The following is a 72,089-nucleotide window of genomic DNA, read 5'->3' on the forward strand; positions in this document are numbered from 1 at the left end:
ACGAAACCAGGCATGTCTAGATCCTTTAAAAAACCTCAATCAAGTCCTATTATCATTTATTTAACATTACATGATTATTTTTTTGGTGCGAAAACCGAACACATATCAGATTTTTCAAAAGAAAATGCATGCAGAATTTCGGCCCTTCATGGCAGCTTCACGTTTTCTTTTAGTTTTGATGGTTTCAGGTTGTGGTTCGACCCCAGGCTCCCAAGGCGACTCCTAGACACGTAATAGGATGCATTAGGACCATGTTGGCTCATTCATTCAGCCCCCATGCTTGCTGGAAATTCAGAATAACAGCAACTTTCCCATTGCTTCTCATGTGTTCGAAAATTTCAGTTTTTATGTCAAGGGGTTGGATCTGATCTTGGCAGCCCTAAAGGCTCTTAGCCATGGTTGGATCACTCCCCTACCATGTCTAAGACGTGACTAAGTCACCCTTTTGGTGGCTTGGTCCATGGCTCATCGGTTTTTAATTAAAACATCAAAACAGCCCCCTATACCCTTCGGCCCCTTCCATTTTTCAGCACATGTATTTCGAGTTGGTTGGGTTAGTGTGGATCTTTGTTAGCCTATGGCCCTTAACCACGGTTCATACCATGCCCCTATATGTCTAGATCGTGCCATTGTCAATCAAATGGCCACTGGAATGACGCAAGACATCGATCTAAGCAAAACACTACACACGCATGCACGTTGGTTCTCGGTTGGAGTTTCGGTTGAGTTATGGTGACGCGGATTGTGGCTGGCCTAGGGCCCTTAGCCATGGTTCAAATCACTCCTTGGGACGTTTTGGAGAGGATTTGGTCGGTGGTTCAAGCCCCAATGGCCAAAAGTCTCGCAAACGACGCGATGCAAGCAAGGTTGCAGCTGCTGGAAAATTTCAGCAAGTTGCTGTGTCGGTTCGGTGGCTCGTTCGAGTTCTTGGTTGGCTTTTAGCCCATGGCCTTGGACAGGACAATGCCTCATTGAGTTAGGAAGGTCATGTTTTCCATCGTTTGTCATTTGGATCATTTTTGAGGTCGTACGAGAATTTACGGTGCGATGTGCCAAATTGACTCTCGAAAGAGCGTTTCGTGTTTTGGCCTCCATTCCACCTAGATTTCGACCCTATCATTTTAGGAGCATTATTTTATGATTTTTCAGCGTACTTTAATCATGACTATACGTCGGTTCGGTGTCGGTTCAGGTTGGCTCGGAGTCATGATTAAATGCGAAGTCATTAGGCGTCATAGTCGCATCTTTTGAACTAAATTGCATAGTTGGTCAAGTTTAAGCTATTGAATATTTTTCATGGCACAGTTAGGTTGCAGCGAGCCTGGGAACGATCCAATCCAATCCAGTTGGTAAAATTACGGGACATTTTCATTATGCCAGTTAATTATTTTACGTGCATTAAATTGAAAATGATTATTTTTTAGATTTATGCGATATGGCTTGTGGTTCATTCACTATGTGGGAGTGTTATTTTATACGGTCGCCAGTGACCGATCAGTTCAGTATGGTACCACCCGGTCGCCAGTGACCGGCAAGCTCAGTTCAATTTCAGCCTCCCCGGTAGCCAGTTACCGATCAGTTCAGCTTAGTGCAGGGGCCACAGGCGTAAAACATAATCTCAACAGAAAATTTTACCAGTTATTTCAGTACAGGCTCCAAGGAGCAAACATTTTTTTTACTGTGATTATCAGTTCAGTTATGCACGTATTATAATTGCTCAGTACAGATTATTTTCAGCATGCCTCAGGACAGGATATGTTAACTCATGCATATTTTAATTCATATTTTTACTCGTTACCTGCGATATATGCATGCTGAATCTTTAGGCTCACTAGACTTGATTGTTGTAGGTACTGATGAGGCCAGGGCCGAGGGCGGGGACCAGTGAGCCAGCTTGGGTCGGCAGTAGTGGCACCCGAGGACCTCAGAGCAGCAGTTGTTATTTTATTCCGCAAACATTTTATCAGTCGTTGGATATTTTTTTAAATTGTGATTTTTGGCAAACTTTATTTTCTTCCGCTGCAATATTTTGAAATATTGAACTTGTTTCACCAGTGATTTTATGAATGAGGCCATTTAAGTTCTTTTAAAAAGAAAATTTTTAATTTTCCGCAAATTTTCAAGCAAGAAGTTCTAGGGCGCCTTTTACAATTGGTATCAGAGCGGTGGTTCTGTATAGGGTTTCACTACTACTGACCGCGAGAAGCTCACGAAGCCACGTCTTCGGTCTGTAAGTTTTTCAGTTCAACATTTTATTTAAAGCATGAATTATTTTGTCAGCATGCTTCCAGATTTTCAGTATTTCAGTGTTCATTTAAAATAAATTATGGAATTATGCATGTTAGTTACATATGGGTTATGTTGAAACAGTATGCCCCCTAGACGCATTTTAGAGCGCAACAGAGAGGAGGAGCCTCGCCGAGAGGACAGGGAGGAGCGTAGACCGGAGGGAGACCTACCACCTCCTCCACCACCCCCACCGGACATGAGTGCCCAGATGTTAGCTGGGATGGCACAGTTCTACGCACAGTTTGCGGGGGACAATGCCGCAGCCGTAGCAGCAGCCGCAGCCAGGCCGACAGGGCCCGAGGCTGTTTATGAGCGATTCATGAAGATGCGCCCGAAGGAATTCTCTGGGACATCTGACCCCATGGTTGCCGAGGGATGGATCAAATCCCTCGAGGTTATCTTCGAGTTCATGGAGCTGGGAGATGCAGACAGAGTCCGTTGTGCCACCTATCTGTTCAGTGGAGATGCCCGCTTATGGTGGGAAGGAGCGTCAGTAGCCCTGACCTTGGCTTCACTTTCATGGACACGCTTTACGGAGGTTTTCTACTCCAAGTATTTTGCTGAGGAGGTTCGCACCAGGCTGACCACCGAGTTCATGAGTCTGAGGCAGGGGGATATGACGATTACGGAGTTCATCCGTAAGTTCGAGAGGGGCTGTCACTTTGTGCCCCTGATCGCGAATGATGCCAAAGCCAAGCTGATGCACTTCCTGGTGGGTTTACGGCCGATCTTGCGCCGGGATGTTAAGGTATCTGACCCTGCTACTTATGAGATTGCCGTCTCCAAGGCCTTAGCCACAGAGCTGGATCTGCGGGATATCGAGAGGGATCGCCAGAGCAAGCGCCCAGTCCAGGCACCACACCGCCCTCCTCCTCATCAGCAGCAGAATAAGAGGCCTTTTCATGGACCGCCCAGGAACCGAGTCCAGCAGCAGCAGCAGCAGCAGCGGGGACGCCCAGCCCCGAGGACTCAGGAGCACCCAGTCTGTCCCAGGTGCTCACGTCGCCATCCTGGAGCATGCATGGCTGGCTCAGGAAAGTGTTTTAAGTGCGGCAGTCCAGACCACATGTTGCTGCAGTGCCCTCAGAGGAATCTGCCTACTCAGGGCAGGGTTTTTGCTATCCAAGCCGCAGAAACCAACCCGGAGACTATGTTGTTGACAGGTAGCTTTAAACTATAAATTATTATTTGAATTTCCGTGCTTTGGGAATAAGGATTTAGATTGAACTTAGAACTGTGATAGGATTGCATGCTCTACTCAGTAGTATTTTGGAGATTTAAGTTAGAAGAACTTTTACCATTGCATGTCTATAAGTTTAGTTCTTGTAACTACTGGATTCAACTTAGAGTTCCGATCTTTCAGGGAGAATTTTTATATCTGGTTCCGCTACCAAGGCCTTGATAGATTCAGGGGCCACTCACTCGTTTATTTCGGAGGTCTTTGCTAACTTTCTCCAGATCAAGACCATTGGGCTAGACATAGCCTTTTCAGTAGTGTTTCCGTCATGCGAGGAGATGGCAGCCACCGATGTTATCCGAGATATAGACCTTGAGCTGCATGGTAATCTTGTTTATGCGGATCTGATCGTGCTACCGATGCCAGAATTTGACATCATCCTAGGGATGGACTGGCTATTGAGGAACAGAGTGTTGATAGACTTCCAGCGGAGATCTGTTCTTGTCCGACCGCCTGGAATGGAGCAGTTCTTATTTGAGCCGGACAGGTACTTTCCTTTACCGCACATTATTCCTTATGTTCAGACTAGGAAACTCATGCATAGAGGGTGTCGGGCATTTCTAGCGACCTTTTTATCTGTCCTCGAGGAACCCAGCCAGTCAGCCTCAGATGTTCCGATTGTCAGAAATTTCTTAGACGTTTTCCCGAAGACGTCTCTGGTATGCCACCCGAGAGAGAGGTGGAGTTTTCCATTGAGCTTATGCCAGGTACGGCTCCGATATCCAAAGCGCCGTACCGATTAGCACCGACAGAGATGGTAGAGCTTAAGAAGCAAATTCAGGAACTTCTCGACAAGGTGTTCATTCGCCCGAGCTTTTCTCCATGGGGCGCGCCAGTCTTATTTGTGAAAAAGAAGGATGGCACGATGAGGCTTTGCATTGACTACCGGGAGTTGAACAGGGTTACAGTGAAGAATAAATACCAACTGCCGAGGATTGAGGATCTTTTTGACCAGTTGCAGGGAGCTTCAATTTTCTCCAAGATAGATCTGCGTTCCGGTTATCACCAGTTGAGGGTGAGAGATGCTGATGTCTCGAAGACTGCTTTTAGGGCTCGTTATGGCCACTACGAGTTCCTTGTGATGCCGTTCGGACTGACGAATGCGCCAGCGATCTTCATGGATCTCATGAATCGCGTATTTCAGCCATACCTCGACCAGTTTGTGATAGTGTTCATAGATGACATTCTCGTCTACTCCAAGAGTCGGGAGGAGCACAGCAGACATCTGACCACAGTGTTGCAGACATTGCAGAAGCACAAATTGTTCGCAAAGTTCAGTAAATGCGAATTCTGGTTAGAGAAGGTGGCATTCTTAGGCCACATTGTATCCAGCAGTGGTATTGAGGTAGACCCAGCAAAAGTTGCAGCAGTCAGAGATTGGGTTGTGCCTCAGAATGCATTCGAGTTCCGCAGTTTTCTTGGGTTGGCAGGATATTAGAGGAAGTTCATTCAGGGATTCTCATCCATTGCCGTTCCACTCACAGCACTGACCAAGAAAAATGTGAAGTTTGTGTGGAGCGAGGAGTGTCAGAAGAGCTTCGATACTTTGAAGCAAGCTCTTATCTCAGCACCCGTTTTGGCTGTACCGTCAAGATCTGGTGAGTTTGTTCTGTATACCGATGCTTCGGAGCTTGGTTTAGGTGCAGTTCTGATGCAGCATGGGAGAGTGATAGCGTATGCTTCTCGACAGCTGAAAATCCACGAGAAGAACTACCCTACCCATGATCTAGAGTTGGCCGCCGTAGTTTTTGCCTTGAAGATTTGGAGGCACTATCTGTATGGAGAGAAATGTCAGATATTTACCGACCATAAGAGCCTCAAGTATTTCATTACGCAGAAGGAGCTGAACATGCGTCAGAGGCGTTGGTTGGAGCTTGTGAAAGACTACGATTGTGACATTAGCTACCACCCGGGTAAAGCTAATGTAGTTGCGGATGCTTTGAGCAGAAAAGTCGCAGTGATGGCTCATTTGACGATTCAGAAACCTCTTCAGATTGAGATGAAGAAGTTCGATCTTGAGACTTATCCTCGAGGTAGAGTTCCTCGTTTATCTACCTTGACTATTCAGTTTTCTCTTATAGACCGTATTCGCAGTGGTCAGTCAGCAGATGAGCAATTGGCACAGTGGAAGAAGAGAGATGAAGCCAAGGGCAGTGTCTTGTATACAGTCAGCGACGGTATTGTGAGATACCGAGATAGGATATGGGTTCCTAGCAGTGATTCTATCCGAGCAGACATCTTATCAGAGGCCCATACGTCCCCGTACTCCATTCACCCTAGGAGTACGAAGATGTACAAAGATCTGCAGCTATTGTATTCGTGACCAGGGATGAAGAAGGACATCAGGCGTTTTGTATCCGAGTGCCTGACTTGCCAGTTAGTGAAGGCCGAGCATCAGAGACCAGCATGTTTGCTCAAGCCTCTTCCTATTCCTGAGTGGAAGTGGGAGAACATTACCATGGATTTTGTGACTGGTTTGCCGAGTTCAGCCAGAGGATCGAATGCTATCTGGGTGATTGTAGATCGTCTTACCAAATCAGCGCACTTCTTGCCTATTAAGACGACTTTCACAATGGTTCAGTATGCAGAGCTGTATATCCGAGAGATAGTCCGACTTCATGGTATTCCGGTTTCGATCGTATCCGACAGAGATCCCAGATTCACTTCCTCATTTTGGAAGAGCTTGCATTCGACTTTGGGTACGAAGTTGCTGTTTAGCACAGCTTTCCATCCGCAGACAGATGGGCAGTCGGAGCGAGTTATTCAGATTTTGGAGGATCTTCTTCGCGCTTGCGTCATTGATTTCTCAGGGAGTTGGGAGTCGAACTTGCCACTGGTTGAGTTCACCTACAACAACAGCTTCCAGTCTTCTATTGGTATGGCTCCGTATGAAGCACTGTATGGTCGCAAGTGCAGATCTCCCGTTCATTGGGATGAAGTAGGAGAGAGAGCAGAGTTGGGTCCAGAGATTGTTCAGCAGGCAGCAGATGTAGTAGTCAGGATCCGTGATAGGATGAGGACTGCTCAGAGCCGACAGAAGAGTTATGCCGATAAGCGGAGGAGAGACTTAGAGTTTGCAGTGGGCGATCATGTCTTTGTGAAAGTGGCACCTCTGAAGGGTGTCATGAGATTTGGCAAGAAAGGGAAGCTCAGTCCGAGATTCATTGGACCGTTTGAGATCCTCGACAGAGTTGGGACGCTAGCGTATCGTGTGGCTCTTCCGCCGAATCTGGCCGGAGTACACAATGTCTTTCACGTCTCCATGTTGAGGAAGTACATGGCGAATCCTTCGCATGTCCTGAACTTTGAGCCGTTGCAGCTTACTCCGAACTTATCTTATGAGGAGAGGCCAGTGCAGATCCTAGACCGTCAGGAGAAGAAACTTCGTAACAAGTTGGTTAAGCGAGTCAAAGTCAAATGGCTCAACCATTGTGTGGAGGAAGCTACTTGGGAGCCTGAGCCGGAGATGAGAGATCGATACCCCGAGTAATTCGGTGAGTTCTAATTTCGAAGACGAAATTTATTTTAAGGGGGGAAGGATTGTAGAACCCGTAAATCAGTAGACGTATAAGCCATGCATAATTCTAGATTTTTAAAAAATTAATTGACTTCATTGCATGATTATTTTAAATGCATTTCTTTGAAGTTAATTATTTTATTATCTCAGTTCAGTAGTTTGATTTTTAGCATTTCAGTTATTTTCAGTGAGGCCGTACTGGAGTCGGAGTTTGGAGATAGAATTTAAGATTCGAGAAATATTTTTAGAAGTTAATTTAGCTAGCAAGTAAGTTAATTTAAGTTAATAAGGAGATTTGGGGATTTATTTATGCAACTTGAGGTGATTAAGAAGTAAGTTCATTTAAGTTCTAATAATTAAGGGTTAATTCACTAAATTAATTAGGAATTAGTGAGGCTTTTAAGGATTATAAATTTACTAGCTAGATAACATTTTTCCCTTCCCTTTTAATTGTTAATTTCGGCCACCCCTTTTTGTTGATCAAATAATTCATTTGCCAACTCATCATTTGACCAATTCTTTGTCATCTTTTAGCATGCTAACCTTTTCTAGTGGTAATCAACTTTAATTAATTAATGTTAGAACATTATCCTAGTCTAGATGAGCATGTAGAATCGGTCATTGCACCACCATAATCCCTCCAAGTAGAATTGATAGCAAACCACAATTCAAAATTCAAAAAAATGGAGACTTGGTCTTGATTCTTTCCCTATATTTTGCACACATTTCCCTCACTCCCCTAACCATCATATCCCCTCCCTTAGTCACGAAATTCAGAGTGTTTTTGAGAGAGGAAAACCGTGGGACTCATAGCTAAGCGAAGGGAGAAAAATCGAGTAGAAGAGGAAAGGAAAGAAGCGCTCCATCTCCTTCGTGCCGCGTCGTCGTCGTTTCGTTCGTTTTCTTTCGAAACGAAACCAGGCATGTCTAGATCCTTTAAAAAACCATAATCAAGTCCTATTATCATTTATTTAACATTACATGATTATTTTTTTGGTGCAAAAACCGAACACATATCAGATTTTTCAAAAGAAAATGCATGCAGAATTTCGGCCCTTCATGGCAGCTTCACGTTTTCTTTTAGTTTTGATGGTTTCAGGTTGTGGTTCGACCCCAGGCTCCCAAGGCGACTCCTAGACACGTAATAGGATGCATTAGGACCATGTTGGCTCATTCATTCAGCCCCCATGCTTGCTGGAAATTCAGAATGACAGCAACTTTCCCATTGCTTCTCATGTGTTCGAAAATTTCAGTTTTTATGTCAAGGGGTTGGATCTGATCATGGCAGCCCTAAGGGCTCTTAGCCATGGTTGGATCACTCCCCTAGCATGTCTAAGACGTGACTAAGTCGTCCTTTTGGTGGCTTGGTCCATGGCTCCTCGGTTTTAAATCAAAACATCAAAACAGCCCCCTATACCCTTCGGCCCCTTCCATTTTTCAGCACATGTATTTCGAGTTGGTTGGGTTAGTGTGGATCTTGGTTGGCCTATGGCCCTTAGCCACGGTTCATACCATGCCCTTATATGTCTAGATCGTGCCATGGTCAATCAAATGGCCACTGGAACGACGCAAGACATCGATCTAAGCAAAACACTACACACGCATTCACGTTGGTTCTCGGTTGGAGTTTCGGTTGAGTTATGGTGATGCGGATTGTGGCTGGCCTAGGGCCCTTAGCCATGGTTCAAATCACTCATTGGGACTTTGTGGAGAGGATTTGGTCGGTGGTTCAAGCCCCAATGGCCAAAAGTCTTGCAAACGACGCGATGCAAGCAAGGTTGCAGCTGCTGGAAAATTTCAGCAAGTTGCTGTGTCGGTTCGGTGGCTCGTTCGAGTTCTTGGTTGGCTTTTAGCCCATGGCCTTGGACAGGACCATGCCTCATTGAGTTAGGAAGGTCATGTTTTCAACCGTTTGTCATTTGGATCATTTTTGAGGTCGTACGAGAATTTACGGTGCGATGTGCCAAATTGACTCTCGAAAGAGCGTTTCGTGTTTTGGCCTCCATTCCACCTAGATTTCGACCCTATCATTTTAGGAGCATTATTTTATGATTTTTCAGCGTATTTTAATCATGACTATACGTCGGTTCGGTGTCGGTTCAGGTTGGCTCGGAGTCATGATTAAATGCGAAGTCATTAGGCGTCATAGTCGCATCTTTTGAACTAAATTGCATAGTTGGTCAAGTTTAAGCTATTGCATATTTTTCATGGCACAGTTAGGTTGCAGCAAGCCTGGGAACGATCCAATCCAATCCAGTTGGTAAAATTACGGGACATTTTCATTATGCCAGTTAATTAATTTACGTGCATTAAATAGAAAATGATTATTTTTGAGATTTATGCGATATGGCTTGTGGTTCATTCACTATGTGGGAGTGTTATTTTATACGGTCGCCAGTGACCGATCAGTTCACTATGGTACCACCCGGTCGCCAGTGACCGGCCAGCTCAGTTCAGTTTCAGCCTCCCCAGTAGCCAGTTACCGAACAGTTCAGCTTAGTGCAGGGGCCACATGCGTAAAACATAATCTCAATAGAAAATTTTACGAGTTATTTCAGTACAGGCTCCAAGGAGCAAACATTTTTTTTACTGTGATTATCAGTTCAGTTATGCACGTATTATAATTGCTCAGTACAGATTATTTTCAGCATGCCTCAGGACAGGATATGTTAACTCATGCATATTTTAATTCAGATTTTTACTCGTTACCTGCGATATATGCATGCTGAGTCTTTAGGCTCACTAGATTTGATTGTTGTAGGTACTGATGAGGCCAGGGCCGAGGGCGGGGACCAGTGAGCCAGCTTGGGTCGGCAGTAGTGGCACCCGAGGACCTCAGAGCAGCAGTTGTTATTTTATTCCGCAAACATTTTATCAGTCGTTGGATATTTTTTTAAATTGTGATTTTTGGCAAACTTTATTTTCTTCCGCTGCAATATTTTGAAATATTGAACTTGTTTCACCAGTGATTTTATGAATGAGGCCATTTAAGTTCTTTTAAAAAGAAAATTTTTAATTTTCGGCAAATTTTCAAGCAAGAAGTTCTAGTGCGCCTTTTACAATTTCATACGGTATATGTTCTTCAATCCGGTTTTGATTATACGATGTCTAATATCGCAAGAACACCATATATCAATCATATCTGATTCCTTCAATATCATATTTTAAGATCATAATAGAAATCAATAAAACTTACGTCTTGTCGAAGCCTGTAATGAGAGGATCACGGAAATAAACTCAGATTAAAAATAAGACGGTTGGATATTGCGCAAACTTCAAATTTCTAAAATAAAAGGCTTAAGGATTTCTGGCAATTTCTCTGAAGCCTTCTTTTCGTTTCTCCTTAGCTTGGATATTGAATGAAAGAATATACATATATCAATTCATGGCAAGAAGAACGTGGCATGATTCTTTGCACTGCACGTCTCGTGCATATGCGCGACCCTCCTCATCGCATATGCGCGAGACCTACTGTCTCGGCGCGTGTCTTCTCGGCAACTCGCGCATATGCACGCCCTCTCCCGGAGCATATGCGCGAGGTTCTCTGCCAATCTCGCGCATATGCGCGGGTCTTGTCGCGCATATGCGCGAGATTCTCTGCCTACCTCGCGCATATGCGCCCGGCTGGGTCGCGCATATGCGCGAGGGCTCATCCTCGCACATAATTCTAATCTTCTTTCCGGCTTTTCCAGTCCGATCCATTTCGTCTATAATCACATCAATTTATCAACAAATCATTTCGGATTAACATAACAAAATTCTCGGGCATTACAACTTCTCACTCATATGCCCAAGCCTACAATGCCATAGAATTGAATTAGCTCTAGCATCCACGGTTGCGAATGTATCTATGCAATTGGAAGTCATATAAAGTGTTCCAATTTTCTTTCCTCGAGCAACAATCATGTCTCTTTTGTTCACTTTCCAGGAACCATCACCAAAGGTCACATTATGACCTTCGTCATCGAGCTGTCCCACCGAGATTTGATTTCTTGTTAATTTCGGTACATGCCTAACTTTGTTGATTTTTCAAACAGATCCATTTGACATCTACATCCGGACATCACACATACCAACTATTTCCAAATGTTTTCCATCAGCCAGGAAAACTTTTTTGTAATCGCCAGTGATGTGTAATTATCGAATACATCATGATTACCGGCGGTATGAAACGAAGCTCCTGAGTCCATAACCCAAGAATCAACCGGGCTTTCCATAGATAGTAGTAGAGCATCATGTACCTCCTCAGTGACAAAATTTCCATTATTCTTTGTTGATTTTCAGTTCTTTTACAAGTGACCAGTTTCACCACAGCTCCAACACTTCAAATTCTTTTCAAAGTTGCTTTTGTCTTTTCCATTTCTTGACTTGGACCTATCGTTCCATCGGTTAGAACTCTTTTCGCCACTCCTACCCCTTCCTCTATTCTTGAGATGTAAAGAAGATCTCGATGATGTTCCTTCACTCGAATCCATCATGCGAACTTCTTCGGCAAGAATTTGGTCTCTAACATCATTGAATTGTAGTTTTCTTTTTCCTACAGAGTTGCTAACCGCTTCCCGCATTAGTTCCCAATAATTTGGTAAGGACGCCTAAAGGATAAGTGCGCGAATTGAAAGAGGATCGATTAAGGTGCTTGCTTGCGCAACGGAATTTTTTAAAAATTATTTTTCTAGCAAGAAAATCGAGCACCCTAAACTATAGTGCGTAGCAAATACAATAAAACACAAAATGACTGATATAGGGGGATTTTACTTGTTTTTCATATCATTTTATGTCGCATTGTGTTGCATTTATCCTTCAGATTGCATGCATTTGTATTATTTTAGCATAATTTATGTTTTATTGTTGCTCATGCATTTAGTTGGTGAAAATGCAGGTGAGTCGTGCATTAACTGAAATTTATAGAAAAAAGTCGAAAGCCATCTGCCCAGGCGCATATTCACATCCGCCCGGGCGCCTCCAAGGCGTGGGAGAAGGATTGTTTTTCGAAGGTCATCCGCCCGGGCGAAAACTTAGGTCCGTCCGGGCGCGTCAAAGAAAAATGAAAATATAAGATTTGCGAAGGTCATCCGCCCGGGCGGAAACTTATGTCCGCCCGGGCACGGTTTTATTTTTGGAAAGATTTTGGACGATTTCTTCCCTTAATTCTGAATGGGGAGGATATGGAAGGAAGATTGCACGAAAATTGCATCATTATTCATCAGCCAAAAAGTCTAAGTAGGGGAGTAAAAGCTGGGAGAAAGTGCTTGGAGTTGAAGATTTGAAGATTTCCGAGCACAGTTCTTCGCAGATCTCGTCTAGTCTAGTATTTCTAATTTAGTTTTTATCCGTTAAACATTGTTGTGTTTATTTTTACTATGAATTCTAGTAGCAAACTTTAAAATATTTTTTTGGATTTAAGGGGATCCTACCCCGAACTCTGATTTAGTTAATTCATATTTCAGTTGTTGATTTATTCTTGATTGTGTTACTGTTTTTTATTGTTTTTTTAGAGCGTAGCTAAATTTAACAACGTTTTATATTGCGAGTGAGTTCGAGAGAATAGCTTTTGATAGGAACGAGTAACATAATTCGTGGATCTACAATTTATATAGATATATGAAATTGGATACGCGCCGATAGTTATAGTCCTAAGGATCGAAAACTAGGGGATTTCATAGATCGACATGCAATTCGCTCTTGATAAATAATTAAAGATATTTTATTACTTCACTGAGTAGAATTAGTTTGGCATAGCTCGAGAGAGTGTGTTCAATTGAATAGGATATCCTGTCTGAAGCGTAAATCACTGTCGAAAGAATTAATAAATTAACGATGGGTAGGTGAAGTGATATTCCCAAAAAATTCATCTCTCATTGAATTTTTAATCAATCATCCTAGATATCATATCTCATCATTTAATTCCTGAATCATTTTATTTGCATATTTATTTGAGCATAGTAGTACTAAAACAATTAATCAAATTTCGTTACTAAGACTTAATAACTGAAAATAATAATTGTCAAATACAGTATTCAGTGGAACGATACTCGTACTCACGTACATTATACTATTACTTGACATTGTGCACTTGCGATTAATTTTGAGCATACAAAACCATATTTTTATTAAGGATTCCACAGTGCAAGTTTTGCTCGATCAAGTTTTTGGCACCGTTGTCGGAGACTGTTAATTAAAAATTTTATTTTTAGTTATTTTCTTTAGCATTGTTTCATTTTTATTAAATTAACACTCCATATTCTGTTACAGATATCTCTTCCAGTGAATGCCAAAGTCACTTGACGTGGAGTTTGAGCAGTTTGACCTTAAAATTGAAAGAACTTTCCGCAGGAGAAGACAACAGCAGAGACTGAAGGAACTGATGGAGAGGCACGAGCATGAGGAGGAACACCATGATAATAGACATGTTGAGATGCCACGCCGCATACCGATGCTAGAGTATGCCCAGCCTTCCTTGGATGGTGCACGCCCCAGCATTGTGAGGCCTATTGTGCGGGCAAACCACTTCGAAATCAAACCAGCCATAATCCAGATGATTCAGAATACAGTCCAGTTTGGTGGATCTGCAGTAGATGATCCAAACACACATATCGTAGACTTTCTTGAAATTTACGATACTTTTAAATTTAATGGAGTTTCTGATGATATTGTTAGGTTGCATTTATTTCCTTTCTCCTTACGTGATAAATCTAAAGCATAGTTGAATTGTTTGCCTGTAGGTTCGATCACCACATGGGAGGACATGGCGAAAGCATTTCTCATTAAATACTTTCCTCCATCTAAGACCATGAAGCTGCGGGCAGACATCACCACATTTGCTCAGTTCGAGCAGGAATCTTTATATGAGGCATGGGAGCATTTCAAGGATCTATTACAAAGATGCCCTCATCACGAACTGCCACTTGGGTTAGTTGTTCAAACCTTTTACTATGGCTTGCTTACCCCAAATCGGACTATGATAGATTCTGCTGCTTGTGGAAACCTCTTGCGAAAAACTGCTGAGGAAGGATATGAGTTGTTGGAGGAGATGGCTGCTAGCAGCTATCATCCTCAATCTGAAAGGAATAACCAGCGGAGAAGTGCAGGAGTCCACCAGGTAACTGACCTTTCCGCTATCACTGCACAGCTTGATGTTTTCAACAGGAAGTTGGACGGGTTGAATATGGGTGGCACGGTTATGCGTCTGCAAGAGATATTTTGCGAAAAATGCGGAGGAGAACACAATGTTAAGGACTGTCAAGACAGTGGTCCTTTTTATGTGCCAAAAGGGGCACCTGTTAATCAAGTGGGAGTCCAAAACAGTCCAAGGAATAATCCGTACTCAAACACATATAATCCCGGATGGAGGCAACATCCCAGCTTCTCATGGGATGGTCAAAGCATTCAGAATCGACCACAAGAAGGACAACCATATGGGAAACAACCGATGTACAGATCTGATCCTCCTAGGGAAAAGAAGTCCAATTTGGAGCAGATGATGTCTAAGTTCATCTCGTCTACCGAAACCAGACTCCAAAACCAAGATGCATCAATAAAGGGGCTAGAGAATCAGACTGGGCAGTTAGCAAAAATGATAGCAAGTAGAGAGCCGGGCACCTTGCCAAGAAACACCGAGACCAATCCAAAAAAGCAAGTGAAGGCCATTGAGTTGAAGAGTGGAAATATTTTAGAGTCGAGAGAAAAAGAAAAAAAATCAAGTGCCGGATGAACAGATTGAGACATCTAAGGTTAAGTCTTCTAACTCTACACCAGCACCCACTGCACAATCTAAAATTTTTTTACCTCTTCCTTTCCCTGCAGCACTGAAAAAAGCAAAACTTGACGCACAATTCGGTAAGTTTCTTGAGGTATTTAAAAAATTGCATATCAATATTCCTTTTGCCGATGCTTTGATGCAAATGCCTAGTTATGCAAAATTTTTGAAAGACATATTAGCTAATAAGAGGAAGTTGGACGATCACATGACAGTGAACTTAACTGAAAATTGCTCTGCCTTGGTGCAAAACAAAATCCCACTGAAACTAAAAGACCAAGGGAGTTTTTCTATTCCTTGCATGATTGGTGATGTTGTTTTCCATAAAGCTTTGTGTGATCTTGGAGCAAGTATTAATCTTATGCCTTTATCTGTATTCAGGAAACTCAGATTAGGAGAGCCTAAGCTAACCAGGATGTCCTTACAGCTAGCTGACAGATCTGTCAAGTATCCACGAGGAGTGATTGAGGATGTGCTAGTGAAAGTGGACAAATTTATTTTCCGACAGATTTCGTGATGCTCAACATGGAGGAAGATATGGAGATGCCTTTGATTTTGGGGAGACCATTCCTTGCGACTGGCAAGGCCCTGATTGATGTTCAAGAAGGGAAGTTGAGATTGAGAGTGGGGGAGGAGGAGATTACTTTTGATGTTTTTAATGTACTTAAGCACACACTACAGTCTAATAGTTGTTATAGAATTGATGCTTTTGATGCTCTTGTGTCTAACTATGTGCATGTTGCTATTAGAGACCCTTTGGAAGCCACTCTCACTACTGAACTCAGAGAAGATTAATTGGACGAAGAGAAAGCCGAAATAGTGGCATACCTCAATGCCAACCAGCCATGGAAGAGGCCAATAAGGATGAGATAAGAGGACTTGGGAGATCGAAGAGACTTGATCCCCCAGAAGTCAAGCATGGAGGAGCCACCAATGCTTGAGCTCAAACCACTGCCTCCACACCTAAAGTACGTATACCTAGGTGAGAATAACACTTTACCTGTCATTATTTCTGCTGCTTTGACAGATATGATGAAGGAAAAACTGTTGGAAGTTTTGAAAGCGCACAAGAGTGCTTTTGCATGGAAGGTGGCGGATATCAAAGGGATAAATCCATCAGTTTGCATGCACAAGATATTGATGGAAGACATGTACTCACCTCTTGTGCAACCTCAGAGAAGATTGAATCCAAAGATGCAATAGGTAGTAAAAGTCGAAACTATCAAATTCCTAGATGCAGGTATTATCTATCCTTCTGATAGTGCATGGGTAAGTCCTGTTCAGTGTGTGCCGAAAAAAGGTGGGATTACTGTGATCACAAATGAAAAAAATGAATTAATACCCACTAGGACAGTTACGGGATGGCGTGTGTGCATTGATTATAGGAAATTAAATGATGCTACCCGTAAAGATCACTTTCCACTGCCCTTCATTGATCAAATGCTTGAGACGTTAGCGGGTCATGAGTTTTATTGTTTTTTGGATGGGTATTCAGGGTATAACCAAATTATGATTGCGCCTGAGGACCAAGAGAAAACCACTTTCACTTGTCCTTATGGCACTTTTGCTTTTAGACGAATGCCCTTTGGTTTGTGTAATGCCCCCGCCACTTTTCAACGATGCATGACTGCTATATTTCACGACATGATAGAAACTTTCCTTGAAATTTTTATGGATGACTTCTCGATTTTTGGCTCCTCTTTTGATGATTGTTTGCAGAATTTGAAGGTGGTATTGATGAGATGCGAGGAGACGAATTTAGTGCTGAATTTGGAAAATTGTCATTTTATGGTACAAGAAAGAATAGTATTGGGGCACGAGATATCCGGGAATGGAATAGAGGTGGACAAGGCAAAATTTGAAGTTATCAAGAACTTGCCACCTCCGGCATCCATAAAGGGATTTAGAAGTTTTCTAGGCCACGCCGATTTTTATCGGTGTTTTATCAAAGATTTTTCTAAAATTGCCAAACTTCTATCTTTCTTACTTATGAAAGATGTGCCTTTTGATTTTAATTCGAACTGTTTACAGGCATACAAGGATTTGAAGGAGCGCTTGGTGACGGCTCCTGTCTTGGTGGCACCAGATTGGGATCTACGTACCCTTTGAGGTCATGTGCGATGCCAGTGATACTGCGGTGGGGGCTGTGCTTGGCCAGCGGAAAAACAAGGTATTTCATACAATTTACTATGCAAGTAAGACCCTAGACGAGGCTCAATTGAATTATGCAACAACTGAAAAAGGAATTACTTGCAGTAGTGTTTGCGCTTGACAAATTTCATTCATATCTTGTTTTGTCCAAAGTCATTATTTACACAGATCACTCTGCACTGAAATATTTACTTGCTAAGAAAGATGCAAAGCCATGCTTACTTCGGTGGATTTTATTGTTGCAAGAATTTGATTTAGAAATAAAAGATAAGAAGGGTGTCGAGAATGTGGTAGCGGATCACTTGTCTAGGTTGGAGCTTATAAGTAATGATTGTGTAGATCATGCTATAAATGATTGGTTTCCTGATGAGCAACTATTTGAGGTGAGACACTGTCCTTGGTATGCAAATTTTGCTAATTTTCTTGTCACAGGCACACCACCACCCAATCTATCGTTTCATCAACGTAAGAAATTCTTTTCTGACGTGAAACATTATTTTTGGGAGAAACCATTTTTTTTTAAGATCTGTGCAGATTCTATAATCAGAAGTTGTGTTGCAGAGGAAGAGTTTGGTCAAATCCTTAACCATTGCCATGACCGTGAGGTAGGTGGTCATTTTGGACCAACAAAGATGGCATCCAAGGTAATTTAATGTGGCTTTTATTGGCCAACCCTCTTTAAGAATGCTCGTTCTTATGTGCTTACCTGTGATAAATGCCAGCGGACAGGTAACATCTCTAACCGTCATGAAATGCCTTTAAATATTATTATTGAGTGTGAGGTTTTTGATGTGTGGGGAATAGACTTCATGGGACCGTTTCCCAGCTCGTTCACGAAAATATATATTTTGGTGGCGGTCGACTATGTGTCTAAGTGGGTAGAGGCAGAAGCATATGCCACTAATGATGCTCAAGTGGTCGTGAAATTTTTAAAGAAAAATATTTTTAATAGGTTTGGGACACCACGAGCAATCATTAGTGATGGTGGCACCCATTTTGGCAACAAAATCTTTGAAGAACTTTTAAGCAAATATGGTGTCACACATAAGATATCTATTCCCTATCACCCCCAAACGAGTGGTCAAGTGGAAGTGTCTAACCGAGAAATCAAACGGATTTTAGAAAAATTCGTAGGTGTCAGTCGGAAAGACTGGTCACTGAGGTTATATGATGCTCTTTGGGCATATAGGACTGCGTTCAAAACACCTATAGGCACTGCTCCATATAGGTTATTGTTTGGTAAAGCATGTCATCTATCTGTAGAGTTAGAGCATCGGGCATATTGGGCAACAAAAGCACTGAACTTTAACTTTACTGATGCAGGTGAATGACGTCTGCTTCAATTGGACCAGTTGGAGGAATTTCGGAATCTGGCATATGATCTCGCACTATCATAAAAGGAAAAGACAAAGAGGGCTCATGATAGGCGAATCATTGAAAGGGAATTCAAGGAAGGTGAAAATGTCCTGCCCTACAACTCCCGGTTGCGGCTGTTTCCCGGATAATTGAAGTCGCGATGGTCTGGTCCATTCGTGATTTCCAAAGTTTACCCATCGGGAGCTGTAGAATTGCAAGATGGAAAGGATGGGACATTTACGGTCAATACCCAGCGACTGAAGCACTACATGGGTGGTGCAGTTGAGCCACAACTTGGAATCTCCCGGTTCCAAGACAATCCGAACTGAAACTGACCGACAGTCAAGCTCTCGACTATAAATTGAGAACTACCTCTCTTTCCCTTATCTTGCATTTAATTCGATTTTTAGTTCACTCTCTTGTTGTTTTACTAAGAAAAAAATTTTTAAAAATTTGTTGGGCAGCGAACGAGGTCGGCCCGGGCGAAAATTCATGCCCGCCCGGGCGAGTCTCCTTTTCGTAAAGGTATCAAAAAGCCGAAGGTCTCCCGCCCGGGCGGAAACTCATTCCCGCCCGAGCGCGTCTCTTTTTCATAAAAGTATTAAAAAGCCGAAGGTCTCCCGCCCGGGCGGAAACTCATGTCCGCCCGGGCGCGTCCCTTATTCAAAATTTTTTTCCAAAAGCCGCAAGTCATCTGCCGGAGCGGAAACTTATGTCCACTCGGGCGGATCGCGATTCCTGTTTAAATTTGCAGATTTCTTTTCTTCTCCCCATTCGAACCCTACTCCTCCCGCTTCGATTTTTGCCCCTTCCCTAAATCTTACTCAAATCCCTTCTCTTATGTCAATTTTAGGTACAATCTTGGGTCACCATGTAATGTCCGAGATTTTGATTATCGTAATCTGAAATGATTTGTTGATAAATTGATGTGATTATAGACGGAACGGATCAGACCGGGAAAGCCCGAAAGAAGATTGAAATTATGTGCAAGGATGAGCCCTCACGCATATGCGCGACCCCGCCAGGCGCATATGCGCGAGGTAGGCAGAGAACCTCGCGCATATGCGCGAGCAGGACCCGCGCATATGCGCGAGGATGGCAGAGAGTTGCAAAGAACTTCGCGCATATGCGCTGATTGAGGGCGCGCATATGCGCGAGCTACCATGAGGGCTTCAACTTAACGTAAGTTTTATTATGTTTTGTTATGATTTGAAATTATGATATTGAAGGAATCGGATATGATTCATATATAGTGTTCCTGACATAGTAAACATCGTATAATCGAAACCGGATTGAAGAACAGATACCGTATGAAATTGTTATGATTTTTCAGAGATGATTTGATTGAGATTTGGTATCAGATTTGTATTGTTATTGGTTATGAGTGTGAGAATTGAAATCTGTTGATTTGTATTGCTGGGTATATTGAGATTGTACCGTTATGATAATGAATCAGAATTTGATTGAGTTTTGATTATATCCAATATCGATATGAGTGATGTATTGATATTATACTCCTCGATATTGTCATTGCCAGATTGAGTAATTGACAGATTCAAATTCAAGACTTCGACAGAGTCAGATCAACAGAAAGAAAGGTATAAATCGATGTTAACCGGGAGATCGACCCGAGTCAGATTGGACTCGAGTTTCCCATAAAACCACATACTTTATTTATTGCATTGATATTTGCAATTTATGAGATTGATATGCTTAGTCTATTGAGTTATAGCAAAGCATGTATTGAGTCATGGGCGGAGATTCCTAGTTATTGGCGGATATTCCAAGTCTTTGGAAGATATGCCAAGACACTGGATGTTTGGTTTATATCGATGTTTGCTAAGGAGCAGATCGGCTTCTATCGCTGAGATTCGATATATGAGAAAATGTCCGGAAACCGGGATCCCTAGATTAGAAATGAGTCGAGTCTGACATGACGATTGATTACATTACGTTTCCGCATTTGTATTTTAAAAAAAAATTTAGATCCTGTTTCTTTAATTGATCTAATCATTCCCAAAGATGATTAAGAATTGAATTAGCGTACGGGTCCCCACAGTAGGTGGTATCAGAGCAGTAGGTACCTTATCCTAAGATAGAAGATAGTGAGCGGGGTAGAATGAGTTTCTTCCTTGCTTTTGAATGCTAGCATGTTTTACTGTTTTGAAATGCATGTTTACCTGATTATCTGATTTGATTGTAAACATGTACTAATGAGAATGAATCAGAACCGATTCTTGATCAGCAGTAAGATGATCAGAGGAGAACTGAAACAAGTTTGTTGTAATTGGTTGCTAACCCTTTTGGTAATCAGATATGCCTCCTCGAAGAGTACCAGAACAGGGTAGTACTTCTGCGAATCTGATGGATGTGACAGCAACTCCGATGGAAACGCTACTGAAGAGGTTTCAGTCGTTTAAACCGCCAATCCTGAAAGGAACAGAGACTTCTGTTGACTGTGAGTGTTGGTTAGATGATATTGAGATGTTGTTTGATTCCTTGGATTGCACAGATGAGCGCCGGGTCAGACTGATTGGACACCAATTGCATGATGTTGCAAAGAATTGGTGGATCACGAAAAAGAGAGCATTGGAGCATCAAGGTACGAATATCACTTGGAATGTCTTTAAAACTGAGTTCTATCAAAGATTTTTCCCAGTGTCGTACAGGAAAGACAACGAGGCAGAATTTGCTAATCTGAGATAGGGTCAGTTGAACATTGAAGAGTATGTGGCCAAGTTCTCTACCTTGTTGCGATTTGCTCCACATGTGGCCGAGAATGACGAAGCTGTTGCTGATCAGTTCATTAATAGGCTGAATCCTGAGATCTTTACATTGGTGAACACCGGGCGACCGGCTAACTTTGCTGACGCCCTGAATAGAGCAAAAGGAGTTGAAGCTGGTCTGATAAGACAGAAAGGAGCTTCGTATGTTCCTCCAGCACCGAGACCACAGCAACCCCCTCCCAGATTTGAGAGTGGCAGCATCAGTGGTGGAAAGAAAGATTATCTGAAAGCCAGAGAAAAACAGTTTAAGAAGTCTGGCAGCAGTTCTTCTAGCTCCAGTGGTTCTCGACAGAGCCAGAGTTATACCGGAGCTTATTATAGAACTTGCGGAGGGAGACATCCGACCGAGCAATGCCAGGGAGTGATTGGTAGTTGCCGTATCTGCAGACAGCAGGGACACTTTGCCAGAGTCTATCCACAGAGAGGTTCCTAGGGATCCCATGGATCAGAATCAGCTGGATCAGTGGCTCAGACTGATAGACGATCATCAGCTGTTCATTCTTTCCAGCAACCACCGACTACTTCTCAGTCACAGCAGAGGCCAGGAGGAAGCCAGACTGTGAGCCAGCCTCCGAGACAGCAGGCCAGAGTATTTGCTTTGACTGAAGAACAGGATCAGGAAGCACCAGATGATGTTGTTGCAGGTAACTGTTCTTTATGTGGTTATCCTGCTTATGTATTGATATATACGAGTGCTTCTCATACATTTATATCTGAACGATTTGCATTGAGTCATGCATTGCGCGTTGAGTCTTTATCTGCTGTAGTGTCTGTCTCTTCTCCTTTGGGGACAGGGTTGATATCAGTGAAGTCTGTGAAACATTGTATACTACAGTATGACGGTCATGAGATTGAGTTAGAGTGCATTGTACTTGGATTGTCTGATTTTGACAGTATTATCGGTATTGATATCCTGACCAAGTACAGAGCTACCGTTGATTGTTTCCATAAGATTGTGAGATTCAGATCTGAGATGGCTGAAGAATGGAAATTTTACGGTAAGGGTTCTAGATCTAGAATTCCTTTAATATCTGCTATGTCTATGACTCGATTATTACAGAAAGGAGCGGAGGGATTCCCTGTGTATTCAGTTGACGTACTGAAATGGAGGCCATCATTGGCTAATTTGCCAGTGGTATGTGAGTTTGCTGATGTCTTCCCAGATAAGATTCCGGGTTTACCTCCGATTCGAGAGATAGACTTCAGCATTGAATTGATGCCAGGTACAGTTCCGATTTCTAGAGCTCCGTACAGAATGGCACCGATTGAGTTGAAAGAATTGAAAGATCAGTTGGAAGATCTATTGGCCAATGGGTACATCAGACCGAGTGTTTCTCCTTGGGGTGCTCCATTGTTGTTTGTGAGAAAGAAAGACGGTTCTATGAGAGTCTGCATTGATTACCGGCAACTGAACAAGGCTGCGGTAAAGAACAAATACCCTTTGCCTCGTATTGATGATTTATTTGATTAGTTGCAGGGTTCTTCTGTTTATTCCAAGATCTATCTGAGATCTGGATATCATCAGCTGAGAGTCAGAGATTCTGATATCCCGAAGACAGCGTTCAGAACCAGGTATGGACATTATGAGTTTGTTGTCATGCCGTTTGGTTTGAGCAATGCTCCAGCTGTATTTATGGGTCTGATGAACCGTGTGTTTCAGAAATACCTTGATGATTTTGTGATTATTTTCATCGATGACATTTTGATATATTCGAAGAATATGATTGATCATGTTGAGCATTTGAGGATTGTGTTGAGAACTCTGAGAGCTGAGAAACCGTATGCTAAACTGTAGAAATCTGAGTTTTGGTTGAGAAAGGTTGTATTTCTGGGGCACATTATATCTGGAGATGGGATTTTTGTTGATCCTATTAAAGTTGAGGCAGTGATCAGTTGGCCGAGACCGACATCTGTGCCAGAGATACGCAGTTTTATGGGTTTGGCAGGCTATTACCGTCGATTTATTAAAGATTTCTCGAGTATTGCTAAACCTATTACCCAGTTGACTCAGAATAATGCTCCATTTGTTTGGTCAGAAGACTCTGAGTCCAGTTTTCTGGATTTGAAGAAGAGATTGACCAGTGCTCCGATCATGACTACTCCATCAGGTACTGGTGACTTTGTTGTCTATTGTGATGCTTCTCACAGAGGGTTGGGATGTATTTTGATGCAATGGGGACATGTGATTGCCTATGCCTCAAAACAACTGAAACCACATGAATCTCGCTATCCAATTCATGATCTTCAATTGGCGGGCATCGTCTTTGCCTTGAAGATATGGCGACATTACCTATACGGTGAGAAGTTTGAGATTTATTCTGATAACAAGAATCTGAAATATCTGTTTCACAGTCTGAATTGAATATGAGACAACCTAATTTATTTAAAGATTTTTATTGTGACATCAAATACTATCGGGGGAAATCCAATGCAGCAGCTGAAGCACTGAGTCGAAAGGTATGTTCTTTATCCTTATCGACGATTGGTGTTTCGAATTTGATTGAAGATTGCTGTTTGTCTGGATTGGTATTTGAAACAGATTATAGACCACTGAGACTCTATGCTATTCAAGTTGAACCAGAGCTGATTTTGAGAATTAAAGCAGCTCAGAAAGTTGACCAGAATGTTCAGAATTTGATAACGATGGTCAGAGCAGCGCATCGATCAGAATATCAGGTACGTGATGGGGTACTGTATGTGAATAATTGTATTGTTGTGCCAGATGTTTCAGATTTGAAACGACAGATATTTTGAGAAGCGCACAGTAGTCGATTCAGTATTCATCCTGGTGGCAGAAAAATGTAAAATGATTTGAAAAGACAGTTTTGGTAAAAACAGATGAAAGCGGATATTGCAGAGTTTGTATCAAAATGTTTGAATTGCCAGCAGGTGAAAGCCGAAAGAAAGAAACCAGGAGGTTTATTACACAGCTTGTCTATTCCTGAATGGAAATGAGATCACATTTCTATGGATTTCGTGACGAATCTACCGCGTTCCTCCCGAGGTTGTGTTGCCATTTGGGTTGTGATTGACAGATTGACCAAATTAGCATGTTTTATTCCTTACAAGATGACGTACAGACATGACTAGATGGCAGAGATTTATGTCAGAGAAGTGGTCAAATTGCACGGAGTGCCGAAGTCGATTGTTTCAGACCGTGATCCTCGGTTTACTTCGCACTTTTGGCACAGTTTGCAGCAAGCTCTAGGTACGAAGTTACATCTGAGTACCGCATATCATCCACAGATAGACGGACTGTCAGAGCGGACTATCGAGACACTGGAGGATATGCTTAGAGCTGTAGTGCTTGATTTTAGCACTAGTTGGCAGGATTCATTGCCACTTTGTGAGTTCTCGTACAACAACAGCTATTAGACGAGTATTGAGATGGCACCGTTTGAAGCGTTGTACGGTAAGAAGTAAAGATCCCCACTTTATTGGGACGATATCTCTGAGGTTCCTGAGATTGGACCTGATATGATCAGAGATATGACAGAAAAAGTGAAGTTGATTCAGAAAAGGATGAAGGCAGCTCAAGACAGACAGGCCAAGTATGCCAATGTTCGACGTAGACCGTTGGTATTTGAGGAAGGAGACCGAGTATTCTTGAATATTTCACCTTTCAGAGGAGTTGTAAGATTTTCCAAGAAAGGGAAGTTGTCTCCACGATATATCGGGCCGTATGAGATTCTCGAAAAGATAGGAGATCGTGCCTATCGACTCCCATTACCGCCTTCTTTATCTGGAATACATGATGTATTTCATGTTTCTCTATTGGGGAAATATCTTCCCGATGCTTCACATGTCATTCAGCCAGACAAGGCAGAACTTGACGAGACACTGAGTTACTTCGAGAAACCGATCCAGATCCTCGATCGTAAAGAAAAGCAACTCAAAACGAAGACTATTCCACTTGTGAAGATTCAATGAAGTCGTCAAGGCATCGAAGAAGCTACCTGGGAAACTGAGTCAGACATAAGACAGAGATTCCCAGAATTATTTCATTGATATGAGTATTCTTATTTAGCTTCGATTCTCCATTTCTTATTGAATCTGATTTGATTGACTGTGACTTCGGGGACGAAATCAGATCTTAGAAGGGCAGAAATGTAATGCCCGAGATTTTGATTATTGTAATCTGAAATGATTTGTTGATAAATTGATGTGATTATAGACGGAACGGATCAGACCAGGAAAGCCGGAAAGAAGATTGGAATTATGTGCGAGGATGAGCCCTCGCGCATATGCGTGACCCCGTCGGGCGCATATGCACGAGGTGTGCAGAGAACCTCGCGCATATGCGCGACCAGGACCCGCGCATATGCGCGAGGATGGCAGAGAGTTGCAAAGAACCTCGCGCATATGCGCCGAGTAAGGGCGCGCATATGCGCGAGTTGCCTTGATGTTACGCGCCGAGACATAGTGTCTCGCGCATATGCGCCGAGGAGTTTCGCGCATATGCACGAGACGTGCAGCGTGAAGGGAGAGCCACTTGCCCTTACCATGCATGATATATATATAAAAATTTCAATTCATTCATCACTCATAAAAGGCCGAGGAAAGTTTGCCAGAAATCCTTACGCCTTTTGTTTTAGGATTTTGAAGTTTGTGCAAGATCTGCCCGTCAGAATTTCAATCCGACTTTGATACTGTGTTCCTATCGATGAGGGCTTCAATAGGACGTAAGTTTTATTACGTTTTGTTATGATTTAGAATTATGATATTGACGGAATCGGATATGATTCATATATAGTGTTCCTGACATAGTAAACATCGTATAATCGAAACCGGATCGAAGAACAGATACCGTATGAAATTGTTATGATTTTTCAGAGTTGATTTGATTGAGATTTGGTATCATATTTGTATTGTTATTGATTATGAGTGTGGGAATTGATATCTGTTGATTTATATTGTTGGGTATATTGAGATTGTACCGTTATGCCGTTGAAACAGGATTTGATTGAGTTCTGATTATATCCAGTATCAATTTGAGTGATGATTGATATTATACTCCTCGATATTGTCATTGCCAGATTGAGTAATTGACAGATTCAAATTCAAGACTTCGACAGAGTCAGAACAAATAAAGAAAGGTATAAATCGATGTTAACCGGAAGATCGACCCAAGTCAGATTGGACTCGATTTTCACATAAAACCACATACTTTATTTATTGCATTGATATTTACAATTTATGAGATTGATATGCTTAGTCTATTGAGTTATAGCAAAGCGTGTATTGAGTCATGGGCGAAGATGCCTTGTTATTGGCGGATATTCCAAGTCTTTGGGAGATATGACAAGACACTGGATGTTTGGTTTATATCGATGTTTGCTTAGGAGCAGATCGGCTTCTTTCGCTGAGATTCGATATATGAGACAATGTCCGAAAATCTGCCCCTAGATTAGAAATGAGTTGAGTCTGAGATGACGAGTCCAGAGTTTATTTAAAGCTTCATATCGATACATGTCTTTCTGATTTGATACATGCTATTGATAGTTGTTTCATGCTTTTATAGTTGTTATATGATTGCATGTATAAATTATTTTATACTGGGATTATTTTTTCACCGGAGTTATCCGGCTGTTGTCGTGTTTGTATGTGTGCATGACAACAGGTGAGACATGATCAGGGTCAGGAAGAGAATAAGAGAGGACAAGTTAGCGTGGAGATCCGGAGCAGAAGTAGATAGGCTTCAGCACTTGATATATAGTAGTTGAACCCTAGTTTGATTTTAATGTATTGAGTACAAGACATGTACTTTACTTTTGATAGGTATATCAGATTGATTACATTACGTTTCTGCATTTGTATTTTAAAAAAAATTAGACCCTGTTTCTTTAATTGATCTAATCATTCTCAAAGATGATTAAGAAATGAATTATCGTTCGGGTCCCCACACACCATCTTCACCAAACATCAAGAAATGATTTTTCCGGTCAAGAATTGAAATTTTCCGGCCACCTCTTAAATTTCCGGCCGTCGCTGCGCTTTTTCCCTCCGTCGCTGAAGCCTCCGGCCACTGCTGACGTCCGACAACACGCCTCCTACTCCGGGCTACTTGTGCTTCTCAAATAATCCACGATGGCGCCTATGAAAGCTCGGGTGAGTCATGCCTCTTCATCTTCATCGCGTAATTCTCAGTTATTTGTGAATGATACCGCTAGGGAACGCTATGAACATGCGAAAAAACATAGAGCTCCGCTTCGCAAACGTGGTTTCCAGCTTGTGCAATACGTATTTATTATAAATCAAATTGAGAATAGAAGCTGGGAAAATTTTGTAGCCAACCGCAAGCCGCGGTGGTGCCAGTGGTGAGAGAATTCTATGCTAATGCGGCTGAGAGGAGTGATAGTAAAGCATTTGTGAGAAGAAAGCTGGTAGATTTTAGTTCGGTAGAAATTAATAGGGTGCTTGAGACACCGGCTGTGGATGACTCGGTATATGTGGCATGGGCAGCAGAACCCAATTTAGACTTGATGATGCAAAGAATCTGCTATCCGTGGTTTCCGTGGACGACACCTGGCTCGCACACTTGTTTTGCAATGAAATATTTGCTCATCCCGGCTGCGAGGTGGTATGCATTTCCGGCCACACGTTTTATGCCAGTCGGGCACACTAGCAAAGTACAGAGGGAGAGGGGGCTGCTGCTATACGCACTGATCACTCACATGCCACTCAATGTGGGTAGGATTATTCATTTGCAGATCCAGCTGAGCATTCATAATCCGAATGTGTCATAATTCTTCCCCCATATTATCATCGAGCTATGTGCGGGCGCTGGGGTCATTTTTCAGGATGACTATGAGTGGTTACCACCGACCAAGGCCCTCGATGACGCTAGCTGGATACAGAAAATGGCAGTACGGCGGAAGGCTTTCCCGCAGTTTGGCCCTATATGGGACAGTTTGACTTTTGATCCCATGCCACAGCTGCCCCTACCACCGGCCCTGCGACCTCAACGTCGCCTTCTTCAGGACCGGATGGACGAATTTGCTGTCTTCGCGGACCATCAGTTACAGTGGCAGGCTGTGAGTCAGACGTATCAGACTGCTACTGATGCAATCCTGCGTCTATCCCTGAGCCACAGTGGTATTGACCCAGCCCTTATGCCACCACCTATGCCAGCTTTCTCGCCACCATTTCAGTTCCACTATGTCGATGCCCCAGAGCCGGATGTTGGTGTCATTCCCCCAGAGGAGCACGAGGAGGATGATCTTTGAGAGGGGAGTCACTTCTGTCCCTTCTTTCTATTTCATGCATTTCGTTTAGATCATTTTGTTTATTTCTGTTTCTGTTGCATGTTTAGGTCATATTGCATCTATTTTGTTACACAATATCTGCATCTTTTTCTCTCGTCTGCTACATTGGGGATACTGCTCGACTTTAGTATTGGGGGGTGGATAGGTGTTATTTTATGTGTTCATTATTTTTTTCTTTGTTGGTTTTATTTGTGGGCATTTAGTTTTAGTCGTTTTTGCATTGGAGTGTTTCAGCCGACAGTGCTAGAAGTAGCACTTGTTAGCCAAGGATGATTAAGAGGTGATGAGACATGCTCTCTCTGTCGTATAATCACACTCCTTTAGCACATACTGTGGTAAAGACATGAAGTTTTATTTAAAATGCTGAATCCTCTTTGCACGAATGTTAGAACTAGACGCATGCATGATAAGATGTGAAAATTTAAAACTAAAGTGGGGAACGAAGATGTTTGAAGGTGTAAATTGAACTTGACGATATTCTCTTGAATCGAGGTATATATCAGCAGCATTAAAAAAAGAGAACGATGGAGATGTAAGGTGTGGGGGAACCGAATAAAGGAATGAAATCCTATTCTTGGCTAAAGTTGGAGATGTAAGGTGCTGGGGAGCCAAATAAAGGAATGAAACCCTATTGTTGGCTAAAAATGTAAAACACATGGATTTGAATCTAAGATGAAAGGCTCTAATTTAGTCCTTTTATTACTGTATTCCAATTCGGTCAAAAAAAAAACTACTGCTGGTGATTACTGAGTGCAGAGGAATAAAGGAGAGTAAGATTTACAATAACAGACTGATTTAAATCTCTGACCATGGTTGAGAATGGATCCCTCTATCATTTATGATGCTAGGACTGACTACACACACATACACGTTCAGGTTTTATTTGAAACAATGTCTAGACCAAAAGAAAGTGCAAAGAATTGTGTTTTTGCATTGATCGACAAGGGAATATGTTGAGTTTCGCTCAGGCTAGTTGATGACTATGAATTCACTGTCGAGCTACTTTGTGTCATTTTTCATTTTATCTTGTCACCTGTTTTGCTCGAGGGCGAGCAAAAGGTTATTATTGGGGGGTTGATATAGGGGGATTTTACTTGTTTTTCATATCATGTTATGTCGCATTGTGTTGCATTTATCATTTAGATTGCATGCATTTTATATTATTTTAGCATAATTTATGTTTTATTGTTGCTCATGCGTTTAGTTGGTGAAAATGTAGGTGAGTCGTGCATAAACTAAAAATTAAAGTAAAAAAGTCGAAAGCCATCCGCCCGGGCGCACATTCACATCCGCCCGGGCGTCTCCAAAGCCGTGAGAGAAGGATTTTTTTTCGACGGTCATCCGCCCGATCGGAAACTTAGGTCCGCCCGAGCGCGTCAAAGAAAAATAAAAATACAAGATTTGCGAAGGTCATCCGCCCGGGCGCGCTTGTATTTTTTGAAAGATTTTGGACGATTTCTTCCCTTAATTCTGAATGGGGAGGATATGGAAGGGAGATTGCACGAAAATTGCATCATTATTCATCAGCCAAAAAGTCTAAGGAGGGGAGAAAAAGCTTGGAGAAACTTCTTAGAGTTGAAGATTCGAAGATTTCCGAGCACATTTCTTCGCAGATATCATCTAGTCTAGTATTTCTAATTTAGTTTTTATCCCTTAAACATTGTTGTGTTTATTTTTACTATGAATTATAGCAGCTAACTTTAAAATATTTGTTGGGATTTAAGGGGATCCTACCCCGAATTCTGATTTAGTTAATTCATATTTCAATTGATGGTTTATTCTTGATTGTGTTACTGTTTTTCATTGTGTTGTTAGAGCGCAGTTAACTTTAACAACGTTTTATATTGCGAGTGAGTTCGAGGGAATAGCTTGTGATAGGAACGAGTAACATAATCCGTGGATCTACAATTTACATAGATATACGAAATTGGATACGCGCCGATAGTTATAGTCCTAAGGATAAAAAACTAGGGGATTTCATAGATCGAAATGCAATTCGCTCTTGATAAATAATTAAAGACATTTAATTACTTCACTGAGTAGAACTAATTTGGAATAGCTAGAGAGAGTGTGTTCAATTGAATAGGAAATCCTGTCGGAAGCGTAAATCACTGTCGAAGAATTAATAAATTAACGAGGGGTAGGTGAACTGATATTTCCAACAAATTCATCTCTCATTGAATTTTTAATTGTGACACCCTGACCCTTTTAAAATAATAAACTCTATAATATGGAAGCTTTTAAAAATAGACTTGAAGGAAAGTAACTCCTTTAAAAATTTTGACAGAGTTTCCCCCTAAAAAGGAACTCATATCCTGTCTCCAGAAATAAAACCAATACGCCATAAAAATTCCCACAACTAATACATAAAGATATACAAAATCAAAAGCATTCCAATTGATTACCAAAATAATTGAGACAAATTTAAACTCCCAAAATAACAGGTGGGTTACAACAAAATATGTTAGCCAACTCCAACCATTACAAAACAAAATACTTTCTTAACCATCCATTGACAAAATAATCATTGCATCCTTCCTCCAAGCTTGGCACATTTCCTTCTTCTGTCTCGACACCATGCCGTATCAGTCTCGGTTACCTGCATCTGCATCTCATTAACATAACTGAAATGAGTTATAAAAACTCAGCAAGTAGACCTTTAAATAACAAGTACATATACCATAGAGTAAAGAAGGAATCCATACCATTTCTTAACCATAATATGCCATCAGTCAATAAAATGCGTATATAACAATTATAAGATGGCATCTATAGAACAATTCATTTCTTTTCATTAATATGGCATTGATAGGTCATCAGTCAATGGTACACATGTACGTCTCAGTCAAAATCAGTCACAGTACATGTCATTATGTTGATCAAATTAAGTCAAGTAGGTTTAGAATTACCATAGGTAACACCACAATACCATATAACCATCAAGCCATAAAAACATTTATTGAAACATTTTATCAAACACGTGGTGTGTGTGCTAAAACCTTAGCTCCTTTACTTTGTCCTTGGCATCAATTCCATCTCTTTTCAATATATCAATACATACAATATACATAATCAATGATTTAAAGGAGCTAAAATCAATAGAAACTTCATTTATCATATATATAGCTCATGAGATGCATTCAAAGGAAAAGTCTACTTACAACCCAATATACAAGTAGTTGCTTAGTTCTTGAGGGATTGCTACAACACAATATCAATAATAATACCATTAATCATTATATTAACAACCTTACCTCAACATTTAAACCTAACAACCCAATATCTTTCCTTCAATCACTAACCCAAGGAAAATAAGCTTTCTTACCTTGTTCCTAGACTCTTGAGAAGAAGAACTACTAATCTCCAAGCAAAGATTAAGGCTTCAATCAAAGATTAATGCCTTGGAAGAAATTGGATTGAAGGAGAAATGAGAAACCCTAGCTTCCAAGCCGATGGAAAGAAAAGAAAGAGAAGGAAAATGAGTAAAAAGATTATCCCATTCGATTTTATGCCTTCCCAAACCTCAAAACACGCTTTTTAACTTGCTGGGCGCTCGGGCGGTCACATATTACCGCCCTAGCGCCGAAATTACTGCCCAAAACTAAAAAATCCTGAAGCAGTGGCGCTCGGGCGGTAGTTTCTTACCGTTTGGGCGCCGCTCTATGCACACTTCCTATAAAGATCGCTTCCGAACACCTCTTCCCGTCCGAATTAGAAAAAGTGGAAAACATGAAAGTTTTAGCCCTATGTCTTGGATTTCATCTCCAATTGGCCTCATGTCATTTGAAGGTCTGAGTAAATAGTTATGCTCATTCTCCCAACATGTGTCATTGTAGGAACGACGATACGCACGACACAGTTCGGGGCTCTTTTGGCTTGTCTTTCCTAATGATTTGAACAAAACCCAAAACACAAAAGTTATAGCCTTATATCTTATCTTTCTAATGAAAGAGGCCTCACATCGATTGAATCAATAAACAAAACATTATGCTAAAAACCACAACTACTACCACAGTTTCATACCGTTACAGCACTTCCATTACCTATTTAACTCAAATTCAACCTTCTATTCTACCCATCCATTATCTATTCCATTCTATAACATTCATTACCATTCATATCATAATGTAAAGCCATAAACCATCAAAATAAAAATACCGTAATTCATAATAAAAGACATGAACGATCGGCTATTACAATTCTCCTCCCCTTATAAAAATTTTGTCCCCGAAATTTACCTCAAGACGTAAACAAGTCAGGATAACGTTGCTTCATCTCTTCCTCAGGTTCCCATGTTGCTTCTTCGATGATATGATTACTCCATAACACCTTCATGATCCGAATTTCTTTGTTTCTAAGCACTTTAACCTTTCGATCCAGTATTTGTACCGGTCGCTCATGATAACTCAAATTTGGCGTTAAGTCTAGTGGTTCGTGACGAAGTACATGAGTTGGATTCGATACATATTTACGAAGCATTGAGACATGAAATACATTATGCACTCTATCCAAATCCGGAGGCAAAGCCACTCGATAAGCTCGCTCGCCAATTCTGTCGAGAATCTTGAAAGGTCCACTAAAACGAGGACTCAACTTCCCCTTCTTTCCAAATATCATAACTCCCTTGTGAGGAGCTATCTTAACAAACACGTGATCACCTATCTCGAATGCCAAAGGCCTTCTTCGAACATCTGCATATCTTTTCTGTCGAGACTTGGCAGTTTTTATTCTTTCTCGAATCAATGCTACAACATCAACTATTTGTTGAACCAACTCTGGTCCTAACATCTTTCTTTCACCTACTTCATCTCAAAACAAAGGTGAACGACACCTTCTCCCATACAAAGCTTCATAAGGTGCCATGCCAATCGAGGACTGATAGCTATTATTATATGTGAATTCCACAAGAGGAAGCTTCAAATCCCAACTTCCAGGAAAATCAATAATGCAGGATCTTAACATGTCCTCAAGAATCTGAATAACTCGTTCTTATTGTCCATCACTCTGAGGATGATAAGTTGTGCTGAAGGCCAACTTTGTACCCAGATCTCTATGTAAACTCTTCCAGAATTCAGATGTAAATCTTGGATCACGATCAGAAGCAATTGACACTGATATCCCATGAAGTCTAACAATCTCTTGAACATATGCCTCAGCATATTGATTCATCGAATAAGTTGTCTTGACAGGAAGAAAATGTGATGACTTGGTTAAACGATCAACAATAACCCAAATGGAATTATAACCTTTCTGCGTCTTCGGAAGTCCGACAACAAAGTCCATTGTGATGTGTTCTCATTTCCACTGAGGTATCGGTAATGACTGCAACAATCCTGCAGGTATTTGGTGCTCAATCTTAACATGCTGACATGTTAGGCATTCAGAAATATACAACGCAATATCCTTCTTCATGCCTAGCCAGCAGAAAAGTCGACGAAGATCTTGATACATCTTTGTATTACCTGGATGTATCGAATATGGTGAGAACATCTCGTCGAATATCATCGCCAATAGGAACACAGATTCGACCTCTGAATGGTCATCAACCCATCACTCTTTAAACCAAACTCAGAATTTCCTTTCAGCTCAGCATTAGATCTCATTTCCAGTAATTGCTTATCATTATGTTGTCCATCTTTAATCCTGTCATTCAAAGTAGGTCGAATCACCAAAACTGAAAGTGGAGCTATCGTAACTTTCTCGACCAAAGAGATCTCATTCCTTTGCAAGTCCAACAATAAAGGTTTTTGAATCATAGAACTCAACACAACTCCTGATTTCCGACTCAATGCATCTGCAACTACATTAGCCTTCCTAGGGTGGTAACTAATAGTACAATCATAATCCTGAACAAGTTCCAACCATCTCCTCTGACGCATGTTCAATTCCTTTTGAGTAAACAGATATTTAAGGCTTTTATGATCTGAGAAAATCTCACACTTTACTCCATACAAATAATGTCACCAGATCTTCAAAGCGAATACCACAGCTGCCAACTCAAGATCGTGATTCGGGTAATTCTTTTCATAATCCTTCAGTTGACGGGAAGCATAAGCAATTACTTTACCACGCTACATCAATACAGCACCGAGTCCTTTCTTAGAAGCATCAGTGAACACTACAAAATCCTCAACTCCTTCAGGAAGTGACAACACTGGAGCCGATGTTAATTAATCCTTCAACTCCTGAAAACTTTGTTGACACTCATTTGTCCATTCGAATTTAACTATCTTTCTTGTCAATGTGGTCAATGGAAAGGCTATATTTGAGAAATCGGCTATAAAACGACTATAGTAACCTGCCAAACCAAGAAAACTTCGTACCTCAGAAACTGTCGTAGGAATAAGCAATTTCTTCACTGCTTCTATCTTTGTTGGATCCACGGTAATTCCATCTTTAGAAACAATATGGCCTAGGAAAGTCACTTGGTGTAACCAGAACTCGCACTTCTTTAACTTGGCATATAACTTGTTATCCCTCAATTGTTGCAACACGGTTTTCAAATGTTCTCGATGAAGTTCTCGAGTCTTTGAATAAACCAGAATATCATCAATAAATACAATGACGAAACTATCCAAATAAGGCTTGAAGGCTCAATTCATAAGATCCATAAAAACTGACGGCGCATTAGTTAACCCGAAAGACATTACCAGAAATTGATAATGACCATACCTAGTTCGAAAAGCAGTCTTAGGTATGTCATCTTCTTTCACCTTCAATTGGTGATATCCTGATCGCAAATCAATCTTAGAAAATACCGTTGCCCCATGTAATTGATCAAAAAAATCATCAATTCGTGGCAAAGGATACCTATTCTTAATGGTAACTTTGTTGATCTTTCGGTAGTCAATACACAAATGTAGTGACCCATCTTTCTTTTTCACAAACTGTAATGCCCGAGATTTTGATTCTATTAATCTGAGATTATTGATTATGAACTGATGTGATTATATTCGGGCCATTCCGAGACCAGATTGGGCAAAGCATATGAATTGTACAAGTTTTGGATAGAACTATTGGCGCCCGAGCGGTAGAAAGTGACCGCCCGAGCGGTAATGTTCAACAAAATATGCTTCGGACAGAAGATGTGGCGCCCGGGCGGTAGTTTTTGACCGCCTGAGCGCCAATGATTAATCGTGAGGGAAAATCTCCCATGCCCGGGCGGTAAGTTTTAACCGCCCGAGCGCCGAGCAAGCACCCGGGGGGAAATTTAACCACCCGAGCGCCGAGCAAGCGCCCGGCACATCATCGGCAAGATGTTTCTCATGTCATTCAGCTTGATGAAGCAGAGCTTGACGACAATTTGAGTTTTATTGAACATCCAATTCAGATTCTTGATTGGAAAGAAAAACAGCTCAGAACGAAGACTATTCCGCTAGTGAAAGTCCAGTGGAGTCGTCATGGCACTGAAAAGGCAACTTGGGAGACATAATCAGAGATGAGACAGAGATATCCAGAGTTATTTCTATGACGTGAGTATTTATTCAAATTTTAATTATATTGCTTCTTTTACCTATTTTGATTGATTGCTTGCGAGTTCGAGGACGAACTCATATCTAAGAAGGGGAGAAATGTAATACCCGAGATCTTAGTTTAATAATTTTGAGTTATGATGAATTATGAATAAGGGAATGGAAGAACAGACATGGAGAGGCGACGTTGCAATTCGAGTTTTGGTGGTACAGTAGAGTCAGTGCACCCGCGCCATAAAAGTGACCGCATCTGCGATGTTGGGACAGAGAGGGCAACGCACCCGCGGTCCAAAAGCCAGCGCACCCGCAGTCGTTTCTTCTGAATTTGTGGAAGTGATCCAGTACGCTCAGCGCACCCGCGTTGCAGAGTGAGCGCACCCGCGGTGTGACGTGCAGAATAAAGAATGAAACATGTGTCTTCACCATGCAAGATATATATATGAGTTGTACTTCATTCCTTCATTCTCCAGCTGCAAGGAACGAGAGCAAGGTTCAGAACTCCTCAACTCTCATTATAGCTTAGATTTTGAATTGTGAAAGATCGAGCCACCCGAATTTCGATCCGACTTCGGTTCCGTACTCCTCTGGTTACCAGCTACAAAATGATGTAAGTATTTCTACATTTCAACATGTTTTGAAGTTGAGATGTTGGAAGAAATCAGATATGATTATTATTAGATGTTCTTGAGATTATAAGCAACGTATATTCGCAACCGGATCAAAGAACGGACATCTTATGATATTGTTATTATTTTCCAGCGCATATATGAATTAGATTATACAGATTTTGAGGTTATGGAACATATTGGTGATGATTATGAGTTATTGTTATGATTATTGATGTTTGATATGACCGGTATCGCAAGATTATGCCGTTATACCGTCGAAATGTACCGAGATTGAATATTGATCCGTATGTGTATCGAATTGAGTTAGAGATTGATAGAATGCATCTTGAATATGTCATTTCAGATTGTCTTGACAAGCTTCAACATCGAGACTTCGTCGTCAACAAAGATTGAACAACGAAAGGTATAATTCAATGTTTGATTGGGGAGATATAACTCGAATCAGATCCGGTTTGAGTTTCCCACAAATCACATACTAGATTTTTATACCTTGTTATGTTGTGGTTTATATCGATTTATATACAAGCATTGAGATAGGAGAGTCATTGGCAGATATGCCAAGTGTCTAGACGTTCGGTGGTATCGAGTCATAGGAGAAGATCGACTCCGATTGTAGACATTCGATACAGACAGGGCCGAAGTCTAGGAATAGACGTACTGCCACCCCGATTGGGAAAGTAGGTGGGAGACTTGTTACGTCTTATTCACACCGGGATCCCTAGACTTTGATACGAGTCGAGTCAAGGATATGAGTTTGATTTAAATTGTTTGCCTTATATTAATTATGTTTCATACACTATGGGACGTATTGCTATTGATTATATTCATGATAGGATGTTCATGATTGATATTGTGTATATGCATGTGTACATGTTTTATACTGGGATTTGTTCTCACCGGAGTTTCCGGCTGTTGTTGTGTCTGTATGTGTGCATGACAATAGGTGGGACAGGATCAGGGTCGAGATAAAGATGAGAGATCGAGATAGCGTGTTGATTACGGGCATAGAAGATGAACTAGTATTTTTTACATTTGATATGTAATGTGATTCAAATACTAGTTTGTTTAAGTATGTAATGAAACAATACATGTACCTGCTTTGTTGAAAATAAAATAGAGATATCACTTGTGTATGATGTATATACAATTGTTGTTAATGTTAAAAGCAAAATTTTGACCCACATTTTCTAGCAAAGATCCAATTAATCCCAAAGACAACTGAGTTAGAGCCCGGGTCCCCACAACAGGTGGTATCAGAACAGTAGGTTCTGTTGACTGAAATAGAAGTGAATGAGCGGGGTAGATCAAGTCGTCTTCCTTGCTTTTATTGTGCTAGCATGATTTATTGCTTTCCCCATTACATGTTGTATTGTTATATGAGTTGATTACAGCATGTATTTGCAAAGACTAAATCAGAACCGATTATGGATCAGAGGTATATGATCAGAGGAGGGCTGAGACAGATTGTATAGATTGTGTACTAATTCGTTTGATAATCAGATATGCCTCCTCGACGAGTACCGCAACCAGTAGCAGGTCGAGCACCAGAACAGGGGAGTACATCCAATGATCCGATGTATGTGAGCGCTACACCGATGGAGACTTTGCTAAAGAGGTTTCAGTCGTTCCGACCACCGACACTGAAGGGCACAGAAAATTCAGTTGAGTGTGAAAGTTGGCTCGATGACATCGAGATGCTATTTGAGTCTCTTGACTACACTGACGAGCGACGAGTTAAACTAATTGGGCATCAACTGCAAGAAGTTGCAAAGAATTGGTGGCTTACCACGAAGAAAGCATCGGAGCATCGTGGCACAGAGATCACTTGGAAAGTTTTTAATGCAGAGTTTTATCAACGCTTCTTTCCCGTGTCCTACCGAAAAGACAAGGGTGCTGAATTTGCAAATTTGAAACAGGGACAGTTAAACATCGAAGAATATGTGGCAAAGTTTTCGACATTGCTTCGATTTGCTCCTCACGTGGCAGAAAATGACGAGGCCATTGCAGATCAGTTTATCAATGGCTTGAATCCTGATATCTTTATCTTGGTGAATACTGGTAGACCCAATAACTTTGCAAATGCCTTGAACCATGCCAAGGGGGCAGAAGCTGGATTGCTTAGGCAACGAAGCACTTCCTATGTCTCTCCGACTTTGAGACCGCCACATCCCTCAGTTCAATCCCCTCCCAGATTTGAGAGCGGTGGTAGTAGCAGCGGGAGGAAAGACCAATTGAAAGCGAAAGGCAAACAGTTCAAGAGATCAGAGAGCAGTTCGTCGAGCTCCAATGGATCACGACAGAGAGGTCCTGGCCAGAGTACAGAGTATACAGGTGTATATTGCAGTTCTTGTGGAGTCCGACATGCCATAGAACAGTGTCAAGGTGTGATGGGTCACTGCAATATATGCAAACAACAGGGACACTTCACCAGAGTCTGTCCATAGAAAGGGGTACAGCAAGCTCAGAGTGTAGGAGCATCTGGTTCAGTAACTCAGCCTGAGAGGCAAGCTTCATCTGTTCATTCCTTTCAGCCAACCCCTACATAGACCCAACCCCAAGCCAGAGGGAGCCAGACTGTGAGCCAACCTCCCAGACAGCAGGCTCGAGTATTTGCACAGAAGAGCAGGCCCAAGATGCACCAGACGATGTGATAGTAGGTAACTGTTTTCTTTGCGGTTATCCTGCTTATGTATTGATAGATACAGGTGCATCTCATACCTTCATTTCTGAGCGTTTTGCATTAATGCATGCTTTACCTGTCGAGTCATTATCTGTCATAGTATCGATTTCTTCTCCTTTGGGGAAAGGTTTGATATCAGTGACATCGGTTAGACATTGCATGCTAAAATTCGAGGGTCACGAGATTGACTTAGATTGCATTGTGCTTGGGTTGTCTTATTTTGATTGTATTGTCAGTATCGATATGTTAACCAAGTACAGAGCCACTGTAGATTGTTTTCAGAAGATTGTCAAATTCAGACCAGAGATGGCTGATGAGTGGAAATTCTATGGTAAGGGTTCCAGAGCTCGGATTCCCTTGATATCTGTTTTGTCTATGAGCCAATTGTTGCAGAAAGGAGCAAAGGGGTTCCTTGTATATTCAGTAGATCTACTGAAATCGAGCCCAGCATTGGCAGATCTGCCAGTGGTATGCGAGTTTGCAGATGTATTCCCAGATGAGATCCAAGGGTTACCTCCAGTCTGAGAGGTAGATTTCAGTATTGATCTCCTACCAGGTACCGTTCCTATATCTCGAGCTCCTTATAGAATGGCACCTATTGAAATGAAAGAATTGAAAGAACAACTCGAATATCTATTGGCCAAGGGTTACATTAGACCAAATGTTTCGCCTTGGGGTGCTCCGGTACTGTTTGTTTGGAAGAAAGATGGTTCGATGAAACTTTGCATCAATTATCGACAATTAAATAAAGCGACAGTAAAGAACAGATATCCCTTGTCTCGTATCGATGATTTATTTGATCAGTTGCAGGGATCCTCTGTCTATTCCAAGATCGATCTGAGATCTGGATATCACCAGCTGAGAGTCCGAGATGTTGATATACCAAAGACAGCGTTCCGAACCAGGTATGGACATTATGAGTTTATTGTCATGCCTTTCGCTTTAACGAATGCTCCAGCGGTGTTTATGAGACTGATGAATCGTGTCTTTCAGAAGTATCTGGATGAGTTTGTTATTGTTTTTATTGATGATATTTTGGTATATTCCAAGAGTATGATTGAGCATGCAGAACACTTAAGAATTGTGTTACAAACGCTGAGAAATGAGAAACTATATGCTAAACTATCAAAATGTGAGTTTTGGCTGAGACAGGTTGTCTTTTTGGGACATATCATATCTGGAGACGGTATTTCTGTTGATCCAAGTAAAGTTGAGGCTGTGATTAGTTGGCCTAGACCGACTTCTGTACCAGAGATATGCAGTTTCATGGGTTTGACAGGGCACTATCGACGATTTATTAAAGATTTCTCCAGTATCGCGAAGCCGATTACCCAGTTGACACAGAAGAATGCACCATTTTTGTGGTCTGAAGCATGTGAGTCTAGCTTCGTGGAGTTAAAGAGACGACTGACAAGTGCTCCTTTATTGACTATTCCTTCAGGTACTAGTGATTTTGTTGTATATTACGATGCATCTCACAGAGGGCTAGGATGTATTCTTATGCAGCAAGGACATGTTGTTGCATATGCCTTGAGACAGTTGAAGCCCCATAAGACTCGTTACCCAATTCATGATCTTGAATTGGCAGCCATTGTGTTTGCACTGAAGATATGGCGACACTCTCTCTATGGCGAGAAGTTTGAAATCTACTCTGATCACAAAAGCCTAAAGTATCTGTTTTCTCAGTCAAAGTTGAATATGAGACAACATAGATGGCTCGACTAATTGAAGGATTTCGATTGTAAAATCAAGTACTATCCAGGGAAGTCTAATGCAGCAGCGGATGCCTTGAGTCGAAAGGTATGTGCTCTATCCTTATCGACGATAGGTATTTCGAATATGATTGAAGATTGCTGTTTGTCTAGGTTAGCATTTGATACAGATAGTCGACCATTGCGACTTGTTACGATTTGAACCAGATTTGATTGTTAGCATTAAATAAGCACAGAAAAATGATCAGAATGTTCAGAAGTCGATTGAGATGGTCAGAACCAGACATCAGTCAGAGTATCAGGTACATGATCATGTTTTGTACGTGAATAACCGTCTTGTAGTGCCAGATGTTTCAGATTTGAGAGAACAGATTTTATCAGAAGCGCACTGTAGTCGGTTCAGTATTCATCCTGGTGGCAGAAAGATGTACAATGATCTAAAGATACAGTTTTGGTGGAAAAAGATGAAATCAGACATTGCAGAGTTTGTATTTAATTGCCTGAATTGCCAACAGGTGAAAGCTGAGCGGAAGAAACCCGGAGGTTTACTTCAAAGTCTATCTATTCCTGAATGGAAATGGGATCACATTTCCATGGATTTTGTTACGAAGTTACCACGATCATTCCGGGGTTGCGATGCGATTTGGGTCGTGATTGACAGATTGACCAAATCAGCATGCTTTATTCCGTACCGAATGACGTACCGACATAATCAGATGGCAGAGATATATGTCAGAGAAGTGGTCAGATTGCATGGTGTGCCGAAATCTATCGTATCAAATCGTGATCCCCGATTTACTTCACATTTCTGGCAAAGTTTGCAGCAGGCTTTAGGTACGACATTGCACCTGAGTACTGCATATCATCCTCAGACTGACGGACTGTCAGAGCGGACTATCCAGACATTGGAGGATATGCTGAGAGCTGTAGTGCTAGATTTTGGCACTAGTTGGCAAGATTCACTACCTCTTTGTGAATTCTCGTACAACAACAGCTATCAGACAAGCATTGAGATGGCACCGTTTGAAGCATTATATGGCAAGAAGTGCAGATCTCCTCTGTATTGGGATGATATATATGAAGTACCAGAACTTGGACCTGATATGATCCAATAAATGACTGAGAAAGTTAAAGTGATCCAGAAAAGAATGAAGACAGCGCAAGATAGGCAAGCCAAGTACGCAAATGTACGTCGTCGACCGTTAGTATTTGAACAGGGAGACAGAGTATTTTTGAAGAATTCTCCATTCAGAGGTATTGTCAGATTTGGAAACCGTGGGAAATTGTCTCCTAGATACATCGGTCCGTACGAGATTCTTGAGAAGATTGGTGATCGTGCATATCGACTTGCTCTTCCTCCTTCTCTATCTGGGATACATGATGTCTTTCATGTATCAATGCTACGTAGATATATGCAAGATGTTTCTCATGTCATTCAGCTTGATGAAGCAGAGCTTGACGACAATTTGAGTTTTATTGAACATCCAATTCAGATTCTTGATTGGAAAGAAAAACAGCTCAGAACGAAGACTATTCCGCTAGTGAAAGTCCAGTGGAGTCGTCATGGCACTGAAAAGGCAACTTGGGAGACATAATCAGAGATGAGACAGAGATATCCAGAGTTATTTCTATGACGTGAGTATTTATTCAACTTTTAATTATATTTCTTCTTTTACCTATTTTGATTGATTGCTTGCGAGTTCGAGGACGAACTCATATCTAAGAAGGGGAGAAATGTAATACCCGAGATCTTAGTTTAATAATTTTGAGTTATGATAAATTATGAATAAGGGAATGGAAGAACAGACATGGAGAGGCGACGTTGCAATTCGAGTTTTGGTGGTACAGTAGAGTCAGTGCACCCGCGCCATAAAAGTGACCGCATCTGCGGTGTTGGGACAGAGAGGGCAACGCACCCGCGGTCCAAAAGCCAGCGCACCCGCAGTCGTTTCTTCTGAATTTGTGGAAGTGGTCCAGTACGCTCAGCGCACCCGCGGTGCAGAGTGAGCGCACCCGCGGTGTGACGTGCAGAATAAATAATGAAACATGTGTCTTCACCATGCAAGATATATATATGAGTTGTACTTCATTCCTTCATTCTCCAGCTGCAAGGAACGAGAGCAAGGTTCAGAACTCCTCAACTCTCATTATAGCTTAGATTTTGAATTGTGAAAGATCGAGCCACCCGAATTTCGATCCGACTTCGGTTCCGTACTCCTCTGGTTACCAGCTACAAAAGGATGTAAGTATTTCTACATTTCAACATGTTTTGAAGTTGAGATGTTGGAAGAAATCAGATATGATTATTATTAGATGTTCTTGAGATTATAAGCAACGTATATTCGCAACCGGATCAAAGAACGGACATCTTATGATATTGTTATTATTTTCCAGCACATATATGAATGAGATTATACAGATTTTGAGGTTATGGAACATATTGGTGATGATTATGAGTTATTGTTATGATTATTGATGTTTGAGATGACCGGTATCGCAAGATTATGCCGTTATGCCGTCGAAATGTACCGAGATTGAATATTGATCCGTATCTGTATCGAATTGAGTTAGAGATTGATAGAATGCATCTTGAATATGTCATTTCAAATTGTCTTGACAAGTTTCAACATCGAGACTTCGACGTCGACAAAGATTGAACAACGAAAGGTATAATTCAATGTTTAATTGGGGAGATATAACTCGAATCAGATCCGGTTTGAGTTTCCCACAAATCACATACTAGATTTTTATTACTTTTTATGTTGTGCTTTATATCAATTTATATACAAGCATTGAGATAGGAGAGTCATTGGCAGATATGCCAAGTTTCTAGACGTTCGGTGGTATCGATGCATAGGAGAAGATCGACTCCGATTGTAGACATTCGATACAGACAGGGCCAAAGTCTAGGATAAAGACGTACCGCCACCCTGATTGGGAAAGTAGATGGGAGAATTGTTACGTCTTATTTGTTAGAGTAGGTGCACGTCGAGCCAAGTGTTGGCCGAGTGTCCACAATGAAACTCTATGTATAAACAATCTTTATTTTAATAATATTTGAAGTTATTATTTTGGCACATCTTTTTCTATATACCCATGCTAGTTGCATAGATAAAGCCCTTGAATATACAAATAGTAGAAAGAATATGGGATGCTCATATGATGAGTATCATGAAACTCATATTTGGAATACTGTATATTCTAAATAGTTCCTAGTCGATTCAGCCGCCGCTAAGAAGGATATAGGCCGCTCGAGTTCGAGACTAGTATCTGCGATGTGAGTACCATTTTTCATTGGTAGGGGCCATTGTGATGTCCGAGCATGCAGATAGGTGCTCCTGGTAGAGTGCACTGAACAACCCTTCATAAAGGACTTTCCAAGTGGTTCTCACTTATCGAGTGGAAAAGTCCTAGTTTATGGTTGTACACCATTAGTCCTTATGACTCGGGACAACATTGAGACTCTATGTGCTAGAATTGCACTTTGACTTGTTTACCGACTCTCATGGGGTCATCAGGTGGCAAGGTTGGGTGTTGTGTCGAAACATATAGGAGTCGATGCATTGTAGTCGGGGATTCACCGCTTACCTTCGGGTATGGATATCCTATGTGTATGTAGTATGAAATCTCTGATCAGAGTACGGTGGTAATTATGAAATGGGTTTCATAGATTACACCATCGATGCAACTACGACATGACACATATTATCGATTCATTGACAACTCTCGATATACCAATGGTTGTCGAATCGGTCGGGATATATGAGTTGAAGGGACCGTACTGTACGCTAACCATAATTGAATGGTTCTTGCTGGCACTATCATTTGATACCTAGGGAATCATGTAAGCGATGCTGCTAGGCGTTTAACATGATTGGTTGGGTACAATCAGACTTGAGTTCTGACATTCTTGTTATCAAGGAGTTGATAAGTAAGAATGGAGCAATTGGGGTATGCTCGTATAAGGATATATTTACTCCGAATCACATGGAGATGTGAACCCACGGCTAGTTGTATCAATGAACCATTGAAGGCCACACAAGTACTAACTTTCTATATCCCGTTGAGAAGTTAAAATAGTTCAATGTATTTAACGGCTTATAAAGGAGTTTATAGGCGTAAGGAAAAATAGAATATGACTTCTATGAGAGAAATGTAATTTTTAATTTATGGAAGTGTTCCTAAATTAAAAGTTGGCCAAATAAATAATGTATTTGAAAATTATGATTTTCATAAATATTATTATGGACTAAATTAAATTATTTCAAGTGTTGAATTAAATAAACACTAGTGGGCCTAGTAGAGTCCAAATAATTAAATTAATTTAAGTGTTGAATTAACTAAATCATATTGGGTCTTGTAGAGCCCAATAGTAAAATAATTATTCAACTAGTGACATGAGTAAATTCAAGTAATGTTTAATTAGTCTCAAATTCGTTTGAGATAATTAAAATAAGTCCATGATTTTTAATTGTTAAAAATCAAATAGATTGCATGCATGGGAGATAAAAGGTTGGGAGACAACTTTTTGTATAACCAAGGCATAGCATGCACATGCTTAACTCAACTTTTTACAACATTAAAAAAACTTATTCTCCTTCCTCCCTTGAGCATTTTGGCCGAAATTTCTCTTGTTTTTCTCCCTTATTCTTGTTCTTCAATTGTTGAGGAAACAATACACTTCTCAAAGAAATATGCTCTAATTTTTCTAGTGCAAAATTAGAGTGGTTCTAGCTAGTTGGTGGTGGGCTTAATATTTGAGCAGGGTGGGCTCAAAGGGAAGCTTGAAGATTGTCTTGCTATTGAAGAGCTTGGTTGCTTGACAACTAAGATGGAGCCATCCTCAATCCTTCGTGATTGATAGGTACATTTTTAAACACACTATGAATGTCATTTTTGTGTTTTGTATTTGCTACACACTAGTACAAGGTGGCCGAAATTTTTCCTCTTGAAAATCAATATTTTGAACTTCCGTTGCGCTTTCGGTCACCTAAAATCGATCCCTGGTATCAGAGCTAAGGGTACTAGTTTTTGTAGCATATACATAATATTATATTGAGGTCGATTTCTAACCGCATGAGATGAAATTTTTGCAACAAAATCAAGGCTTTTTTGGGGCTTATTTCAGGCAGCTCGGGCTGCCAGAGGGGCTGCCCATTTCGGGCAGCAAGGGCAGCCCGAGGGGCTGGCCCGAACCCACCTATTTAAAATTAAAAAAAAAATATTTGGCATGTTGGCCGGAATCTGGCGACGGCGATGACGACTTGGGTTTTCAAAAGGTGTTTTGAAATATCAAAGTGTCATGGGCCTTGAGTTGTTGGGCCATTAGATGGCTAACATATTTGTAAATTTAAATGGGCCAAAATGTTTTTTGTGAAAAATGATTTTTTGGGCCCTTAAATTTAAATTTACAAAAGTTGCAAATATTTTCTCATGAAATAAATAACTGAAGTTGGACTTTAATTATTTATAGTAAATGGTGACTTACAAGAAATTCGGTTATAAATAAATTAATTAGAAAGTAGACAAAGGAGTTTGTATACTTTGTTATTTTAGTTTATAATCGTGGCGGTTAGTGATTTGATCAAGATATATAATATTGGATCAATTAATTATTGTGATAATTAATTGATGGTGTATGATATGTGATATTATGCATGAAGGATGATCAAAAGCCCAAGCTCAATTTGCTAGGTGTATGCTAGGATATTTTGTGTTGAATGATTGTAATAATTATCAAATTTAAATTGGGCTTGGTTTATGGCCCGTTCCCACCCCCATGAGATGTATCCCTATTTGCCATGGATATTTATTTGTAAATATTAGTATAGTGAATTATCAAGATTGGAAGATGGTGGCCTTGATGATTATGAAGATCGAAGACATGTAAATATTGGAAGCTTATGTAATAGTTGCATTTGCATCCCATGCATTTCCCTAGGATTGGACCTAGGCTCGTGCTTAGCTCACACGGGCCATTAATATTGGGGCGATTGATCATCCTTGTTTGTTTACTTTTTATAATATATGCATGATATGTTGTAAATAATGAGTATGTGCGTTATTATTATGATAATAACAAAATTGCATGAATCCGGCAAACATACAATCAAACATGGCGAGCTTTTAAATAAAATTAATGATTAGACCTTTCAAAATTAAAAAACCCTCATTTTGAATAAGATTCAAAATTAATATCAAGCCCGAAAAGGGGAATTATAAATTTGTTTATAATTTCAATGTCTTCCATCGACAATGGGTGCATGATGAACGCTACCCATACTCGGGGCTCGGCTCATATTATTGGGGGGGCCCTAGGTGCCGGAAAGCTGTGACATCCATTGACATGGTGATGTGAACTACGTGGAACTCCCATGATTTCGGCTCATATTATTGGGGGAACTCATGGCGACCGTCCATTAAGGTTCAACATCGATGGGTAAGGCTTGACACGTGAAGATGAACGACGTCATATTATTGGGTCCTAATCAAACGTGAGACAAAAGTTTACGTAGAGGGTTGCATGGAGATGCAATTGGAAACTACCTTTTAGAAATTGTGATTGGCTGATATTATTCGGGATCATAATTCGCTAATTGGACCTTGCGTACCTACTGAGGAAAGGAGTTTCCCGTTTTCACTAGAGGGTAGTGAAAGATGTCAAAACAGTGAGAGTAAACATTTATAAAGTAAAAGTCCATACTTTATATTTTACTAAATATTTTAAAATAGTCATCAACGTTTATCTGTTCTTACTTTTAAGTACAAATTTGACAATGTCTTCGATTCACAATCCGCTATCTGTAATACTCGACAAACACGTATTAACCGGACCTAATTACCTCAATTGGCTAAGAAATTTGAAAAACGTCTTGAATTCGGAAAGGATAGCGTATACACTTACTAAGTCGTCCCCTGTTGAGGCTCCGACTGACTGCACTCTTGATGAATTGCAGACTTACAAGGAATGGTGTGACCATGACTTGAAAAGCCAAGTGATATATGCAGGCTTCTATGAAAGATGAGAAGTCGGTTCTTTATGTGGGTTCTTCATCTGGTACGAAGACCGATCTACGTGGGAAGGGAAAGAAGCGTTCTTTCCGACGTCCCAAGAAGAACGTGCCCTTGAAGAGGCAATCTCCGAGTCCCGCTATGGCAGCCATAGCAGTAAAGGCTGACAAGACTGTTGACATATGTCATCACTGCAAGAAGCCTGGACATTGAAGGCGTAATTGCAGGGAATATCTTGCCCAGAAGAGTTCTGGAAATGGTATGTTCTATATTGAAGTAAACATTTCAATTAACTCTACTTCTTGGGTATTGGATACCGGCTGTGGCTAACATCTCTGTAATGATTTACAGAGAATGGGAAGAAGTAGGAGACTTAGGGAAGTTGAGACCTTCTTGAGGTTGGGCAATGGAGCAAGAGTTGCTGCCAAGGCCGTAGGAGATGTTTACTTATTGTTGAACAATGATTTTAAGTTGATTTTAAGAGATGTTTTGTTTGTAGCTGATTTGGTGAAAAACATTGTTTCCATTTCTATGCTTGATAAAAATGGATATTCTTGTTTATTTAGCAAAAGTGTTTGCAACATCTACAAGAATGAATGTTTAATTGGTACTGGAGAACTTGAAAACGATCTATATAACTTAAAATTGAAAGATATTCCACTAAACAATGTCCAAGCAATAACAACAACAAACAAGCGAAAACAAGATACTCTAAATTTGGCACAATTATGACATGCTCGATTAGGATATATTTTTCCTAAGAAGGATGAACAAGCTAGTGGGAGTAGGCATGTTTGATATATCTGATATTAATGCTCTCACGACTTATGAATCCTGTCTAAAAGGAAAGATGACCAAAATTCCCTTTAAGGGCCACGTGGAGCGAGCCAAAGGGTTATTGGATTTGATCCATACCGATGTGTGCGATCCGCTTAGCATCACCACAAAGCATGGATATGCCTACTTCATCACCTTTTATCGATGACATTTTGAGGTACGGGTATGTGTATTTGATGAAATACAAGTCTGAAGCCTTTGAAAGGTTCAAAGAATTCAGAAGTGAAGTAGAGAAACAGTTGGGACGAAGCATCAAGACACTTCGATCGGATCGAGGTGGTGAGTACTTGAGTGCTGAGTTCCAAGAGTATCTAAGGGAGAATGAGATTCTCTCGCAGTGGACTCCGCCCGCTACACCACAGTTGAATGGTGTTTCGGAGCATCGTAACCGGACTTTGATGGACATGGTTCGGTCTATGATGGGGTTCACGGAGTTGCCGCCATCCTTTTGGGGATATGCGCTTGAGACAGCGGCACTGTTGTTGAACAATGTCCATTCAAAGGCAGTTGACAAGACACCATATGAGATATGGATGGGTAAGCCACCCAAATATTCTTATCTTAGAATATGGGGTACCCTGCTTATGTGAAGCAGGTAGTGGGAGATAAATTGGATAGTCGATCCATTTTATGTTACCTCGTGGGATATCCAAAGAATTCGGTTGGATACTACTTCTATCATCCCAAAGAAACAAAGGTGTTTGTTTCTAGGAATGCAACCTTTTTGGAAAGGAAATTTCTATTGGATAGAAAAGAGGAGATGATAGAACTCGAAGAGGTTCGATAGACACCCACAATTATAGAACCCACACCCGAAGAGCCAAGAGAGGAGATACAAGCTCCTAGAAGATCCGAGAGAGTCTCGAGACCACCTATGAGGTATGGTCTTCTTCTTGAAGAGGGCCATGATGAGCCTAACCATGGATGTGATCCAAGGACCTTCAAGGAAGCGTTATCTGATGCCGATTCATCCAAGTGGCTTGAAGCAATGGAATCTGAGATGAATTCCATGTATTCGAACCAAGTGTGGAATCTCGTGGATCCACCTGAGGGAATTGTTCCCATAGGGTGTAAATGTATTTACAAGAGGAAACTTGGGGCGGATGGGAAGGTATTGACCTCAAGGCGCGACTGGTAGCAAAAGGATATACTCAAAGACAAGGAGTTGACTTTGTGGAAACCTTTTCTCCAGTTGCAATGTTCAAGTCAATAAGGTTATTGCTAGCCATAGCTGCATGGTATGACTATGAGATATGGCAGATGGATGTCAAGACAGCTTTTCTTAATGGGGATATTAAGGAAGAGATTTACATGTCTCAACCTGAAGGGTTTACATCTGTCGGAAGTGAGCATATGGTATGCAAACTTCAAAGATCTATTTATGGTCTAAATCAGGCATCTAGGAGTTGGAACCTTAGATTCGACAGTACAATCAAAGAGTTTGGTTTTACTAAGAATCCTGAGGAACCCTGCGTGTATAAGAAGATCAGTGGAAGTGCTGTGACATTCCTGGTGCTTTATGTTGATGACATTCTACTCATTGGGAATGATGTAGGAATGTTGCAATCAACTAAAATATGGTTAGCGAGTAAGTTCTCGATACAGGACTTGGGTGAAGCATCTTTTGTATTGGGAATACAGATCTATAGAGATAGATCGAGAAGATTGCTTGGTCTCACCCAGTCCACATACATTGATACCATCGTGAAGCGTTCTCGATGGATGAGTCCAAGAGAGAACATCTACCAATGTGTCATGGTGTGTCCCTATCCAAGTCTATGTCTCCCAAGACTGATGCAGAGATAGAGGCGATGACACGCATTTCGTATGCATCTGCAATTGGTAGCATCATGTATGGGATGATATCTACACGTCCTGACGTGGCTTTCGCACTAAGTGTAGTGAGTAGATATCAGTCGAACCATGGTCTTCCACACTTGAAAGCTGTGAAAGACATCCTCAAGTATTTGAGAAGGACCAATAAGTAGTTCTTGGTCTATGGGGGTGGAGAACTTAAATTGGAAGGCTATACGACTCTAGCTTCCAAAGCGATATCGATGACTCGAAGTCAACCTCTGGGTTCGTATTCATGCTCAATGGTGCTGCTATCTCTTGGAAGAGTTCCAAGCAAGACAGTACAGCGGATTCCACCACTGAGGCCGAATACATTGCTGCATCAGATGCAGCAAAAGAGGCTGTTTGGATAAGGAATTTCGTCCAAAAGTTGGACGTCATTCCTAATAGAATTGCTCATGTCCCGGTGTTGTGTGACAACACGGGAGCTATAGCTCAAGCAAAGGAGCCAAGATCTCATCAGAAGTCCAAACATGTATTGAGAAAGTACCACATCCTCCGAGAGATTGTGGAAAGAGGGGAAGTGTCGATTGACAAAGTCGGCTCCGCAGATAATGTTGCTGATCCGCTAACTAAGCCTTTACCTGGACCATTATTCGAGTAGCATCGCGAATTGATGGGTTAGAAGCATATGGGTAGTTGTCTCTAGTGCAAGTGAGAGATTGTTAGAGTAGGTGCACGTCGAGCCAAGTGTTGGCCGAGTGTCCACAATGAAACTCTATGTATAAACAATCTTTATTTTAATAATATTTGAAATTTTTATTTTGGCACATCTTTATCAGTATACACATGCTAGTTGCAAAGATAAAGCCCTTGAATATACAAATAGTAGAAAGAATATGAGATGCTCATATGATGAGTATCATGAAACTAATATTTGGAATACTGTATATTCTAAACAGTTCCTAGTCGATTCAGCCGCCGCTAAGAAGGATATACGCCGCTCGAGTTCGAGACTAGTATCTGCGATGTGAGTACCATGTTTCATTGGTAGGGGACATTGTGATGTCCGAGCACGCGGATAGGTGCTCCTGGTAGAGTGTACTGAACAACCCTCCATAAAGGACTTTCCAAGTGGTTCTCACTTATCGAATGGAAAAGTCCTAGTTTATGGTTGTACACCATTAGTCCTTATGACCAGGGACAACATTGAGACTCTATGTGCTAGAATTACACTTTGACTTGTTTACCGACTCTCATGGGATCATCAGGTGGCAAGGTTGGGTGTTTTATCGAAACATATAGGAGTCGATGCATTGTAGTCGGGGATTCACCGCTTACCTTCGGGGATGGATATCCTATGTGTATGTAGTATGAAATCTCTGATCAGAGTATGGTGGTAATTATGAAATGGGTTTCATAGATTACACCATCGATGCAACTACAACATGACACATATTATCGATTCATTGAAAACCCTCGAAATACCAATGATTGTCGAATCAGTCGGGATATATGAGTTGAAGGGACCGTACTGTACGCTAACCATAATTGAATGGTTCTTGTAGGCACTATCATTTGATACCTAGGGAATCATGTAAGCGATGCTGCTAGGCGTTTAACATGATTGGTTGGGTACTATAAGACTTGAGTTCTGACATTCTTGTTATCAAGGAGTTGATAAGTAAGAATGGAGCAATTGGGGTATGCTCGTATAAGGACATATTTAGTCTGAATCACATGGAGATGTGAACCCACGGCTAGTTGTATCAATGAACCATTGAGGGCCACACAAGTACTAGGTTTCTAGATCCCATTGAGAAGTTAAAATAGTTCAATGTGTTGAACGTCTTGTAAATGAGTTTATAGGCGTAAGGAAAAATAGAAGTATGACTTCTATGAGAGAAATGTAATTTTTAATTTATGGAAGTGTTCCTAAATTAAAAGTTGACCAAATAAATAATGTATTTGAAAATTGTGATTTTCATAAACATTATTATGGACAAAATTAAATTAATTCAAGTGTTGAATTAATTAAACACTAGTGGGCCTAGTAGATTCCAAATAATTAAATTAATTCAAGTGTTGAATTAACTAAATCATGTTGGGTCTTGTAGAGCCCAATAGTAAAATAATTATTCAACTAGTGACTTGAGTAAATTCAAGTAATGTTTAATTAGTCTCAAATTTGTTTGAGGTAATTAAAATAAGTCCATGGATTTTTAATTGTTAAAAATCAAATAGATTGCATGCATGGGAGATGAAAGGTTGGGAGACAACTTTTTGTATAACCAAGGCATGGCATGCACATGCTTAACTCAACTTTTTACAACACCAAGAAAACTCATTCTCCTTCCTCCCTTGAGCATTTTGGCCGAAATTTCTCTTGTTTTTCTCCCATATTCTTGTTCTTCAATTGTTGAGGAAACAATACACTTCTCAAAGAAAAATGCTCTAATTTTTCTAGTGCAAAATTAGAGTGGTTCTAGCTAGTTGGTGGGGGGCTCAATATTTGAGCAAGGTGGGCTCAAATGGAAGCTTGAAGATTGTCTTGCCATTGAAGAGCTTGGTTGCTTGACAACTAAGTTGGAGCCATCATCAATCCTTTGTGATTGATAGATACATTTCTAAACACACTATGAATGTCATTTTTGTGTTTTGTATTTGCTACACACTAGTACAAGGTGGTCGAAATTTTTCCTCTTGAAAATCAATATTTTGAACTTCCGTTGCGCTTTATGTCACCTAAAATCGATCCCTTTAATTATTCACACTGGAATCCCTAGACTTAGATACGAGTCGAGTCAAGGATATGAGTTTGATTTTAATTGTTTGCCTTATATTAATTATGTTTCATAGACTATGGGACGTATTGCTATTGATTATATTCATGATAGGATGTTAATGATTGATATTGGGTATATGCATGTGTACATGTTTTATACTGGGATTTGTTCTCACCGGAGTTTTCGGCTGTTGTTGTGTCTGTATGTGTGCATGACAACAGGTGGGACAGGATCAGGGTCGAGATAAAGATGAGAGATCTAGATATTGTGGTTATTACGGGCGTAGAAGATGAACTAGTAGTTTTTACATTTGATATGTAATGTGTTTCAAATACTAGTTTGTTTAAGTATGTAATGAAACAAGACTTGTACCTGATTTGTGGAAAATAAAATAGAGATATCACTTGTGTATGATGTATATACAATTGTTGTTAATGTTAAAAGCAAAATTTTGACCCACATTTTCTAGCAAAGATCCAATTAATCCCAAAGACAACTGAGTTAGAGCCCGGGTCCCACAACATTTGTAACATTTATTGCTCCCTACCAGACATTCACCCTTGTGTGGCTTGTTGCATTTGGGACATAAAGGCCTATTCGTCTCAGACTGAACCACAGGAGCTTTACCTCTATGTTCTTCTTTTCCTTTTCCTTTGTATCCCCCTTCTCAACTCTGACTCGAAGTTTGGATCTTTTGATTAAAGCTCTGTCTTCTCAATTGCCTTTCCTTCTCAATCTCTTTCTCGTCATGTTCCGCTAAAAGAGCTTTCTGCATGATCTCTTTGTATGTTGTGGCCATTATTCGAGTAGCATCGCGAATTGATGGGTTTGAAACATATGGGTAGTTGGCTCTAGTGCAAGTGAGAGATTGTTAGAGTAGGTGCACGTCGAGCCAAGTGTTGGCCGAGTGTCCACAATGAAACTCTATGTATAAACAATCTTTATTTTAATAATATTTGAAATTATTATTTTGGCACATCTTTATCTGTATACACATGCTAGTTGCATAGATAAAGCCCTTGAATATACAAATAGTAGAAAGAATATGAGATGCTCATATGATGAGTATCATCAAACTCATATTTGGAATACTGTATATTCTAAACAGTTCCTAGTCGATTCAACCGCCGCTAAGAAAGATATAGGCCGCTCGAGTTCGAGACTAGTATCTGCGATGTGAATACCATGTTTCATTGGTAGGGGACATTGTGATGTCCGAGCATGCAGATAGGTGCTCCTGGTAGAGTGCACTGAACAACCCTCCATAAAGGACTTTCCAAGTGGTTCTCACTTATCGAGTGGAAAAGTCCTATTTTATGGTTGTACACCATTAGTCCTTATGACCCGGGACAACATTGAGACTCTATGTGCTAGAATTACACTTTGACTTGTTTACCGATTCTCATGGGGTCATCAGGTGGCAAGGTTGGGTGTTTTGTCGAAACATATAGGAGTCGATGCATTGTAGTCGGGGATTCACCGCTTACCTTCGGGGATGGATATCCTATGTGTATGTAGTATGAAATCTCTAATCATAGTATGGTGGTAATTATGAAATGGGTTTCATAGATTACACCATCGATGCAACTACGACATGACACATATTATCGATTCATTGACAACCCTCGATATACCAATGGTTGTCGAATCGGTCGTGATATATGAGTTGAAGAAACCGTACTGTACGCTAACCATAATTGAATGGTTCTTGTAGGCACTATCATTTGATACCTAGGGAATCATGTAAGCGATGCTGCTAGGCGTTTAACATGATTGGTTGGGTACTATCAGACTTGAGTTCTGACATTCTTGTTATCAAGGAGTTGATAAGTAAGAATGGAGCAATTGGGGTATGCTCGTATAAGGACATATTTAGTCCGAATCACATGGAGATGTGAACCCACGGCTAGTTGTATCAATGAACCATTGAGGGCCACACAAGTACTAGCTTTCTAGATCCCATTGAGAAGTTAAAATAGTTCAATGTGTTGAACGTCTTGTAAAGGAGTTTATATGCGTAAGGAAAAATAGAAGTATGACTTCTATGAGAGAAATGTAATTTTTAATTTATGGAAGTGTTCCTAAATTAAAAGTTGACCAAATAAATAATGTATTTGAAAATTGTGATTTTCATAAACATTATTATGGACAAAATTAAATTAATTCAAGTGTTGAATTAATTAAACACTAGTGGGCCTAGTAGATTCCAAATAATTAAATTAATTCAAGTGTTGAATTAACTAAATCATGTTGGGTCTTGTAGAGCCCAATAGTAAAATAATTATTCAACTAGTGACTTGAGTAAATTCAAGTAATGTTTAATTAGTCTCAAATTTGTTTGAGGTAATTAAAATAAGTCCATGGATTTTTAATTGTTAAAAATCAAATAGATTGCATGCATGGGAGATGAAAGGTTGGGAGACAACTTTTTGTATAACCAAGGCATGGCATGCACATGCTTAACTCAACTTTTTACAACACCAAGAAAACTCATTCTCCTTCCTCCCTTGAGCATTTTGGCCGAAATTTCTCTTGTTTTTCTCCCATATTCTTGTTCTTCAATTGTTGAGGAAACAATACACTTCTCAAAGAAAAATGCTCTAATTTTTCTAGTGCAAAATTAGAGTGGTTCTAGCTAGTTGGTGGTGGGCTCAATATTTGAGCAAGGTGGGCTCAAATGGAAGCTTGAAGATTGTCTTGCCATTGAAGAGCTTGGTTGCTTGACAACTAAGTTGGAGCCATCATCAATCCTTTGTGATTGATAGATACATTTCTAAACACACTATGAATGTCATTTTTGTGTTTTGTATTTGCTACACACTAGTACAAGGTGGTCGAAATTTTTCCTCTTGAAAATCAATATTTTGAACTTCCGTTGCGCTTTATGTCACCTAAAATCGATCCCTTTAATTATTCACACTGGAATCCCTAGACTTAGATACGAGTCGAGTCAAGGATATGAGTTTGATTTTAATTGTTTGCCTTATATTAATTATGTTTCATAGACTATGGGACGTATTGCTATTGATTATATTCATGATAGGATGTTAATGATTGATATTGTGTATATGCATGTGTACATGTTTTATACTGGGATTTGTTCTCACCGGAGTTTTCGGCTGTTGTTGTGTCTGTATGTGTGCATGACAACAGGTGGGACAGGATCAGGGTCGAGATAAAGATGAGAGATCTAGATATTGTGGTTATTACGGGCGTAGAAGATGAACTAGTAGTTTTTACATTTGATATGTAATGTGTTTCAAATACTAGTTTGTTTAAGTATATAATGAAACAAGACTTGTACCTGATTTGTGGAAAATAAAATAGAGATATCACTTGTGTATGATGTATATACAATTGTTGTTAATGTTAAAAGCAAAATTTTGACCCACATTTTCTAGCAAAGATCCAATTAATCCCAAAGACAACTGAGTTAGAGCCCGGGTCCCACAACATTTGTAACATTTATTGCTCCCTACCAGACATTCACCCTTGTGTGGCTTGTTGCATTTGGGACATAAAGGCCTATTCGTCTCAGACTGAACCACAGGAGCTTTACCTCTATGTTCTTCTTTTCCTTTTCCTTTGTATCCCCCTTCTCAACTCTGACTCGAAGTTTGGATCTTTTGATTAAAGCTCTGTCTTCTCAATTGCCTTTCCTTCTCAATCTCTTTCTCGTCATGTTCCGCTAAAAGAGCTTTCTGCATGATCTCTTTGTATGTTGTGGCCATTATTCGAGTAGCATCGCGAATTGATGGGTTTGAAACATATGGGTAGTTGGCTCTAGTGCAAGTGAGAGATTGTTAGAGTAGGTGCACGTCGAGCCAAGTGTTGGCCGAGTGTCCACAATGAAACTCTATGTATAAACAATCTTTATTTTAATAATATTTGAAATTATTATTTTGGCACATCTTTATCTGTATACACATGCTAGTTGCATAGATAAAGCCCTTGAATATACAAATAGTAGAAAGAATATGAGATGCTCATATGATGAGTATCATCAAACTCATATTTGGAATACTGTATATTCTAAACAGTTCCTAGTCGATTCAACCGCCGCTAAGAAAGATATAGGCCGCTCGAGTTCGAGACTAGTATCTGCGATGTGAATACCATGTTTCATTGGTAGGGGACATTGTGATGTCCGAGCATGCAGATAGGTGCTCCTGGTAGAGTGCACTGAACAACCCTCCATAAAGGACTTTCCAAGTGGTTCTCACTTATCGAGTGGAAAAGTCCTATTTTATGGTTGTACACCATTAGTCCTTATGACCCGGGACAACATTGAGACTCTATGTGCTAGAATTACACTTTGACTTGTTTACCGATTCTCATGGGGTCATCAGGTGGCAAGGTTGGGTGTTTTGTCGAAACATATAGGAGTCGATGCATTGTAGTCGGGGATTCACCGCTTACCTTCGGGGATGGATATCCTATGTGTATGTAGTATGAAATCTCTAATCATAGTATGGTGGTAATTATGAAATGGGTTTCATAGATTACACCATCGATGCAACTACGACATGACACATATTATCGATTCATTGACAACCCTCGATATACCAATGGTTGTCGAATCGGTCGTGATATATGAGTTGAAGAAACCGTACTGTACGCTAACCATAATTGAATGGTTCTTGTAGGCACTATCATTTGATACCTAGGGAATCTTGTAAGCGATGCTGCTAGGCGTTTAACATGATTGGTTGGGTACTATCAGACTTGAGTTCTGACATTCTTGTTATCAAGGAGTTGATAAGTAAGAATGGAGCAATTGGGGTATGCTCGTATAAGGACATATTTAGTCCGAATCACATGGAGATGTGAACCCACGGCTAGTTGTATCAATGAACCATTGAGGGCCACACAAGTACTAGCTTTCTAGATCCCATTGAGAAGTTAAAATAGTTCAATGTGTTGAACGTCTTGTAAAGGAGTTTATATGCGTAAGGAAAAATAGAAGTATGACTTCTATGAGAGAAATGTAATTTTTAATTTATGGAAGTGTTCCTAAATTAAAAGTTGACCAAATAAATAATGTATTTGAAAATTGTGATTTTCATAAACATTATTATGGACAAAATTAAATTAATTCAAGTGTTGAATTAATTAAACACTAGTGGGCCTAGTAGATTCCAAATAATTAAATTAATTCAAGTGTTGAATTAACTAAATCATGTTGGGTCTTGTAGAGCCCAATAGTAAAATAATTATTCAACTAGTGACTTGAGTAAATTCAAGTAATGTTTAATTAGTCTCAAATTTGTTTGAGGTAATTAAAATAAGTCCATGGATTTTTAATTGTTAAAAATCAAATAGATTGCATGCATGGGAGATGAAAGGTTGGGAGACAACTTTTTGTATAACCAAGGCATGGCATGCACATGCTTAACTCAACTTTTTACAACACCAAGAAAACTCATTCTCCTTCCTCCCTTGAGCATTTTGGCCGAAATTTCTCTTGTTTTTCTCCCATATTCTTGTTCTTCAATTGTTGAGGAAACAATACACTTCTCAAAGAAAAATGCTCTAATTTTTCTAGTGCAAAATTAGAGTGGTTCTAGCTAGTTGGTGGTGGGCTCAATATTTGAGCAAGGTGGGCTCAAATGGAAGCTTGAAGATTGTCTTGCCATTGAAGAGCTTGGTTGCTTGACAACTAAGTTGGAGCCATCATCAATCCTTTGTGATTGATAGGTACACACTATGAATGTCATTTTTTGTGTTTTGTATTTGCTACACACTAGTACAAGGTGGCCGAAATTTTTCCTCTTGAAAATCAATATTTTGAACTTCCGTTGCGCTTTCGGTCACCTAAAATCGATCTCTTTCATTATTCACACTGGGATCCCTAGACTTAGATACGAGTCGAGTCAAGGATATGAGTTTGATTTTAATTGTTTGCCTTAAATTAATTATGTTTCATAGACTATGGGACGTATTGCTATTGATTATATTCATGATAGGATGTTCATGATTGATATTGTGTATATGCATGTGTACATGTTTTATACTGGGATTTGTTCTCACCGGAGTTTTTGGCTGCTGTTGTGTCTGTATGTGTGCATGACAACAGGTGGGACAGGATCAGGGTCGAGATAAAGATGAGAGATCGAGATAGCGTGGTGATTACGGGCGTAGAAGATGAGCTAGTAGTTTTTACATTTGATATGTAATGTGTTTCAAATACTAGTTTGTTTAAGTATGTAATGAAACAAGACTTGTACCTGCTTTGTTGAAAATAAAATAGAGATATCACTTGTGTATGATGTATATACAATTGTTGTTAATGTTAAAAGCAAAATTTTGACCCACATTTTCTAGCAAAGATCCAATTAATCCTAAAGACAACTAAGTTAGAGCCCGGGTCCCCACAACATTTGTAACATTTTTTGCTCCCTACCAGACATTCACCCTTGTGTGGCTTGTTGCATTTGGGACATAAAGGCCTATTCGTCTCAGACTGAACCACAGGAGCTTTACCTCGATGTTCTTCTTTTCCTTTTCCTTTGTATCCCCCTTCTCAACTTGACTCGAAGTTTGGATCTTTTGATTAAAGCTCTGTCTTCTCAATTGCCTTTCCTTCTCAATCTCTTTCTCGTCATGTTCCGCTAAAAGAGCTTTCTCCATGATCTCTTTGTATGTTGTGGCCTTAGACATTCTGACATCCCTCCTGATCTCACCTCGCAAGCCTCTCATGAAGTGTTCCCCTCGATCTTTGTCATTCGAGGCAATGAAAGGAACAAACAAACAACCTTCTTCAAACTTTAAAATGTAATCATTCACAATCAATTTTCCCTGCTTTAGTTCCAAGAACTCCTTCACTTTCTGTGTCTTGACATTCGTGGAGAAATATTTGTCATAAAATAGCTCCTAGAACTCATTCCATTGGAGGGTTTGAACGTTGACAGTTACCTTCGTGGCCTCCCACCAAATGCGTGCAGTCTTAGTCAGAAGAAACACTGCACAACTAACTCGATCATTATCCTCAAAGTGCAGGTAGTCAAAGATTGTTTCAACAGCTTTAACCCATTCCATAGCTATAAGAGGGTCCGCACTTCCCACGAACTCAGGTGGATTCATTCTTTTAAATCTGTCATACGCTCACTCTGAACTGGGCTCCTGTCTCACAAGACCTCTACCTCTCCCTTGTACTGGGTTCTGCAATCCCAATAACTGTTGGATCTGATCTCCATGAACTTTGGTTTGCTCCTTGAGCAACTTACTGAACTCATCAACAACTCGTGATGAGGAACTATCTTCTCCCTCTACAGTTTTCCTCTTAGGTGGCATCTCCTACATTGCATCTCAGTTTAAAAATATTTTCAATCATCAACATACCATTAAAGATACTTATCATCATATCAATACATCAATGACATGCAGAAATATACATACCGAAGTGTCGCCAACAGAAGAAGTCATGTGCCAAACATTGGTCCGAAAAACGTATGCTCTGATACCACTAAATGTGACACCCTGACCCGTTTTAAAATAATAAACTCTATAATGCGGAAGCTTTTAAAAATAGACTTGGAGGAAAGTAAGTGCTTTAAAAATTTTGACAGAGTTTCCCCGTAAAAAGGAACTCATATCCTGTCTCAAGCAATAAAACCAATACGCCATAAAAATTCCCACCATTAATACATAAAGATATACAAAATCAAAAGCATTCCAATTGATTACCAAAATAATTGAGACAAATTTAAACTCCCAAAATAACAGGTGGGTTACAACAAAATATGTTACCCAACTCCAACCATTACAAAACAAAATACTTTCTTAACCATCCATTGACAAAATATTCATTGCATCCTTCCTCCAAGCTTGGCACATTTCCTTCTTCTGTCTCGACACCACGCCGTATCAGTTTCGGTTACCTGCATCTGCATCTCATGAACATAACTTAAATGAGTTATAAAAACTCAGCAAGTATACCTTTAAATAACAAGTACATATACCATAGAGTAAAGAAGGAATCCATACTATTTCTTAACCATAATATGTCATCAGTCAATAAAATGCGTATATAACAATTATAAGATGACATCTATAGAACAATTCATTTCTTTTCATTCATAAGGCATTATTAGGTCATCAGTCAATGGTACACATGTACGTCTCAGTCAAAATCAGTCACAGTACATGTCATTATGTTGATCAACATCAGTCAAGTGGGTTTAGAGTTACCATAGGTAACACCACAATACCATATAACCATCAAGCCATAAAAACATTCATTGAAACATTTTACCAAACATGTGATGTGTGTTCTAAAACCTTAGCTTCTTTACTTTGCCATTGGCATCAACTCCATCTCTTTTCAATATATCAATACATACAATATACATAATCAATTATTTAAAGGAGCAAAAATCAATAGAAACTTCATTTATCATATACATAGCTCATGAGATGCATTAAAAGGAAAAGTCTACTTACAACCCAATATACAAGTAGTTGCTTAGTTCTTGAGGGATTCCTACAACATAATATCAATAATAATACCATTAATCATTATATTAACAACCTTACCTCAACATTTAAACCAAACAACCCAATATCTTTCCTTCAATCACTAACCCAAGGAAAATAAGATTTCTTACCTTGTTCCTAGACTCTTGAGGAGAAGAACTTCTAATCTCCAAGCATAGATTAAGGATTCAATCAAAGATTAATGCCTTGGAAGAAATTGGATTGAAGGAGAAATGAGAAATCCTAGCTTCCAAGCCGATGGAGAGAAAAGAAGGAGAAGGGAAATGAGTAAAAAGATGATCTCATTCGATTTTATGTCTTCCCAAACCTCAAAACACGCTTTTTAACTTGCTGGGCGCTCGGGCGGTCACATATTACCGCCCTAGGGCCGAAATTACTGCCCAAAACTAAAAAATCCTGAAGCAGTGGCGCTCGGGCGGTAGTTTCTTACCGCTCGGGCGCCGCTCTGCGCACAGCTACTGTAAATATCGCTTCCGAAACGCCTCTTCTTGTCCGAATTAGAAAAAGTGGTAAACATGAAAGTTGTAGCCCTATGTTTTGGTTTTCATCTCCAATTGGCCTCATGTCATTTGAAGGTCTGAGTAAATAGTTATGCGCATTCTCCCAGCATGTGTCGTTGTAGGAACAACTATACGCACGACACACTTCGGGGCGCTTTTGGCTTGTCTTTCCTAATGATTTGAACAAAACTCAAAAAACGAAAGTTATAGCCTTATATCTTATCTTTCTAATGAAAGAGGCCTCACATCGATTGGATCAATAAACAAAACATTATGCTAAAAACCACAACTACTACCACAGTTTCATACCGTTACAACACTTCCATTACCTATTTAACTCAAATTCAACCTTCTATTCTACCCATCCATTATCTATTCCATTCTATAACATTCATTACCATTCATATCATAATGTAAAGCCATAAACCATCAAAATAAAAATACCGTAATTCATAATAAAAGACATGAACAATCGGCTATTACAATTCTCCTCCCCTTATAAAAATTTCGTCCCCGAAATTTACCTCAAGACGTAAACAAGTCAGGATAACGTTGCTTCATCTCTTCCTCAGGTTCCCATGTTGCTTCTTCGATGATATGATTACTCCATAACACCTTCACGATCCGAATTTCTTTGTTTCTAAGCACTTTAACCTTTCGATCCAGTATTTGTACCGTTCGCTCATAATCTAAAGCCATAAACCATCAAAATAAAAATACTGTAATTCATAATAAAAGACATGAATGATCGGCTATTACATTAATCAATCATCCTAGATATCATATCTCATCATTTAATTCATGAATCATTTTATTTGGATATTTATTTGAGCATAGTAGTACTAAAACAATCAATCAAATTTCGTTACTAAAGATTTAATAACTGAGAATAATAATTGTCAAATACAGTCTTCAGTGGAACGATACTCGTACTCACGTACATTATACTATTACTTGACATCGTGCACTTGCGATTAATTTTGAGCATACAAAACCATATTTTTATTAAGGATTCCATAGTACAAGTTTTGCTCGATCAATGACATTGATAGGGTGTTTTAGAAAATTACCTATCAATCTTAAAAGAGTTATTATGGCTCCAACTTAGTTGTCAAACAACTAACTCTTCAATGGCAAGACAAATCTTCAAGCTTCCAATGAGCACTCCTTGCTCAAAATTAAGCCCACCACCAACAAGGAAGATCTCCTCTAATTTTGCTCTAGAAAAATTAGAGGATTTTTCTTTTGAGAAAAGAGTGCAATCTTCAACAATTGAAGAAGCAAAATTGCAGGAAATATGGTTCAAGAATTTCGGCCATTGCGGGAGAGAAAAGGGGTTGGAAGACTTTTCTTGGTGGTTGAAAAAGTGATAAAGTGCATGAGCATGCCATGCATTGTTATATGAAAAAGTTGCCTCCAACCCTTCACCTCCCTTGCATGCTTTTTACTTGGGCTTTTAACAATTACAAGGCCCATGGACTTTTATTTAAATGACTCAAACACAATTGAGACCATTTAAACTTTACTTGATTTTACTTAAGCCCAGTAATTAAATAATTATTTCTAATTGGGCTCTACAAGGCCCAATGTTATTTAATTAATTCAACACTTGAATTAATTTAATTATTTGGACTCTACTAGGTCCACTAGTGTTTAATTAATTCAACACTTGAATTAATTTAATTCAGTCCATAACAATGTTTATGAAAATCACAATTTTCAAATACATTATTCACTTGGCCAACTTTTAATTTAGGAACACTTCCACAAGTTAAAAGTTACATTCCCCTTATAGAATTCATACTTCTAATTTTTCCTCGTGCTTATAAACTTCTGTATAAACCGTTCAACACATTGAACTAATTTTCTTCTCAACGGGATCTAAAAAGTTAGCACTTGTGTGGCCCTCAATGTTTCATTGATACTACTAGCCATGGTTTCACATCTTAATGTGATTTAGGACAAAACATGTCCTTGTACGAGCATACCACAATTGCACCATTCTTAATTATCAACTCCTTGATAATAAGAACGTCAGAACTCAAGTCTAATAGTACCCAACCAATCATGTTAAACGCCTAGCAGCATCGCTTACATGATTTCCTAGGTATCAAATGATAGTGTCTACAAGAACCATTTTATTATGGTTAGCGTACAGTACGGTCCCTTCATCTCATTTATCCCGAACGATTCGACAACGATTGGTATATCGAGAGCTGTCAAAGAATCGATACTATGTGTCATGTCATAGTTGCATCTATGGTGTAATCTATGAAATCCCTTTCATAATTACCACCGACCTATGATCAGAGATTTCATACCACATATACATGAGATCACATAGGATATCCATACCCGAAGGTAAGAGGTGAATCCCCGACTACAATTCATCGACTCCTATGTGTTTCGACAAAACACCCAACCTTGCCACCTGATGACCCCAAGGGAGTCGGTAAACAAGTCAAAGTGCAATGCTAGCATATAGAGTCTCACTGTTTTCCCGGGTCATAAGGACTAATGGTGTACAACCATAAACTATGACGTTTCCTCTCGATAAGTGAGAACCAGTTGGAAAGTCCTTTATGGAGGGTTGTTCAGTGCACTCTACAAGGAGCACCTATCTGCATGTTCGGACATCACAAAGTCCCTACCAATGAAACATGGTACTCACATCGCAGATACTAGTCTCGAACTCGAGCGGCCTATATCCTTCTTAGCGGCGGCCGAATCGACTAGAAACTTTTTAGAATATATAGTATTACAAATATGAGTTTCATGATACTCATCATATGAGCATCTCATATTCTTTCTATTATTTGTATATTCAAGGATTTTATCTATGCAACTAGCATGAGTATACAGATAAAGATGTGCCAAAACAATAATTTCAAATATTATTAAAATAAATATAGTTTATACATAGAGTTTCAACGTGAACCCCCGGCTAACACTTGGCTCAACGGGCACCTACTCTAACAATCTCCCACTTGCACTAGAGCCAACTACCCATATGCTTCAAACCCATCGATTCGAGATGCTTCTCGAATAATGGTCCAGGTAAAGGCATAGTTAGCGGATCAGCAACATTATCTGCGGAGCCGACTTTGTCAATCAACATTTCTCCTCTTTCCACAATCTCTCGGAGGATGTGGTACTTTTTAAATACATGTTTGGATTTCCGATGAGACATCGGCTCCTTTGATTGAGCTATGGCTCCCGTGTTGTCACAAAACACCGGGACAGGAGCAACTCCATTAGAAATGACGCCCAACTCTTGGACAAAATCCCTTATCCAAACAGCCTCCTTTGCTGCAGCTGATGCAGCAATGTATTCTGCCTCAGTGGTGGAATCCGCTGTACTATCTTGCTTGGAACTCTTCCAAGAGACAGCAGCACCATTGAGCATGAATATGTACCCAGAGGTTGACTTTGAGTCATCGATATCGCTTTGGAAGCTAGAGTCGTTATAGTCTTCCAATTTCAGTTCTCCACCACCATAGACCGAGAACAACTTATTGGTCTTTCTCAAATATTTGAGGATGTCTTTCACAGCTTTCAAGTGTGGAAGACCAGGGTTCGATTGATATTTACTCACTCCACTTAGTGCAAAAGCCACGTCAGGACGTGTAGATATCATCCCATACATGATGCTACCAATTGCGGATGCATACGGAATGCGTGTCATCGCCGCTATCTCTGCATCAGTCTTGGGAGACATAGACTTGGATAGGGACATGCCATGACACATTGGTAGATGTGGGGACCCGGACGCTAATTCATTTTTTAATCGTTCTTGGGAATAATTTAATCAATTATGATAAACAAGGTTTAAATTTTTTTAAAAAAAATACAAATGCGGAAACGTACTGTAATCAATCTGATATACATATCAAAAGTAAAATTACAGGTCTTGTACTAAATACATTCCTGTCAAGCTAGGATTCAATCAATAAATATCAAGTGCTGATCCTATTCTACTTCTTGTCCGGATCTCCACGCTAACTTGTCCTCTCTTATCCTCTTCTTTACCCTGATCATGTCCCATCTATTGTCATGCACACATACAAACAAGACAACAGCCAGATAACTCCGGTGAGAAATACATCCCAGTATAAACAATGTATACATGCACTCATATAAACAGATATACAAGAATGCAACAGATATCAATAACATTTATCAAATAAGAAAGACATGTATCGATGTAAAGCTGTAAATAAAACTCTGGACTCGTCATTTCAGACTCGACTCATCTCTAATCTAGGGATCCCGGTTGAATAAGAACGCAACATTATCCCACCTACTTTCCCCAGCCAGATGGTACGTTCTTATTCCCAGACATTGGCTATCTATATCGAATATCTGCAATAGGAGTCGATCTACACCTAAGCACATCGATATATACCCAAAAGTCCAGTGACTTGGCGGTTCAGCCAAAGACTAAGCATAACTGCCCAAGACTCTAACTCATGCTTTGCTATAAATCAATAGAATAAGCATATCAATCTCAAACATTGCAACATATCGAGGCAATGACAATTCGGTATGTGATTTTGGGAAACTCGAGTTAAATCAAACTCGAGTTGTGCAATCCCAGATCAACATTGATTTATACCTTTCTTTTCTGTCGATCTGCTGAAATTGAAGTCTCGAATTCAAATCTGTCAATACTCAATCTGGGAATGACAATAGCGAGGAATACTGCAGAGGCCCTAGAACTTCTTGCTTGAAAATTTGCGGAAAATTAAAAAAATTTTTTTTAAAAGAACTTAAGTGGCCTCATTCATAAAATCACTGGTGAAACAAGTTCAATATTTCAAAATATTGCAGCGGAAGAAAATAAAGTTTGCCAAAAATCACAATTTAAAAATATCCAACGACTGATAAAATGTTTGCGGAATAAAATAACAACTGCTGCTCTGAGGTCCTCGGGTGCCACTACTGCCGACCCAAGCTGGCTCACTGGTCCCCGCCCTCGGCCCTGGCCTCATCAGTACCTACAACAATCAAGTCTAGTGAGCCTAAAGACTCAGCATGCATATATCGCAGGTAACGAGTAAAAATCTGAATTAAAATATGCATGAGTTAACATATCCTGTCCTGAGGCATACTGAAAATAATCTGTACTGAGCAATTATAATACGTGCATAACTGAACTGATAATCACAGTAAAAAAAAATGTTTGCTCCTTGGAGCCTGTACTGAAATAACTGATAAAATTTTCTGTTGAGATTATGTTTTACGCCTGTGGCCCCTACACTAAGCTGAACTGATCGGTAACTGGCTACCGGGGAGGCTGAAACTGAACTGAGCTGGCCGGTCAGTGGCGATCGGGTGGTACCATACTGAACTGATCGGTCACTGGCGACCGTATAAAATAACACTCCCACATAGTGAATGAACCACAAGCCATATCGCATAAATCTTAAAAATATTCATTTTCTATTTAATGCACGTAAAATAATTAACTGGCATAATGAAAATGTCCCGTAATTTTACCAACTGGATTGGATTGGATCGTCCCCAGGCTCGCTGCATCCTAACTGTGCTATGAAAAATATGCAATAGCTTAAACTTGACCAACTATGCAATTTACGTTCAAAAGATGTGACTATGATGCCTAATGACTTCGCATTTAATCATGACTCCGAGCCAACCTGAAACGACACCGAACCGACGTATAGTCATGATTAAAATACGCTGAAAAATCACAAAATAATGCTCCTAAAATGATAGGGTCGAGATCTAGGTGGAATGGAGGCCAAAACACGAAACGCTCTTTCAAGAGTCAATTTGGCACATCGCACCGTAAATTCTCGTACGACCTCAAAAATGATCCAAATGACAAACGGTCAAAAACATGACCTTCCTAACTCAATGAGGCACTGTCCAGTCCAAGTCTATGGGCTAAAATCCAACCAAGAACTCAAACGAGCCTCCGAATCAACACAGCAACTTGCTGTAAAATTCCAGCAATTGTACAATCGTGTAACTTGTGTTTTTTTCGAGACTACCGGCCATTGGGGCGTGAACCACTGACCAGAGACTCTTACCAACATCCCAAGGGGTGATTTGAACCATGGCTAAGGGCACTAGGCCAGCAAAAAACCGCATCACACCATAACTCAACCGAGAACCAACGTGCATGCGTGTGTAGTGTTTTGCTTAGATCGATGTCTTGCGTCGTTCCAGTGGCCATTTGATTGACCATGGAATGATCTAGACATATAGGGGCATGGTATGAACCATGGCTAAGGGCCATAGGCCAACCAAGATCCATACCAAGCAACCAAACCGAAATACATATGCTGAAAATTTGAAGGGGCCGAAGGGACATGGGGGCTGTTGTGATGTAGCCTCGAGCCCCTGGAATGATCCATCCCTGAAATCAAAAGGAACATACCCAAACGTGAAGCATGAAAGTCGACAAAATCTGTGCAGAATTTTCTTTCTTGTTTTGCTGAAAATTTTGTTTTTGAAATGATAAAATCTGATCATGTACTGAAAAATAATTAATAATATGACCTGATTGAGGTTTGAAAGAGATCTAGACATGCCTGGTTATTGTTTGAAATAGAAACGAGCGAAACCACAACGACGCGGCACGGAGGAGGTGGAGCGCTACTCTTGTTCTTTCTAGTTCTCGATTTTTCTCCCTTTCTCCCTAGCTATTACTCACGTTTTTTCTACTAAAAAGGGGTCTGATTTCGGTGGGGAGGGAGTGTGATGGAGTGGTTATGAGGGGTGAGGAGGATGGTGCAAGATATAAGGATCATATCAAGACCAAGTCTTCATGCATTTGAATTTTGAATTTGAATTGCTATCAAATGATCTCTTGGGTGATTCTAGAGTATAGTTGCCGATTTTATCATGCCAATCAAGGGTTAGGATAGTGGTCTAGTATTAATTAATTAAGGTGGAAAAATAGCTAAAAGAATTAGCATGCTAATCAACCAAGAATGGGTCAAAGGTGAGTTGGCAAGTCCTAGTTTGTTCTTCTAGGGGTGTGGCCGAAAATCTACAAATAAAATGAAGGGGAAATATTGCTATCTAGTTGATAATTAATAACTCTTAAAAGCCTCACTAATCCCTCAAATAATTTATTGAATATAACCCTTAATTAAGTAACTTAAATGAGCTCATTTCTTAATCACCTCAAATAATTAAATTAAATCCTCAACTAACTTAAATAATTCCTTAAACTTCTTTTTTAACTTAAATGAACTTACTTGCTAGCTAAATTAACTTTTGGAAATATTTCTCAAATCTTAAATTCTATCTCAAAACTCCAACTCCAGTCCGGCCTCAATGAAATAACTGAAATGCTAAAAATCAAGCTACTGAACTGAAATAATAAAATAATTAACTTCAAACAAATGCATTTAAAATAATCATGCAATGAAGTCAACTAAATTTTAAAAATATAGAATTATGCATGGCTTATACGTCTACTGATTTACGGGTTCTACAATCCTTCCCCCCTTAAAAATAAATTCCGTCCTCGAAATTAGAACTCACCGAATAACTCGGGGTATCGATCTCTCATCTCCGGCTCAGACTCCCACGTAGCTTCCTCCTCAGAATGCTTGAGCCGTTTGACTTTGACTCGCTTAACCAACTTGTTCCGAAGTTTCTTCTCCTGCCAGTCTAGGATCTGCACGGGTCTCTCCTCATAAGATAAGTTCGGAGTAAGCTGCAACGGCTCGAAATTCAGCACATGGGAAGGATTTGCCATATACTTCCTCAGCATGGAGACGTGGAACACATTGTGTACTCCGGCCAGATTCGGCGGAAGAGCCACACGATAAGCTTGCGTCCCAACTCTGTCAAGGATCTCAAACGGTCCAATGAATCTCGGACTGAGCTTCCCTTTCTTGCCAAACCTCATGACACCCTTCATAGGTGCCACTTTCACAAAGACATGATCGCCCACTGCAAACTCTAAATCTCTCCTCCGCTGATCGGTATAACTCTTCTGTCGGCTCTGAGCAGTCCTCATCCTATCACGGATCTTGACTACTACCTCTGCTGCCTGCTGGACAATCTCTGGACCCAACTCTGCTCTCTCTCCTACCTCATCCCAATGAACAGGAGATCTACACTTGCGGCCATACAGTGCTTCATACGGAGCCAAACCTATAGACGACGGGAAACTGTTGTTATAGGTGAACTCAACCAGTGGCAAGTTCGTCTCCCAACTCCCTGAGAAATCGATGACGCAAGCGCGAAGAAGATCCTCCAAAATCTGAATAACTCGCTCCGACTGCCCATCCGTCTGCAGATGGAAAGCTGTGCTAAACAGCAACTTCGTACCCAAAGTCGAATGCAAACTCTTCCAAAATGAGGAAGTGAATCTGGGATCTCTGTCGGATACGATAGAAACTTGAATACCATGAAGTCGGGCTATCTCCCGGTTATACAACTCTGCATACTGAACCATGGTGAAAGTCGTCTTAATAGGCTAGAAGTGCGCTGATTTGGTAAGACGATCTACAATCACCCAGATGGCATTCGATCCTCTGGCTGACTTCGGCAAACCGGTCACAAAATCCATGGAATGTTCTCCCACTTCCACTCGGGAATAGGAAGAGGCTTGAGCAAACCTGCTGGTCTCTGATGCTCGGCCTTCACTAACTGGCAAGTCAGGCACTCTGATACAAAACGCCTGATGTCCTTCTTCATCCCTGGCCACCAATACAATAGCTGCAGATCTTTGTACATCTTCGTACTCCCAGGGTGAATGGAGTACGGGGACGTATGGGCCTCTGATAAGATGTCTGCTCGGATAGAATCACTGCTAGGAACCCATATCCTATCTCGGTATCTCACAATACCGTCGCTGACTGTATACAAGACACTGCCCTTGGCTTCATCTCTCTTCTTCCACTGTGCCAATTGCTCATCTGCTGACTGACCACTGCGAATACGGTCCATAAGGGAAGACTGAATGGTCAAGGTAGATAGACGAGGAACTCTACCTCGAGGATGAGTCTCGAGATCAAACCTCTGTATCTCAAACTGAAGAGGTTTCTGAATCGTCAAATGAGCCATCACTGCGACTTTTCTGCTCAATGCATCCGCAACTACATTAGCTTTACCCGGGTGGTAGCTAATGTCACAATCGTAGTCTTTCACAAGCTCCAACCAACGCCTCTGACGCATGTTCAGCTCTTTCTGCGTAAAGAAATACTTGAGGCTCTTGTGGTCGGTAAAGATCTGACATTTCTCTACATACAGATAGTGCCTCCAAATCTTCAAAGCAAAAACTACGGCCGCTAACTCCAGATCATGGGTAGGGTAATTCTTCTCATGGATTTTCAGCTGTCGAGAAGCATACGCTATCACTCTCCCATGCTGCATCAAAACTGCACCTAAACCAAGCTTCGAAGCATCGGTATAAAGGATAAACTCACCAGATCCTGACGGTACAGCCAAAACGGGTGCTGAGATAAGAGCTTGCTTCAAAGTATCGAAGCTCTTCTGACACTCCTCGCTCCACACAAATTTCACATTTTTCTTGGTCAGTGCTGTGAGTGGAACGGCAATGGATGAGAATCCCTGAATGAACTTCCTGTAATATCCTGCCAACCCAAGAAAACTTCGGATCTCGGATGCATTCTGAGGCACAACCCAATCTCTGACTGCTGCAACTTTTGCGGGGTCTACCTCAATACCACTGCTGGAGACAATGTGGCCCAAGAACGCCGCCTTCTCTAACCAGAATTTGCATTTACTGAACTTTGCGAATAATTTGTGCTTCTGCAATGTCTGCAACACTGTGGTCTGGACTGCCGCACTTAAAACACTTTCCTGAG

At 40.4% G+C, this 72,089-nt stretch overlaps 1 protein-coding gene and 1 non-coding gene across 2 annotated transcripts; both read right to left on the bottom strand.

Moving 5' to 3' along the window:
• Window positions 1-13,837: 13,837 nt before the first annotated feature.
• LOC142532088 (small nucleolar RNA R71) lies at window positions 13,838-13,943 on the bottom strand. The gene has a single exon (XR_012816482.1). It is a non-coding gene; the product is annotated as a small nucleolar RNA R71 (small nucleolar RNA).
• Window positions 13,944-33,858: 19,915 nt separating this feature from the next.
• On the bottom strand, window positions 33,859-60,361 carry LOC142530453 (uncharacterized). Its single transcript, XM_075636287.1, has 5 exons — window positions 60,194-60,361; window positions 59,762-60,106; window positions 34,681-34,884; window positions 34,322-34,428; window positions 33,859-34,000 (listed from the first exon to the last, which is right to left on the bottom strand). Exons 1-5 carry the CDS (start codon window positions 60,359-60,361, stop codon window positions 33,859-33,861), a joined length of 966 nt encoding a protein of 321 aa, XP_075492402.1.
• Between the last annotated feature and the right edge of the window lie 11,728 nt (window positions 60,362-72,089).

This window comes from Primulina tabacum, chromosome 17 (assembly GCF_025594145.1).
Source record: "Primulina tabacum isolate GXHZ01 chromosome 17, ASM2559414v2, whole genome shotgun sequence".
In the NCBI taxonomy this organism is placed as follows: Eukaryota; Viridiplantae; Streptophyta; class Magnoliopsida; order Lamiales; family Gesneriaceae; genus Primulina; species Primulina tabacum.

Bases quoted from the DNA above. Each gene is read 5' to 3' on its own strand.
- LOC142530453 (XM_075636287.1), bottom strand. From the start codon at position 60,361: ATGAATCCACCTGAGTTCGTGGGAAGTGCGGACCCTCTTATAGCTATG. The intron at 60,107-60,193 runs GTAACTGTCAAC...GTCAAGACACAG, and splicing joins TTTGGTGGGAGGCCACGAAG to AAAGTGAAGGAGTTCTTGGA. The intron at 34,885-59,761 runs GTAAAGCTCCTG...GTTTATTCAAAG, and splicing joins AGGAAAAGAAGAACATCGAG to ACTCGAGAACTTCATCGAGA.